This window comes from Theropithecus gelada, chromosome 12 (genome assembly GCF_003255815.1).
Source record: "Theropithecus gelada isolate Dixy chromosome 12, Tgel_1.0, whole genome shotgun sequence".
Taxonomy (NCBI): Eukaryota; Metazoa; Chordata; class Mammalia; order Primates; family Cercopithecidae; genus Theropithecus; species Theropithecus gelada.
This window is the reverse complement of record NC_037680.1, coordinates 52547910-52619132: the sequence shown is the minus strand read 5'-3', so window position 1 is coordinate 52619132 and position 71223 is coordinate 52547910. Positions and strand designations below refer to the sequence as shown.

Below are 71223 nucleotides of genomic sequence, written 5' to 3'. Positions count from 1 at the left end.
TGCTTGGTACTCAATGGATACAAAAGAATAGATACGAGTTCTGCCCTATCCCTAAGAGGAAGTTGGCAAAACCAGGAACAAATACGTGTAATGATCTCTTCATGTATCTGTGACCTCTCCTAGACTGTAAACTCTATAAGAGTAGGGTCTGTATTCATCATATTACAATTGCGCATAATAACCCAGTTCCTGCCCACTCAATAAATACCCAATAAATGAGTAAACATGGGCCACTGAAGTAACAATACAAGGAAGCCTCTACATAGTTATGTACCAAAGAGAAAGGTAGACAATTAAAGCTCAAAGCAGTTAGAGAAAGCAAGATAGCTAAGTAGACAGTCAGCGGGTTTAAAAGTGAGATTAGGCCAAGTGCAGTGGCTCATGCCTGTAATCCCAGCACTTTGGGAGGCCAAGGTGGGCAGGTCACCTGAGGTCAGGAGTTCGAGACCAGCCTGGGCAACAGGGTGTAACCCCATCTCTACTAAAAATACAAAATTAGCCGGATGTGGTGGCGCATGCCTGTAGTCCCAGCTCCTCGGGAGGCTGAGGCAGAAGAATCGCTTGAACCCAGGAGGTAGAGGTTGCAGTAAGCCAACATCACGCCACTGCACTCTAGCCTGGGTGATAGAGTGAGACTCCATCTCAAAAACAAAACAAACAAACAAAAGTGAGATTAGCGTTGGTCTTTCCCATTACCTGCAGAATAGAAGTTCTCTCAGCTGACTGGAGCCTGATTTTGGGGTCTTGACTCTGCCCCGTCAAATGTATAAAGCATTCTCAAGAGAGGACATAAAGTGGCAAATGCCCCAGCTCCAATGTCAAGGCTATCTTTCCCATATAGAACAACAGTGGTATCCTGATAGGGGTTCTCAGGACAATCTCTTATTTGGAGTCTGGGGATCTCCAAACAAATGACACTTTGTAAAAACACTTTCTTTAGTCACTAGACTGTTCTTTAAAGAATTCAAAGTCTGAAAGCCTGAGATACTGCTTTGGTTTGGGTGTGGTTTGCACCCACCAAAACTCGTGGTGAAATTTGATCTCCAATGTGCCAATGTTGGTAGGTAGAGCCTAGTGGGAGGTGTTTAGGTCATGGGAGCAGGCCCCTCATGAATTGATTAATTCCTTACCAAAGGGTTGAGTGAGTCCTCACTCTTATGGGAATGGATTAGTTTCTGAGACAGCGAACTGTTAAAAAGAGTATGGCTCCCTCAGTTTCTCTCTCTTGCTACCTCTCTTGCTGTTTGATCTCTTTGCACATGCCTGCTTTGATTCTGCTTTCTGCCATGAATGGAAGCAGCATGAGACAGAAGCTGAGCAGATGCTGGTACCATGCCCCTTGAACTTCCCAACCTGCAGAACCCTGAGCTAAAGAAACATCTTTTCTTTATAAATTATTCAGCCCCAGGTGTTTTGTTATAGCAACACAAAGTAGACTAAGACAAATGCAAAGCTTGATTATAATACTGTAATTTAGATGTGAATGATAGGCTTGAAAAGTGAGGATTTGGTTGACTTTTAGTTATATAATTTTTAAGAATCAATAGATGTCTGGAAAGCTCAGCCCCAGATTGCCTAGCCACTCTTGACAGGGGTCCAGGCTATACTCAGGAGGAATGTGACAGTCATCTCCCCAGGACAACCCAGGACAAAAGTTCACTGCACAGCCCAGGACTCTTTTCATGATATGCTGAAACTGATAGAAATGCCCCTTCACCTTCGACTGGAAGGGGAAGGATCTGGTTTACTTTTTTGTTTTTTGTTTTTTGAGACAGGACAGTGGCACAATCATGGCACACTACAGCCTTGACCTCCTGCGCTCAAACAATCCTCCCTTTTCAGCCTCCTGAGTAGCTGGGACTACAAATGCATGCCACTATGCCCAGCTATTTTTCTTTTCTTTTGTGGAGACAGAGTCTCCTTATGTTGGCCAGGCTGGTCTCAAGCTCCTGGGCTCCAGCAATCCTCCTGCCTCGGCCTCTCAAAGTGCTGGGATTACAGGTGTAAACCACCACACCCAGCCCAGTTTTCTTAGACCCATCGTTGTTGGAATAACTTATCTCCCTTTAGCATTAGCATCTGCCAAACCCAGTCCGGAGTAATGAGAAACCAGATCCTTCTTTGGCCAAGATGCCCCCTCTTTCTTTCCTAAAAGTTCTGGTTTGTGACAATAAAGTTTGTGTATCACTCAAAGTCCCAGTGGAAAACAGATGGCACACTAAAAATGGATAATTTAAGGAGAGTTTGGTAAGGGCACTGTTTACGAGGGTGTGAGTAGGCTAAAGAGAATTAACAAGGGATAGCACTGCAGTGCCCCAGGACTGTTGCCACCCTGCAATACATGCAAGGGAATAGAGAAATTACTGGAACCTCAAGAGAGAAAGGTTATGTGCAGAGGATCACCAGATGGGAGCGGAGGCACCAAGCTGATGAAACCTCTCAGAGAGGAAACAGAAGAATAAGTACTCTCCTCCCACCAGTCTTATTTGGTAATACTCACAGGAAGCTGGAGTGCAAGGGAGCCCTTTGATGGAGGCTGTCCAGATGAGACTGGTGCAGAGAGCAAGATAGACAATGGTGAGAGTGGATCTCAGGGGCAAATGGAAGCTCTCCAGCACAGCTATGCTTTTCCATTCTCCAAGAAACTGTGTCTGTAAAACCCCACTCATTTCAAGTGAAAAAGACCTCCTTTAGACTAATACGGTGAACCAAAAGCAAATAGAATTAGGGAAACAAGACCCTACATTCTAATCCCATTTCTACCAGTAATTTGTTGTGTGAGGCTGAGAAAAGTAAGTTTTCTGCATTTAGGCTTCTTTCTTTGTATGCTGCTCACTATCTCTTGAGAGTATTGTGAGGATATTTGCAGCACTTGAATATGTATCAGCCTCCTTTTTTTTATTCAATCATTTTCCTTTATAGCATAACTACCAGGTGCTTCCTTGATTCTCTTTGTATTCATTTCTTCTCTCTCTCTCTCTCTCTCTCATTCTCATTCTCTCTCTCTCTCTCATTCTCTCTCTCTTTTTCTCTTCTTTCCCACCGTACTTTATCTCATATTGAAGTCTGCCTTGTGGTGTACTGTGAATACTGTGTTGTGGTTTAATTCTATGTTTGTTGTAGTTATTGTTTAGCTTTGTAAAAAGCTGATCCTTCAAATTCATGTTGAATCATCCCAATGATAATTTTATTACAACTTGTTCAAACCACAAATATTGCTCACAAATATTGTTCTAATCTCCTTGCATTGCAGAATATGACAGAGACAGTAAAATGCCAGGAGCTGCATTATCCAAAGAACCACCTATTCTGTAGGATTGTGTTTGTGATGATAATGACAATGATTAGTCAATAGGTGTTTATATATTACATATGTTTACAAATTACTAATAAATAATTTGTATTTACTATGTGGCAGGAACCATACTAAGTAGTTTGCACATGTAATTTTATGCCATTATTAATAGGTACTATTAAGTGTAATTATTATCCCCACTTTGTAGAAGAGGAATATGGGGCTTAGAAAGTTAAGTAACTTCCCCACAGTTGTAAAGTATTACTGATTCAGGACTCAAATCCAGGTGTGTCTAACTCTATAGCCCATGCTCGTAGACACTACAGTTTGCTTGAATTTTAAAAGTTAATAGGCACGTGATTTAAACCCTCTGACCCTATAATCACACTCAGGAGCATTTTTCGTAACCTAAAAGAAAAACGGTATCATTCTGATGTTACATGGTGAAGATAGTTGCACAACAATGTAAATGTACTTAATACCATTGAACCGTATACTTAAAAATGGTTAAAATGACAAAATTTATATTAGGCATATTTTGCCACAATAAGGACCACAATAATTTGTAAGAATCAACAGGAACAAAAAAGAAAGCATTATGTCAAACTAATAAAGCAACTTTGCAAGGTTGCTTTAAAATTAATGATGAAATTAAATATCATAAATATCTATTACCTACTTTGTTTCTGTGTATAAAACTGTATATTCAAGCTGCTTAAAAACTTTGAAAAACTATATTCTTATTGGGGAGATGGAATTTTTCTTAAGTTTGATATTGCCATGTATTTGGGCATGACAATTTTCAATATAAAATGAATAGCTGTCTAAGCTAATACTTAATGAGGAGAAAAACAAAGATAGCTTTGGATATGATCTGACCCAAATTTTGCTATCCATTGACCACAGAGGATTATCTGAGGAGTTATTACAGCAATTACCAAGGAAGAGAATGGCATGGGAGAAATTGAAATGGAGAGGATAAAAAGGAAAGTACTATAGAAACAAAGATTCTGATTGCAACATTATTTTTAATTGCAAATGAACTATAGGAAGTAACTGAAATGCCCACAGAGAATGAGTAAATTAGCTGTTTTATAGTACCTTCACTTGAGAGAATATTGTGCAGCCATTAAAAATTATAATTATGAAGATTTTTGTAGCAACATGGAAATACTTATGGCTTAATGTTAAATAAAAAATAGGATGCAAAATTTTATTCACATTATGCTTACAGTATAAATATATGTGTGAATATGTGTGCAGACTGAAATAAAACATGGAAAAACTAAAGCAATGTTTGTGATTCAGTGGTGAAATTATGGGTGATTTTTCCCCTCTATTTTCCAAACTTTCTTTAATGATAAACTTCATTGTTGTGTTAGTTATCTACTGTTATAGAACAAATTACCACCAAACTTAGAAGCTTAAGACAACAAGCACAAATTTTCTCACAGATTTTGTGGATAGAATCCAGGCATAAGCTTTGCCAGCTCTCGTAGCCTCAAGACTGCAGTCAGCTCAAGTCTTGACTAAGGGAATATTCTCTTCTAACGGTTGTTAACAGGATTCACTTCCTCTGCAGCTGTCATATTGAGGGCTGGGGTTCCTCCCTAGCTGTCACTTGGAAGCCTACCTCAGTTCTTTGTCACATGACCTCTCCATAGGGCAGCTCAAAACATGGCAGCTGTTTTTTCATCAAACCAAATATGTGAAAGAGCAATCAAGGGCAAGTATGATGGAAACCAAGGTATTTCTGTAGCCCAATCTCGGAACCAAAATCTTATTACTTCTGCCTTGTTCTGTTGGTTAGAAGCAAATTACTAGGTCCAGCCCATACTCAAGAAGTTAGGGATTATTGGGACTGTCTTAAAGGCTGCCCACCACAAGAGTTATTAGAACAGGAAAAAAAAAAAAAAAAAAAAAAGATGAAATAAAAGCACTTGGGCTGGGCATCGTGACTCATGTGTGTAATCCCAACACTTTGGAAGTGATTTCCATCCTCCGAAATGGGAGGATGGCTTAAGGCCAGGAGTTTGAATTAAGCCTGGGCAGCAAAGTAACACTCCATCTCTACAAAAAAATTTAAAAATTAGCTGGGCACGGTGGTCCTAGCTACATGGGAGGCCAAAGTGGGAGGATCACTTGAGCCCAGGAAGTTGAGGCTGCAGTGAGAAGTGATCTGGCCACTGCATTCCAGCTTGGGCAACAGACCGAGATCCTGTCTCCAATACACACACACATGCACACACACACACACACACACACACACAGCTGTTCTTCTGATCATCCAGCAGGATCTGAAATCAACTCATAGCCCATTATTCTTTGGGAATAGGATTTAGCAACTCCTTTTCATGTGAGTATCAGCAGGAGCAATTATCATCAGAAGCATTTTGATATTGAAAAGCTTATGCTTGTAGGCATGTAAAGAGGCCCGTTGGGGCCCTTTCTGAAAGGGCTGGAACGGAGGTGGAGGCTGAGGAGTGGAGGAGTGCAGAAACAGACTGCTACTATTACCTAGGAATAGAATGATACCCTTCCCTAACTCTACAAATCCTAAAAGATTTCATTACGTTTTGTTCTTGACCAGCATGTCTTTGAATCTTTTGACTTAGGAAAGACCTATTATATTTTTTAAAGGATCAGAGGGGGAATTAAAAGGCAATAAAGAACAACAATTCTAGCCAAGCCCAATCTGGCAGTTCATCACAGCTACATAGAACTCTACTATAAAAGCTGCACGCATTTTACAGAATGGTAACTTACATCTTTTCACTGGGAGGTACTGGGTATCCCTGACAGAACAAAAAACATGTGCAGGAAAGTGGGAGGAAGAATGGGGAAGACAAAGTTGATCCCCTCCTCCAAAATAGTCAGAAAGAGAAAGAAAAAGATGCATCAATGATGGGGTGTTAGTATCTAATTATGCCCCAGATACCAGTAAAAACCACTGTCTGTGAAATTACCTACCCTGGGTCTGTCAGTACTGTAGTTAATGTCTTCATGTCTCCAACAGGGGATTACAATGTACGCTCTGAGGAAAGGGGAAGCTTGTCCAGCTTTCTTCAGCCCAGGTCAGATTACAATGGTACATCTTTCAACTATTCCCTTCAGACAATGGCAAGAAAGTTATTGTTTGCCTCACTTTACTTTTTTTTTTTTTTTTTTTTGTGAGATGGAGCTTCACCCTGTCGATTATTGGATTATTGGTGCAATCTTGGCTCATTGAAACCTCTACCTCCTAGGTTCAAGCAATTCTCCTGCCTTGGTCTCCCAAGTAGCTGGGATTACAGGCATGTGCCACCACGCCCAGCTAATTTTTTTTTTTTAATTTTTATTTTTAGTAGAGACGGTGTTTCACCATGTTGGCCAGGATGGCCTCGAACTCCTGACCTCAGGAGATCTGCCCACCTCGGCCTCCCAAAGTGCTGGGATTACAGGCGTGAGCCACCGAGCCTGGCCTTAGTTTACTATTTGAAACATGAAGTGAGCCCCCAAAGGACTCAAACCTCAATTCTGCTTCTGTGACTGTCACAAATCTGGGAAGTTTCCCGAAGCTAGACAAGGCTCACTTGGAATCTGTGATTCAAAAACAGTTGCTCCCAATCCTCAAACCAAATGACAAATCTGTCCAGCTGAAAAGGGTTTTTATTTCACTCTCCTGAAAAAGAGAAATGGATTGCCTTTTCTGTTGTTGTTTGTGTTTTGTTTGGGGAGGTTGTTGTTATTTAATGGGAGCATGGGAAGATTTTTTTTTTCTGCCTTGTGGTAGGCAATGCCCATGTCCTAATCCTCAGAATTTGTGAATATGTTACATCGCTGGACAAAGAGGAATTCAGATTGCAGATGGAATTATGGTTGCTAATCAGCTAAACTTAAAATAGAGAGGTTATTCTGGATTATCCAAGAATCACAAGGGTCCTTGAAAGTAGAAGCAGCCAGGCGCAGTGGCTTATGCCTGTAGTCCCAGCACTACGGGAGGCCAAGGCGAGTGGATCACCTGAGGTCAGGAGTTTAAGGCCAGCCTGACCAATATGGTAAAACCCCATCTCTATTAAAAATACAAAAATTGACAGGAATCCAGTATCTGGCCTCACTGCCGCCTGAGACATGGCTTCTGTTCGAATTCTTCTTACCCAAGGAAGACAGTTGTTTTCATGAGTCCATTTGGTCATGCGTTAAGCATCAGATGTGTTAAAAATAAATACAGAGGAGATCTGTTCCAAGATGGCTGAATAGGAACAGCTCTGGTCTGCAGTTCCCAGCATGATCGATGCAGAACACGAGTTTCTGCATTTCCAACTGAGCATCCGCTGGTGATACCCAGGCAAACAGGGTCTGGAGTGGACCTCCAGCAAACTCCAACAGACCTGCAGCTGAGGGACCTGACCATTAGAAGGAAAACTAACAAACAGAAAGGAATAGCATCAACATCAACAAAAAGGACATCTACACCAAAACCCCATCTGTAGGTCACCAACATCAAAGACCAAAGGTAGATAAACCCACAAAGTTGGGGAGAAACCAGAGCAGAAAAGCAGAAAACTCTAAAAATCAGAACGCCTCTTCTCCTGCAAAGGATCACAGCTCCTTGCCAGCAACGAACAAAGCTGGATGGAGAATGACTTTGACAAGTTGACAGAAGTAGGCTTCAGAAGGTCAGTAATAACAAACTTCTTCGAGCTAAAGGAGCATGTTCAAACCCATCGCAAGGAAGCTAAAAACCTTGAAAAAAGATTAGATGAATGGCTAACTAGAATAACGAGTGTAGAGAAGACCTTAAATGACTTGACGGAGCTGAAAACCATGGCACAAGAACTTCGTGATGCATGCACAAGCTTCAGTAGCCGATTCGATCAAGTGGAGGACAGAGTATCAGGGATTGAAGATTAAATTAATGAAATGAAGCAAGAAGACAAGGTTAGAGAAAAAAGAGCAAAAAGAAACGAACAAAGTCTCCAAGAAATATGGGACTATGTGAAATGACCAAATCTACGTTTGATTGGTGTACCTGAAAGTGATGGGGAGAATGGAACCAAGCTGGAAAACACTCTTTAAGATATTATCCAGGAGAACTTCCCTAACTTAGCAAGGCAGACCAACATTCAAATTCAGGAAATAAAGAGAACACCACAAAGATACTCCTCTACAACAGCAACCCCAAGACACATAATTGTCAGATTCACCAAGGTTGAAATGAAGGAAAAAATACTAAGGGCAGCCAGAGAGAAAGGTCAAGTTATCCACAAAGGGAAGCCCATCAGACTAACAGCAGATCTCTTGGCAGAAACTCTACAAGCCAGAAGAGAGTGGGCACCAATATTCAACATTCTTAAAGAAAAGAATTTTCAACCCAGAATTTCATATCCAGCCAAAGTAAGCTTCATAAGTGAAGGAGAAATAAGATCCTTTACAGACAAGCAAAGGCTGAGAGATTTTTGTCACCACCAGGCCTGCCCTACAAGAGTTCCTGAAGGAAGCACTAAACATGGAAAGAAATGGCCAATACCAGCCACTGCAAAAACGTGCCAAATTGTAATGACCATCAATGTTACGAAGAAACTGCATCAATTAATGGGCAAAATAACCAGCCAATATCATAATGACAGGATCAAATTCACACATAACAATATTAATCTTTAATGTAAATGGGCTAAATGCCCCAATTAAAAGAAACAGACTGGCAAATAGGATAAAGAGTCAAGACCCATCAGTGTGCTGTATTCAGAAGATCCATCTCACATGCAAAGACACAAATAGGCTCAAAATAAAGGGATGGGGGAAGATCTATCAAGAAATGGAAAGCAAAAAAAAGCAGGAATTTCAATCCTAGTATCTGATAAAACAGATTTTAAACCGACAAAGATCAAAAGAGACAAAGAAGGCCACTACATAATGGTAAAGGGATCAATTCAACAAGAAGAGCTCACGATCCTGAATATATATGCACCCAATACAGGAGCACCCAGAATCTTAAAGCAAGTCCTTAGAGACCTACAAAGAGATTAGACTCCCACAAAATAAAAATGGGAGACTCTAACACCCCACTGTCAATATTAGACAGATGAACAAGACAGAATGTTAATAAGGATATTGAACTCAGCTCTGCACCAAGCAGACTTAACAGACATCTATAGAACTCTCCACCCCAAATCAACAGAATATACATTCTCAGCACCACCTCACACTGTCTATTAAGCTCAGCACTACACAGACTTAATAGCCATCTACAGAACTCTCCACCCCACATCAATGGAATATATATTCTTCTCAGCACTACCTTGTACTTATTCTAAAACTGACCACATAGTTGGAAGTAAAGCACTCCTTATCAAATGTAAAAGAACTGAAATCACAACAAACTGTCTCTCAGACCACAGTGCAATCAAATTAGAACTCAGGATTAAGAAACTCACTCAAACCCACACAACTACATAGAAACTGAACAACTTGTTCCTGAATGACTACTGGGTAAATAATGAAATGAAGGCAAAAGTAAAGGTGTTCTTTGAAATCAGTGAGAACAAAGACACAATGTACCAGAATCTCTGGGACACATTTAGAGCAGTGTGTAAAGGGAAATTTATAGCACTAAAAGCCCACAAGAGAAAGCAGGAAAGATCTAAAATCGACACCCTAACATCACAATTAAAAGAACTAGAGAAGCAAGAGCAAACATATTCAAAAGCTAGCAGAAGGCAAGAAATAACTAAGATCAGAGCAGAACTGAAAGAGATAGAGACACAAAAAACCTTCAAAAAATCAATGAATCCAGGAGCTGGTTTTTTGAAAAGATCAACAAAATTGATAGACCGCTAGCAAGACTAACAAAGAAGAGAGAAGAATCAAATAGATGCAATAAAAGATGATAAAGGGGATATCATCACTGATCCCATAGAAATACAAACTACCATCAGAGAATACTATAAACACTTCTATGCAAATAAACTAGAAAATCTAGAAGAAATGAATAAATTCCTGGACACATACACCCTCCCAAGACTAAACCAGGAAGAAGTTGAATCTCCGAATAGACCAATAACAGACTCTGAAATTGAGGCAATAATTAATAGCCTATCAACCAAAAAAAGTCCAGGACCAGATGGATTCACAGCCGAATTCTACCAGAGGTACAAAAAGGAGCTGGTACCATTGCTTCTGAAATTGTTCCAATCAATAGAAAAAGAGGGAATCCTCCCTAACTCATTTTATGAGGCCAGGATCATCTGATACCAAAGCCTGGCAGAGACACACACAATAAAAGAGAATTTTAGACCAATATCCCTAATAAACATCAATGTGAAAATCCTCAATAAAATACTGGCCAACCGAATCCAGCAGCACATCAAAAAGCTTATCCACCACCATCAAGTTGGCTTTATCCCTGGGATGCAAGGCTGGTTCGACACAGGCAAATCAATAAACATAATCCATCACATAAACAGAACCAATGACAAAAACCACTTGATTATCTTAATAGATGCAGAAAAGGCGTTTGACGAAATTCAACAGCCCTTCATGCTAAAAAAACTCTCAATAAAGTAGGAATTGATGGAACATATCTCAAAATAATAAGAGCTATTTATGGCAAACCCACAGCCAATATCATACAGAATGGGCAAAAACTGAAAGCATTCCCTTTGAAAACTCGCACAAGACAAAGATGCCCTCTCTCACCACTCCTATTCAACATAGTGTTGGAAGTTCTGGCCAGGAGAATCAGGCAGGAGAAAGAATTAAAGGGTATTCAATTAGGAAAAGAGGAAGTCAAATTGTCCCTGTTTGCAGATGACATGTTGTATATTTAGTAAACTCCATCATCTCAGTCCAAAATCTCCCTAAGCTGATAAGCAACTTCTGCAAAGTCTCAGGATACAAAATCAATGAGCAAAAATCACAAGCATTCTTATACACCAATAACAGACAAACAGATAGCCAAATCATGAGTGAATTCCCTTTCACAATTGCTACAAAGAGAATAAAATACCTAGGAATCCAACTTACAAGGGATGTGAAGGACCTCTTCAAGGAGAACTACAAATCACTGCTCAATGAAATAAAAAAGGACATAAACAAATGGAAGAACATTCCATGCTCATGGATAGCAAGAATCAATATTGCAAAAATGGCCATACTGCCTAAAGTAATTTATAGATTTAATGCCATCCCCATCAAGCTACCTGTATTCTGTGAAGAAAGTTTCTTCTTCACAGAATTGGAAAAAACTACTTTAAACTTCATGTGGAACCGAAAAAGAGCCCACATTGCCAAGACAATCCTAAGCCAAAAGAACAAAGCTGGAGGCATCACACTACCTGACTTCAAACTATACTACAAGGCTACATAACAAAGACAGCATGGTACTGGTACCAAAATAGAGATATAGATCAATGGAACAGAATAGAGGCCTCAGAAAAAACACTACACATCTACAACCATCTGATCTTTGACAAATCTGACAAAAACAAGAAATGGGGAAAAGATTCCCTATTTAATAAATGATGCTGGGAAAACTGGCTAGCCATATGTAGAAAGCTGAAACTGGATCTCTTCCTTACACTTTATACAAAAATTAATTCAAGATGGATTAAAGACCTAAATGTTAGACCTAAAACCATAAAAAATCCTAGAAGAAAACCTAGGCAATACCATTCAGGACATAGGCATGGGCAAGGACTTCATGACTAAAACACCAAAAGCAATGGCAACAAAAGCCAAGGCATGGGCAAGGACTTCATGACTAAAACACCAAAAGCAATGGCAACAAAAGCCAAAATAGACAAATGGGATCTAATTAAACTAAAGAGCATCTGCATGCAAAAGAAACTATCATCAGAGTGAACAGACAACCTACAGAACGGGAGAAGATTTTTGCAATCTACCCATCTGACAAAGGGCTAATATCCAGAATCTACAAAGAACTCAGCCAAATTTACAAAAAAAAAAAAACAGACAACCCCATCAAAAACTGGGCAAAGGATATGAACAGACACTTCTCAAAAGAAGACATCTATGCAGCCAACAGACACATGAAAAAATGCTCATCATCGCTGGCCATCAGAGAAATGCAAATCAAAACCACAATGAGATATTATCTCATGCCAGTTAGAATGACAATCATTCAAAAGTCAGGAAATGACAGATGCTGGAGAGGATGTGTAGGATCGCTTTTATACTGTTGGTGGGAGTATAAATTAGTTCAACCATTGTGGAAGACAGTGTGGTGATTCCTCAAGGATCTAGAACTAGAAATACCATTTGATACAGGGATCCCATTACTGGATATATTCCCAAAGGATTATAAATCATGCTACTATAATGACACATGCACACGTATGTTTATTGCAGCACTATTTACAATAGCAAAGACTTGGAACCAACCCAAATGTCTATCAATGATAGACTGGATTAAGAAAATGTGGCCCATATACACCATGGAATACTATGCAGCCATAAAAAAGGATGAGTTCATGTCTTTTGCAGGGACATGGATGAAGCTGGAAATCATCATTCTCAGCAAACTATTACAAGGACAGAAAACCAAACACTGCATGTTCTCACTCATCAGTGGGAATTGAACAATGAGATCACTTGGACACAGGGCAGGGAACATCACACACTGGGGCCTGTCAGGGGGCAGGGGCCTGGGGGAAGGATAGCAATAGGAGAAATACCTAATGTAAATGACGAGTTGATGAGTGCAGCAAACCAGCATGGTAGATGTATACCTATGTATCAAACCTGCACATTGTACACATGTACCCAAGAACTTAAAGTATAATAATAAAAATAAAAGAAAATAAAAATAAATTTTAAAAATAAATAAATAAATAAATAAAAATACAAAAATTGCCTGGCACTGTGGCTCACACCTGTAATCCCAGCACTTTGGGAGGCCTAGGTGGGCGAAGCACCAGGTCAGGAGTTTGAGACCAGCCTGGCCAACATGGCAAAACCCTATGTTGTCTCTAGTAAAAATACGGAAATTAGTCAGATGTGGTGGCACATGCCTGTAGTCCCAGCTACTCAGGAGGCTGAAGCAGGAGAATTGCTTGAACCCGGAAGGCAGAGGTTGCAGTGAGCCAAGATCGTACCACTGCACCCCAGCCTGGGCAACAGAGCAAGACTCTATCTCAAAAACTAAATAAATAAAATGAAATTTTAAAAAATACAAATACAAATACAAAAACAAAAATTAGCCAGGTGTGTTGGCATGCACCTGTAGTCCCAGCTACTAGGGAGGCTGAGACAGAAGAATCACTTGAACCCAGGAGGTGGAGGTTGAGTGAGCCAAGATCATGCCACTGCACTCCAGCCTGGGTGACAGAGTGAGACTTAATAAATTAAAAAGTGGAAACAGAAGGTGGAAGATAAGTGTCTGAGTGATTTGATGTGAGAAAGACTTGCCCAGCTGTTGCTAGGTTTGAAGATGAAAGGGGACCATAAGCCAAGAAGTATGGTGCTTCTGGAAGTTGGGAAGAAAAGTACAAAGATTCTCCCTAGCCCCTCTAGAAAGAAATGTACCCCTGCCAACACATTGATTTTAGCCCAGTGAGACCCAAATCAGACTCTGACCTCCAGAATTACAAGGTAATAAATTTGGGTTGTTTTGAACTACTGAGTTTATGGTAATTTGCTAAGGCAATCATAGAAAACTAGTAGCAGCCACAAGCCAAACAAATTGCTAAAGTATAGCTTATTCAGTCTCAGACTGAATGGTTGTTTTATTGGGAGAAGTTGCACAGAAATGGATAAGGATTGGTTTCGGCCTGGTTTACAGGAATATTATTTAAGCTGTCTAAGCCGCCACGGTGATCATTAGAAGTGGTCATAGAAACAGCAGTCTTAAATTTCTCATTGACTTTTCACACTGAATTGTGATAATAACTATCATCCACTGTAGAAATTGATTTCAGTTAGTGGAGAAATTGGAAAATACAGATTTGTTTATTTCATTGAAAAATGAATGGAGAAACAAAGACATTTAACCTTTACTAAAACTCTGAGAGCACAAAGCCTGCTCTCAGCTTTCTTTAAGTCCTGCAATTTAGAGACACTCTGGATTAGGCCAAAAAAAAAAGAAAGAAGTCCTTTAATGCCCATGTAAATCAGAGAGGCCAGTCTTTTTAAAGCTTGTCCTTCATAAAATAAGTTAGAGGAAATCCCATTAACATTATCTAGAAAGATAAAGAGCAAAATCCATTCTCCAGGGATGAGAACTTGTGATTACAAACAGTTTAGCCTTTTTAAAGCTAAGGTTATGGTGTGGTGAACTGGTAAGTATAAAAAGATGGACTTCTCTTGCTTAAAAAGCTTCAAAAATGCTATGAGATTTTCTTTCCTTTTCCTCCGACCTTTAAGAGTCTGTGAAATGGAAGACTGACAGACGACTGTGGCTGTTAAGAGGTATACTCTTCCGGTGATGCATTTGTGCAGCTTCCATTAACACTTAGGGGAATTATGTGCAACTATCAGTGAGAGAATATATCCCTAGCACTCTATTTTTAATTTTTTTCAATTAACAGTTATGTTTAGTCAATCCCCAGCAGGGTTTGTTAGTGAGATTGCTGGCTTCCTAATGCAAGTTTCTTTTTAGTTAGCCGAGCTAATGCTGATGACCTGTTTTTACCTGATGATGCATTGTTAGATATATCCAATATCTACCTAAATGGATTTGTGAATTAAATCTTGTCTGGGAAGGTTTGCCCATTCAACCTAGGGATTAGAAATTATATTGACCCAAGAAGCAAGACTTGCTATATTTAGTCTGGATCAGTGCCAAAAATTCACAGCCAGACCAAGGACCTTTTTTACTTTTACTCCAGCATCTTACAAAACATAAAGATTAGCAATTATGCTACATCATTTGAAAGATACAATTCTTAGGTTTCAATTGTTTTAAATTTTGTTTGGAGCCTTATTTTCAAATCAATGCTATTCAGTGCTCAAAGGGAAAAGAAGAAACTAGAAGGGGAAAGAATCAGCCTTTACCAACAACCAACTGATATTTTTATTCCCATTCTGTGATGAGGAAACTAATACACAGATAAACTAATTATGTAAATTAAGAAAGGTACAATTGAGTTGGTAGCAGGATCAACATTCTGCCCATACCTATCTGAATCCAGATCCCATATAACTGTCTTTCGATTATTAATCCTACCTTGATATGAGAGAAAAGGGCTATGTTTCATTTCAGTTGGAAAAGTAAAGAAGTGAGACAATTATAATAATGGAATAGGTTCAGAACCTCCCAAGGAAAATCAAATAGCTTTTGACTCAAGCTTCCATCCCTTTTTTAGACATTTTCCTCCTCTCCTCTCTTGCCTTTCCTTCCTAATAAAAGCGCTGTTGAAATTAAACATTAAAACTGCAGGAAGAAAAAAATCTCCAGGAGGGCACAGATTGCAATTTATCTTTGTATCTCCAGTAACTTGTACAATACCTGGCCCAGAATAGGTGCTTGTCACTGGCTCATCATAGGAAAGAGAGAATTAATAAACCACTGAATCAATGAAGATTGTTCTATTTATAATGCTCTTTGGAACTGCTGTTTCACTTTCAAATATAAGAAAGTATTATGTTATTATTTTAAGCCAGCTTTGAATATGTTAAATGTTTCAAATTTCTGACTTCTATTAAGAAAGACATGAACATGGAACTATTTTTCTCTCTCACTATGTACAGATAAAACCATACATATATATTTAGTCATATATTTTTATTACACCTCCAAAAATGATTTGAAACAGTTTAAATTCAGGGGTGTAAGCACTCTGAGCTATCCAGTAACATTCTTAGAAAGAGCCTTTAAAAATTCCATTTATGTATTTATTTATTTATTTATTTGAGATGGAGTCTCAGTCTGTCACCCAGGCTAGAGTGCAATGGCGTGATCTCAGCTCACCGCAACCTCAGCCTCCTGGATTCAAGCGATTCTCCTGCCTCAGCCTCCCAAGCAGCTGGGATTACAAGTGTGTGACACCACGCCCAGCTGATTTTGTAGTTATAGTACAGATGGAGTTTCACCTTGTCGGTCAGGCTGGTCTCAAACTCCTGACCTCAGGTGATCCGCCCACTTCGGCCTCCCAAAGTGCTGGGATTACAGGCGTGAGCCACTGTGCCCGTCCAAAATTCCATTAATTTAAAATAAAGAAGGCCAGGCACGGTGGCTCACGCCTGTAATCCCAGCACTTTAGAAGGCCAAGGTGGCCGGATCACAAGAGATCAGGAGTTCAAGACCATCCTGGCCAACGTGGCGAAACCCTATCTCTACTAAAAATACAAAAAAATTAGCCAGGTGTTGTAGTGGGCGCCTGTAATCCCAGCTACTCAAGAGGCTGAGGCAGGAGAATTGCTTGAGACCAGGAGGCGGAGGTTGCAGTGAGCCGAGATCAGCCACTGCACTCCAGCCTGGGTAACAGAGCGAGACTGTGTCTTAAAAAATAAATAAAATAAAGAGACCTTTAAAATGATAGTATTCATAGACCTCTCTAAAATGTAGTGCCTCTTAGACAGGATTTATAAATTGCCCAACTGTAATAGAGAATAATTTCAAACCTTGGGTAAAACATGTGGATGATGTTACCATTAACAAGATTTTTTTTCAGTAGTTCATATTTTAAATCAGGCTGCATTTGAAGTAGTGGTTTTATCCGTATCCACCCAACCCCAAAGAGCAGTCAAAAATTTCCAGAAGTAATACAGAGTGATGCTCTGAGAGTTCTTCTCAAAATGTACACCTAATATTTCCCATATTAGGTTTTTCTCTAGAAGAAAGTACAGTATCTTAAGTGCCTTTCTAGCAAAAAAAAAAAAAAAAAAAAAAAAAAAATTTAAAATTTTTTTATAAAAAAAAAAAAAAAAAAAAAAAAAGACAAATTTCAGATTTTTTTCTCATATAACATTCCATGAAATGCCTTGTTTCCAAGTGAAAAAAAAAAGAATTCTAAGGAATCGTAATAAAATTTGTTTTGCTTCAGTAAAAAGACCATTCCTAGAGCTTTATTTTTTGTCATGTATATGACATTTTCTATGAAAGACTTCAGTTCATATTCTTGAGAATAGATAATTTTTAAAAATAATACCACCTTTGTAGAATGTATTGGTATAATGATAATGTCAGTACCCATAGGTCATACATGAGGTGTGCTTGGATTGATTCTATCTTCCAATGGCCTGAAATCTAAATGAAGATATTTTTTAATAAGAAGCTAATAGGACTATAGAGATCTTTGTATGACATAAAATACACAGAGAGGTGTGTTGTAATGTGAATAAGACTAATTGATCTTCTTATTGGAGAAACACTTATCTTGAGATGAAAAATGGCCACACTGTTGTTTGACATTTGGATTGTCGATGGCTTGACCAGAAGAATCCTTGGTCAAACACTCCAGAGACAAGAATAGTTCAAGAGATCAGTTGCTTGCCAAAGGTCACTGATAGAATAATAGGGTTTTTTTCTTCACAGTCTTAGGAAAGTTATCTGACTCTACTTATATCCTAGTGAAGGGGAAATAAACTGATGGCCAAAAGTCATCCTTTCATTAAAAATAACATCATTCAATATTACAACCCATATGACAGGACAAACCAAAATTTCCTCATAATATTATAAGTCCCTAAATAGCATACTTAGGCCTATAACCTATACTTTGCTCATGTGATATATATCAAAAGTAAAATATTGCATTATTTTTTAGCATAAATAAGCTAAGAAAACACCTGAGTTGAGTCAGTATTTATCTAGCTTGAAAATGATCCAAATGAGTAGAATTCTCAAATATACATTTAAATCTATATTTGTTTTTAAATTTTCATAGAAAAAGAGAGTTTAGGTAGGCTTAAAATGATTTTTAAAAAGTAACAAAGAAAGAGATTCAATCCTCTCCTCTTACCACGGAGTTAAGATTTTCAAGGCCGGGCGCGGTGGCTCAAGCCTGTAATCCCAGCACTTTGGGAGGCCGAGACGGGCGAATCACGAGGTCAGGAGATCGAGACCATCCTGGCTAACACGGTGAAACCCCGTCTCTACTAAAAAATACAAAAAACTAGCCGGGCGAGGTGGCGGGCGCCTGTAGTCCCAGCTACTCGGGAGGCTGAGGCAGGAGAATGGCTAAATCCGGGAGGCGGAACTTGCAGTGAGCTGAGATCCGGCCACTGCACTCCAGCCTGGGGGACAGAGCGAGACTCAAAAAAAATAAAAAATAAAAAAGATTTTCAGATAGAAGAGTTGGTGAATGTTCTTAGTCATTTCGTGCACCTTTGCTCATTTTATAATTTCCCATCTCCCTGAAGCAGCTCACATTAAGAACTGTAAATTAAAATAAAGAAGTGTCTAACCTAAAATGAAGGAATATCTGAAATGGTGACATTAATAAGTCTGTCTAAAATATAGGTTGTCTTGAACAGGACTTATAGATTATCCAACTGTAATGAAACATAAATTCAAAAACTTGGGAAGATATAGATGATGTTACCGTTAGGAAGAAATTCATTTTGAAGAACAGTAGTTCATATATAATTTTTAAATAGTTGTTCATTTTTTAAAAATTGTCTGTGATTTTAATGCCACATTACCTAATACCTCACAACTGAATTATTTAACAAGGTGTTAGTAACAGTGCTAAGATGTGCTGGTGGACATGAGGCACTTCCAAACCTTGAACTTCTCACTTTGTGCCAAGAAAGGTTTTCACAAAACCACCCATTTTAACTAGTACATTGCCTCTCCAAGCGTGCAACAACATCTAGGATCATCTCTGGGAAAGTTAAGGTGTCTCTACTACCACCCCACCCAGTAGGGAGACTTGAGAGCAAAAAGAAGTCAAAACAATGCAACGGGAAGCCTGCATTGTGTGCAGGGGAAGGGAGAGAGGCAGCTCCATTTCCCTTTACCTTGGTAAGAGTTGGCTGTACATGAGCTTCAGTGCCACCTTCTTGACTCAACCCTCCTCTCACACAACAGATACCCACTCCTTCCTTGGCCATCTTGGTCACTCTAGCAACAAAGGGCCCTCTAAGAACTATTGCCCCAATTCACTCTACCCCCAGGGATTGTTCTGAGGATTATCTGCTGGTGTTAGGTAAGTAACTAAATTAACCACCAAACATTTTTTGCCCACAGCAATGTGAAATAAATTTTGGGTCACTTAGGCATGCAAATCTTATCTTGTTGATTAATGACATTATTTGTCAGTAAGCTCTGAAAAATACAGCACAGTTTGGATGAAGAAAGGTTGACCTAATAACTGAATTACTGTGAGATCCAGATTCTCACTAGTACTTTATCCATAGGTGTCTAGGCCATCTCTTACAACTTGAATTGCATGGAAGAAGCTCAACAATATTTCATCTGCTCTCTTCAACCAGGAATCCATATTTTTAAATCCCGGAGGAAAATGCATGGGTCTCTAAAATACTCTTTTCCAAGTGGTTAGCAGTGCTTGAGTTCAGTAAAATTAGCTTATTACAAACATTAATAAGATTATTTTGCAGAACAAAGTGTTATTTGCAGTCAAAGATTACCAACATCCCATAGATTCTTATGAGCCATGTATAAAGCGTAGCTATTCCACTGGACAGGCAACTACCTTTGGAGCTGAAAGATTACTTGAGACCAAAGTGTCATGAAGTACCAAGCTGAACTGCTGGTCCACAGTAAGATGGTAGCATCTAATCTTCTGTCTGATTTTGTGGGTAGGTTATATCTTAACCAAATCACTCAAGGGTTTGAACAGTTTTATCATTATCGCCTCCGAATCATAAACTTTAAGCTAAAATGGTGAACCAGAGCTCCCAGAAGGCACCCTGTTCACCAAGTGTTTCTGACTAATCTTAGAAAGAAGTCCATGTCAATAATTCTAAAACTCTTTCTCTCCTCTATCTCATTCTCTTGTCCTCTACTTTTTAGAGTTTATAATAGTCACACTACTTAATAATTAAGTTCTCAACAATGGACATTTCACTAGGAATGAAGATGTGTTGAAATTTGTTTCATATCAGATTGTCGGGCAGCAGAATCAGCTGAACATTATGAACCTATGATTTCCTAGTTACGTGATCCTGGGAAAATTATTTAACTTATTTGGGCCTGTTTTTCTGTTTTCTGTTTTTTTTGTTTTTTTTCATTAATACAATGTAACAAATAATCCCTGCCTCACCAGGTAGACTGTAAGGATTAAGTGACATATAAAAGAACTAGAATGTTACAGGCATATAAGAAATCTTAAATATTTTAAACAAAAATTTGAGTTTATTTATTTAAAAAGCTTGTTATGGATGTATTTTTCTTTTGACAGAAATACTTTTACTGTTTTGTTTTTTGTTTTGTTTTGTTTTTTGAGACGGAGTCTTGCTCTGTCACCCAGGCTGGAGTGCAGTGGCACCATCTTAGCTCACTGCAACCTCCGCCTCCTGGGTTCAAGCGATTCTCCTGCCTCAGCCTCCCAAGTAGCCGGGACTACAGGCACATGCCATCAGGCCCGGCTAATTTTTTTGTATTTTTAGTAGAGATGGGGTTTCACCATCTTGGCCAGGATGGTCTTGATCTCCTGACCTCGTGATTCGCCCGCCTTGGCCTCCCAAAGTGCTGGGATTACAGGCATGAGCCACCATGCCTGCCCCTGACCTTTACTGTTAAATTATCTTTATTCACCATTTTATTTTATTTATTTTTTTTTTTTTTGAGACGGAGTCTCGCTCTGTCGCCCAGGCTGGAGTGCAGTGGCCGGATCTCAGCTCACTGCAAGCTCCGTCTCCCAGGTCTACGCCATTCTCCTGCCTCAGCCTCCCGAGTAGCTGGGGCTACAGGCGCCCGCCACCTCGCCCGGCTAGTTTTTTGTATTTTTTTAGTAGTGACGGGGTTTCACCGTGTTAGCCAGGCTAGTCTCGATCTCCTGACCTCGTGATCTGCCCGTCTCGGCCTCCCAAAGTGCTGAGATTACAGGCTTGAGCCACCGCGCCCGGCCGCCTTATTCACCATTTTAAAAGTAGAATAATCAAGCTTGTTTAAGACTTCCATTATTTAAAGTATTTATACAAATACAATATTACATTGCTTCTACTTTTGAGTTAACTTACATTTTTTAATTTATATAATCACATAGTCTTTATCATATTCATTTTGTGCATTCAAAATTTTCAGAGTGATGTACCATAATTATCTCTTTCCATTATTGGACATGTAATTTGTTTGCAATTCTTCAACACTATCATCAATAATATTGGATAGGAGGAGAAACTTTGTACACAAGAGCTTTTTTTAACTTGTCAATTGTTAATTTCTTGGGATACAGTTCCAGAACTGAAATTACTAGATCAAAGGATGTGAAGACATTTTTATGGTTCTGCTCTGTTTTGTTGATTTGAAGTGCATGGAAAGGAGAAACTACTGTAAGAAAGGATAGTCAGAAGTCTCAATTTGTGGATTTGGAAGGTTGGGAAAAGAATATTTCAAAAAGAAAAAAAAAAAATCCTTAAAAAATCAGAATCAGGCCGGGCATGGTGGCTCACGCCTATAATCCCAGCACTTTGGGAGGCCAAGGTGAGGAATTCAAGACCAGCCTGGCCAAGATGGTGAAACCCCACCTCTACTAAAAATACAAAAAAATTAGCCAGGTGTGGTGGCGCATGCCTGTAATCCCAGCTACCTGGGAGGCTGAGGCAGAAGAATTGCTTGAACCTGGGAGGAAGAGGTTGCAGTGAGCTGAGATCACACCACTGCACTCCAGCCTGGGCAACAGAATCAATATGAATAAAAGGCAATGGAAAATTCACCTGACTAAAGCTGGGTGCAGTGACTCGCACCTGAAATTCCAGCAACGTGGGAGGCCTAGGCAGCTTGAGCCCACGAGTTTGAAACCAGCCTGGGCAACATAGCAAGACACCATCTCTACAAAGTGCTTTAAAAATTAGCCAGTGTGGGCGAGGTGGCGGGCGCCTGTAATCCCAGCTACTCGGAGGCTGAGGCAGGAGAATGGCGTAAACTCGGGAGGCGGAGCGTGCAGTGAACTGAGATCTGGGCACTGCACTCCAGCCTGCGTGACAGAGCGAGACTCTGTCTCAAAAAAAAAAAAAAAAAATTAGCCAGTGTGGTGGCATGTGACTGTAGTCCCAGCTGTGAGGGAGGATCCCTGGAGCCCAGGAGTTGGAGGCTGTAGTGAGCTATGATTGTGACTCTGCACTACAAACTGGGTAACACAGTGAGATCCCATCCTAAAAAATGACTTCACTTGGGAGTAAAAGATTTATTTTGGCAGTAGTGAGAAATCCGGCTGGACAGATTGAGAAGATTCTTACAAGAAGGGGCCCTTGAGAGTGAAATAAAATAAACTGAGCTTTCTATAGTATGCCTAAAGTCCAGGACAGTAGCAAAATTGAGAGAAGCCAATGGTTTATGATGAATCACTGGCAGTGGGATTGAGGCTGAATTGGATGAGGACGTGAAGTTGTGGAAAATAGCTATAATTAAATCTTCACATGTGATATTAAAGAAGAGGAAAATAGAAAGCAAATACAGACCGTTGAGAGAAAAATAAAAGAACTTAAAAAGAAGCAGTGTAAGAGAGTGAAGAAAAGTATAGTTCCCCACAGTTGGCACCTGAGTGACTAGAAGTGAGGAGAAATAGTTGTCACTCAAGTGACAGCAGTAGGGCAATTTTGGGAAGGGGAATAAGTTTATTGGAGGGGTGAAACGGGCAGGAGATAACTGATTTTGAGTTGAGAGTAGGATATTCAGGTGAAAAGGCCAAGTATATAGCCTGTTGGAAGGCTTTACATTCTTCAGGACTTTAATGGTTTAAGTTGGATACAGGCAAAACAAGTTTATATTGCAGAACAGGGCATTTTTACCAGAAAATGGGGAAGATACAGTGGAGTTTCTGAGATGGTCTCATTAGCCAAGGTCTTGGACCAAAGCAGCAAGTGATCCTGGCTTATCAGCCATGGCCTCCCAGGATTGATCTAGTGTCGGAATTTCATCAGAAATCATATCCCATTATTATGGTCTCAATGTTTGTGCCCCCCTCCTCCCTGCCACCAAATTCCTATGTTGAAACCTAATCTCCAATGTAAAAGTATTAAAAGGAAGGGCCATTGGGAGGCGATTAAGCCATGAGGGCAAAGTCCATGTGAATGGGATTAATTCCCTTTTAAAAGAGGCCTGAGGAAACTTCTTTGCCACTTCCACCATGTGACAACATAGCTGGAAGGAAGGCACCACCTATGAGGAAGAGGACTCTTACTAGTCACTGGTATGCCAGTTCCTTGATCTTGAACTTCCCAGGCTCCAGGACTGTGAGCAGTAAGTTTCTGTTGTTTATAAGCCACCCAGTTTATGGTACTTTTGGTATAGCAGCTGGAATGGACTAAGATACTCATTCTCTAGTTCTACCATCGTATGTGGTCAAACATAATTGTGGTGGCTGGGCGCTGTGGCTCACACCTGTAATCCCAGCACTTTGGGAGGCTGAGGCGGGTGGATCACAAGGTCAGGAGATCAAGACAATCCTGGGTAATGTATTAAAACCCCATCTCTGTTAAAAATACAAAAATTAGCTGGGCGTGGTGGCAGGCGCCTGTAATCCCAGCTACTTGGGAGGCTGAGGCAGGAGAATCACTTGAATCTGGGAGGCGGAGGTTGCAGTGAGCCAAGATTGCACCACTGCACTCCAGCCTGGGTGACAGAGCAAGACTCCGTCTAAAAAAAAATAAAATTAAAAAATTTTTAAAAAGCATCAGGACAAGAAAAAATGAAATTTAGATTTATTTAAGGTAGATGCAAAACTAGCAATACTATTATAGGCTCAACTCATTGTATTTGGGGGCCAATGACATATAATTCATGAATAATTAATTTTTTACTTTAGAAGGTACCTGTGTCGAAAGACTCCTCTAGGCCAGGCACAGTAGCTCAATCAGTAATCCCAGCATTTTGGGAGGCCAAGGCAGGAGGATTGCTTGAGCCAAGGAGTTCAAGACCAGTCTAGACAACATAGTGAGACCTCATCTCTATTAACTCGGGAGGCTAAGGAAAGAGAATTGCTTAAGCCCGGGAAGCAAATGTTGCAGTAAGCTGAGACTGCACCACTGTACTCCCGCTTGGGTGACAGAGCAAGATTCCATCTCAAAAAAAAAAAAAAAAAAAAAAAAAAATTTAAAAATTAGCCGTGCATGGTGGTGCACACCTGTGGTCCCAGCTACTCAGGAGACTGAGGTGGGAGGATCACATGAGCCCAGGAGTTTGAGACTTCAGTAAGCTATGAACACACCACTGCACTCCAACCTGGGTGACAGAGCAAGACCTTGTCTCTAAAAAATAAAAAATAAATAAAATATTTTAAACACTCCTCTAAAATATATCTGAGAAACCCTGAAACTTGAAAACTCTTCTCCATTAAGATGAGGACGAATAGGTTTTAAGACACCACCCAATAATGAAAATTTGGCAGGCCTCCCACCTGCAAAAACTTACAGATAGACTCGTGTCCACACCAGACAGTCAGAATTCTGGATTCATCTTTTAACTATAGAAAATTCCACAAGAAGAATATAATAATCTCCTGGGTCACATACCCAGTATTCTAAATATAATCCTTTGCATTTTTCCTTAGAGGAATACTAATGACATGTGTGGACCATATGTTGCAGTCTAATATCTCTGCAATCAGCAAGGAATTTCCTTGGATTTTTTTATAGGATCCCTGAGGAACCAGAATTAGACAGCAGGAAAATTCAGTCAGAAGTAACCCTCTTAGATTGAATTAAATATAGTTGTATCTGTAATGGTATCAGGATCTGCTAGAAAATTTGGAGTGTACAAAGTGTTCCTGAATTTGTATGATTTATCTATTTTTAATTATTACTTTTAAATTTCTGGGAAAAATATTTTATTAAAATGAGACAATTCCGGAATCATAAATAAGACCATTGGTTTGAGTAAGGCCATAGTTAGTCACCTCAAAAAAGGCTCGCCGCCATCTTAGAAATGAATAGAGAATGCAACAGAATAACTCATAGCCAGTGCAACTGCTCATGGCCCAGGGATCCCCTGGCACAATGAAGCGGCTAAGCATTCTCAGTTTGCAGAAGGCTCTGGAAATTGCTATTGGTGAGTCACTCTAAAGCCCTGTATCAGAATCAAGCTAGGAGAGTGTTAGATACATCTATCTCCCAGGAGTTTTCAACCACAGGTCTCCAGGGTCTTCTGAGTACAAAAGATGCTCTGGCCCAGGGTCTCCTGCTTTCTTAAAATCCGCAAAACTAGAATGATGAGAGAAGGGAGGAAGAGACGGAGAGGGAGAGCATGGAGAATCACTCTCTTGCTCATTACCAGAGGTTATTTTGATTCTTTTAAATTGATAGAAGTATAGAATTACATATTTTTCCTTTTCTGTAGTTTCAGTAAATATGTTCATTGCAATTAAATAAGATTTTGCAGTCCATTACCTTGTAATGGATGTAGCCTTTGGGTATTTTTGAAAACTAAAATTAAAAGAAAAATGAGCAAGTGAATGTGTTGATTAATGCATCTATGAGGATCTTATACCAGCTTTTAAACAGACTAATAAACATTTTAAAGAAAATTAAAACACAGAAACAGGTATACTGTATGTTTGTTTTTATTCTATTTTCTTTTCTTTTCTTTCTTTCTTTATTTAGACACGGTCTCCCTCTATTGCCCATACTGGAGGGCAGTGATGCAGTAACAGTATGCTACAGCCTCAGCCTCCTGGGCTCAAGGGATCCTCCTGCCACTGCCTCCTGAGTAGGGATTACAGGCACACACCACCACACCTGACTAATTTTCTAAATTTTTTTTTGTAGAGACAGGGTCTCATTTTGTTGAACAGGTTGGTTTTGAACTCCTGGGCTTAAGCCATCCTCCTGCGTCAGCCTCCCAGAGTGCTGGGATTACATAACGTTCATGAGCCATCGCACCCAACCTATATTGTATTTGTAATGACAAACCTGTTTTTCAAAACAACCACCAATGAATTAATATTGTTCAATACATTCTGAAGACAGAGACAGTAAGTCACAAGAAGATCACATTGCTATTGCACACTGTAACTTGGTAGAGGCACCAGCCACTAAAACTACTGCCCAGTCAGATAACAGTGATTATCATGAAATTCATCTAGAGTTTCAAAGCTGTACCAAATTTGCTTAAAAGAAGAATCATATGATCTATACTTTTTAGGCAAGGGTGTGTTCTGAGGTCTGTAACTTCCTTCAAGGGCTGTTTCTTCGTGATTGAAGCTGGCTTTAGGGCAAGGAGAGGCTGACAAAGCTTGCTTTTGGGTCTTTCTACCACTCCCATTGGGGCCACTTTAAAGTCTCCCTCCATACCTCAATCCACCCCATGTTTCTCCTGTTTCTGTGTTAACTCATAATTAAAATTGGAGCTAAAGGTGGGTGTGGTTGCCAGCCTCCCAGATGGCCCCTAGTGATCCTCAATCCTGGATCATCAGGTCCTTGTCCAGGTGCTTCCACACTAAATCAGAGCTGACCTGTGTGACTGCTAGAATATTCCAAAGTGATAGTATACAAGTTCAGAGGCTAGGTCATAAAGGCATTGCAACGTCTACCTTGTGTTTTCAGATTGCTTGTTTTGAAGGAAGCCAGTAGCCATGTTTCAAGGATACTCAAGCAGCCCCACAGAGAGGCCCAAATGGAAAGAACTGACCTGCCAGCCATGTAAGTGAACCACGTTGGAAGTGAATCTTTTAGGCCCAGTCAAATTGCAGCCCAGCTGACATTTGGCTATAACCTTCTGAGAGATCCTAAGCCAGAATCACCCAGCGAAGCCACTCCAGAATTCTTGACCCACAGAACCTGTGAAGTTTAACAAATGCTTACTGTTGGTTTAAGCCACTAAGCTTGGGGGCAATTTGTACATGGAAATGGAAAACTAATATAGTAGGTTAATATGTAACTCCTCTTGAGGGGTATTTATACTTTAACCAGAGACTTTACTAAAACAAAACCAAAAAATGGTGAAATGACTGACAGAGTGTGGGTGGGTGGGAAAGGGTCCCTCTGTGGTCTGTCCCTCCATCCCCAGGCAGCCCTTCCCTTCTCATTTAGTCTATCCTTCTTTCTATTGTGGGGACAGAAACTGCAGTGCTTTTGGTGTCAGGTGACTTTTTATCACTCAGACCTCAACAGAGAGATTCTTTTTTTTAAATTTTCTTGAGACAGAGTTTCGCTCTTGTTGCCCAGGCTGGAGTGCAATGGCGTGATCTTGGCTCACGGCAACCTCCACCTCCCGGGTTCAAGCGATTTTTCTGCTCAGCCTGCCAAGTATCTGGGATTACAGGCACCCTCCACCACGTCCACCTAATTTTGTGTTTTTCGTAGAGACAGGGTTTCACCATGTTGGTCAGGCTGGTCTCAAACTCCTGACCTCAGGTGATCCACCTGCCTCAGCCTCCCAAAGTGCTGGGATTACAGGCGTGAGCCACTGTGCCCAGCCAAGAGATTCTTAATTATAACCTGATGTTCTCCCCTCCTCCTAGCTCAAGAAACCCAGATAGCTATTAGGCACATAAAAGTTCTGATGACTGTAGCTTCAATCCTGGCTCTACATTGAGCCATCAGGCCACATCTCTGTGCCTCATTTTTCTTCAAGACTAAAATGAAAGATGACTTACATAGAGTTAGTACTATTATATGTCAAAAACTACAGTAAATCCTTCTTTTTTTTTTTTTTTTTTAGACTGAGTCTCACTCTGTTGCCCAGGCTGGAGTGCAGTGATGCGATCTTGGCTCAATGCAACCCCCGCCTCCCAAGTTCAAGTGGGTCTCGTGCTTCAGCCCCCACCCAAGTAGCTGGGATTATAGGCACGTGCCACCACACCTAGCTAATTTTTGTTTTTCTAGTAGAGACAGTTTTTGCCATGTTGGGTGAACTTAATGCCGCTGAATTATACACTTTAAAATGATTAAAATTGTAGGTTTTATTTTGTATATGTTTTCGCATGATAAATTCTTTAAAAAATCGTTGGTTCCTGGGGCTCTAAAGTCTGCATCTGATCTTTCTCCTCTTTTGCATCAGTTGCTAACTCCTTCCCATTCTTCCTCCAGAGTGACTGTTTTATGTTTTTCTGTCTTCATTGCCTCAAGCCTTCATCATCTCTCATCAAGGCCACTGAAATGAATCCCTAAATGGCCTCTCTGACTTCTGCCTCTTCCAGTCTAATCCATCTTATAATTCTGCTTTCTATGTCATCTGATGTTAAACTCTCAGTGTCTCACTCTTGTCTCTAGAAGTTTAAAACATATCGAGACAGCCTTATCTCTCACTCAGAGGGAAACCTGGTATGTTTAGGAGAGGACCTATTTTTAAATGTGCATTATTTCACTTCTTTCCATTATAAAATGTAACATAAATGCAGAAGAGTACACTAAACTTTGTATACAGTTTAAAAAGTAGAGGTTAAGCTAGAACAAGCTAATTAGAACCTAGAGCTGCCTTAATCCACTACTGACTGGACAGTATTGGTAGGCCTGTACAGAGAGGCTGTTAGTGGCCGGAAGAGTCTCAGAAAAAGAAGAGACAGAGACAGACTTTCCCACTTCATCATTGTAACCCAAGCATGGGATGCAGTACCTTCTAGCAGGACCAAAGTGGGCAAACAGACAAGCCTTTTTAAAAACTCTTCTCAGTACTTACAATATGTAAAATGAACGTAATACCCAATACAGCAAAAGTGAATATGGTAGAGAAGCTAAAGCTAGGAAGATGACTATGTTATAGCTCCTGCCCTGGAAGAGACAGACATGGATACAGATAATTGCAATCAACAGCAATTGTTATATAATAAAGATGTATACAAAGTGCAGTGTGGAGCACAGAAGGGTTTGGAAACAGAAGGAATTAAAATTAATTCAACCATGAAACTAAGCCAGAAGCAATTAGTATTGGGATCTTTGTCATCACTTAGTCCAACATTCCCACTTTGAGCTGAGAAGGAAAGTTCTTAGGAATCAAAAAAGTTGGAGGGGGAAAAAAATGACTTCACTTCTCCATTGCCAGAGTCTCTGAAGCAGCTAGCAGCAAATTACCCGTGGAAGTTGTGGAGTTCCCTTCTCCAGAGGTCTTGTGATCGACACTGTAGCCCTATGTTTTCAATGCACTGCCAAATTTGTTAAAGCAACTGGATGCTTGCCAGCCTGCAGCTTCATTTTGTGCTGTGTGGACACAGTGTGTCCACGTGGCATGTGAAGTGTCAATAAAGCACTTAACATTATTTTTGGACTTATCCAATCTTCCTTTCTACTGAGTTTGTAAGTTCCTTGAGGGCAGTGCATCACACTGTGTTCTGAGTGGCAAACATTGGACCCACTAAAGGTAGCTTAAAAAGGAAAAATGATTAACTTTAGTTATCTCTAGGAGGGTTAGGAAACTAGGTTTGAAGGGTACTCCACACCCAGGAGACAACAGCAACACCTGGAATGTAACTCTGGCACAGGCCCCAGAGCAGGTATCACTATCACAGGCACAGTAATCAGCTGTTCCTTTCCCCACAGAAAAAGTGTCGGGTTGTTAGAGGGACAGTAAACGAATACTGGGCAAGCCAAAACAATGGCAGCTATGTAGTAGATCCTCCACAGGATTTAAATAATTTCAGCCAAATGAAGATACCTAATACCATTAGAAAAAGAATATATCTGACAGTCAGGCGAGGTGGCTTACACCTGTAATTCTAGCATTTGGGGAGTCTGAAGCAGGCGGACCGCTTGATTCCAGGAGTTTGAGACCAGCCTGAGCAACATGGCAAAACCCTGTCTCTACAAAAAATTAGCTGGGTGTGGTGGTGCGCGCCTATGTCCCAGCTACTCAGGAAGGAGGCTGAGATGGGAGGATCACCTGTACCCTGGGAGGTTAAGACTGCAGTGAGCCAAGATCACACCACTCCACTCCAGCCTGGACAACAGAGTGAGACCCTATCTGAAAATATGTATGTTTTAAGTCTTCTCAGGCATACTCAGAGAGATCAAGTTGCCAGTGAAATAAACCAACTTCTAAATAAAAGTAACGGAAGGACTAGCATTTTCTTATCATGGTTACCTAACCCTTACTAACCTTCTTGAGGCTTACTTAGACTTGTGTTTGTATGTATGTTACACAGACCACTATAAAATTTTATAAATCTTGCTACAACAAAAATGAAAGAATATTTTAGTGTTGCTCCCTAGAAAACTGCAAAGCTTACTGAGACTATGCATCCTTTAAAAAGTGTGCCTATATCTTTATATACTTGCTTTTAACGTTTCTTTAATTTTGTATTATTATAAGTATAGAAACATGATAAACAGAATAGTTTTCCACGTTTCTTGGATTCTCCATTTTACTTAAGCTAAAGGTATACTTTTCTTATTACTTTGCTAATCGTGAATTCTGCTTTTATCAACACAATTCAGAACTTGTTTCCAACGGGTAGGATGAAAATTGAACATATGTGACACTCAAATGCTCAATTCCCTATTGAAGAAATGAATGATAGACCCTATCTATCATTTATTTGACTCATGTGTACACCCATGTATATCGCAGACATTTTTATTTAATTATTCAAGAATCGGCACATAAGAAGCATTATCTAATTCCTCTGGGACCTTCCCCTGGCAAAAATAAATGCAATGACTGTGGCTACCAGATGAATTTTGCCCTTTTTCTTATATTTGTAAGTAATGACTTTATTATTTCTACATTTAATGATTTAAATTTTAAGCAAAACAGAAAATGACTACAAATAAAAAAGTCAATAAAATCTTACTCTGTAGAAGTTAACCATCATGAATATTAGGTGAACATCTTTCTTGACAGCTTTATGCAGACACTCAGATATTAGGAGTGATAGGTACATAGATAACTTGGTACACAGAAATAATTTTATGAAACTGGATACATATCATGCATGCTATTTTTAAATAAAAATATTAAATTTACATTGACTCAAATGTAATAAGAGAGAGAAACCAGATGAAACTAACAGATAACTGTTTCTTCTTCACTAATAGCCTTCTAGGAGTATGGGAGAAAAATATTTACAAGTTTGGATTTTTTAGCAACCCAAATGTGTTGTTGAACTTTATTAAAGTGTTCCTAAAGTTAAAAATATAACAAATAAAATAAACCGGTTGGGCATGGTGGCACACACCTGTAGTCCCAGCTACTGGGGAGGCTGGGGCAGGAGGATGGCTTGAGCCCAGAAGTTAGAGGCTGTAGTTAGCTATCTATAATTGTGCCTGTGAATAGCCACTGTACTCCAGCCTGGGCAATATAGTGAGACCCTGTCTCTAATTTAAAAAAAAATAAGTAAATAAATAAACAAGTGACCCTAATTCTATATAATCTTAATTGAGAAAGTTTTAAGCTAAATCTATTCATCTTGAGTTCCAAATGATAATTATATGTTTTACAACTAAAATTGGAAAGAGGCAGAAATGGAACGTCTGAAACCTTTAGTCTAATTTATGGCACCTGACCTCCAAAGTGCCATGCATGTGAATTCATATGTCCTTTTGGATAGGAAAAAATTGAACAAAAGTGTGATGGATTTAAGTTTTCTGCACTCAGAATGAGCCAGTAAACCAGAAGCAGTGGGTAATGGCCTGACACCTCTTCCATCCTTTATTTCTCCCGGGCTTCTTCTAAGATCTTGGAGTCTTAATTTAGTGAGTGCCCAGCCGTTGCAGTCATCAAGCGTTCATTAACTGCCACTTTCCTTTCCTCTGTTATTATGTACCACCAGTATTTTGCTAAATGTATTGATAACCCTAGACTTTACTTAATCTCTCCAGCCATATCTGCTGCAATGATTCTTCCCTTCCCAGTATCTCTTCATTCCTAGTTGGTAATAGTCTGTGCATGGCACCTGGAAACTCAGTACATATTTGTCATACATGTAAATATTTCTTTCCCTCAGTCCCTGTCTTTCCATCCTAGATGCCTATCACAATGCTCATTACCCATTCTGTCTTAATAGTTAGCAAATGTTACACTAGACATTGTGCTAAATGATCCACATGTATTATCTCTGCTCTTCCTCACAAGTCAATGAAGTAGAGATATTAATATTCCCATTTTTAAGGGAGGAATGTAGAGCTGAATGACACTGAGTCATCTGTCCCAGGATTTGTGCCCAAGCCTGTCTGCTTCCAAGGTTCACTGTAATAACTACTACATTTAATTGTCTCCAGAAACTCTCTGCTAGACCTCATTTGGTTTCATCAATCTTTCTCCAGGAGTTCCGTTTCCATAAGGTACTCCAACAACTATAACAAGTAACAAATACAATACATTAAAAAGCCTCAAACAACAACCAAAATGCATTATAAATTACATTCTGTAAGAATAAAAGGGATTGGCCGGGCATAGTATCTCATGTCTGCAATCCCAGCACTTTGGGAGGCCGAGGCGGGTGGATCACTTGAGGTCAGGAGTTTGAGACCAGCCTGACCAACATGGCGAAACCCCGTCTCTACTAAAAATACAAAAATCAGCCAGGTGTGGTGGTGGGCGCCTGTAATCCCAGCTACTCGGTAGGCTGAGGCAGGAGAATTGCTTGAACCAGGGAGGCAGAGGTTGCAGTGAGTGACCCGAGATCGCACCACTGCATTCCAGCCTGGGCAACAGAGTGACACTCCATCTCGGGGAAAAAAAAGAATAAAAGGGATTGTTTTCGATAACATTCACACTTTATTGGTATACAAAGCATTTAATCAAAAGAATGTACCAGATGCATAAGGAGGAAAGTCTATAAGCTCTCCCTCCTTCAGCTTTCTAGCCTCCTATTTGTATTTTACTGTGTAGTCAAAAATCACTTGTATTCTATTATAAGTAATGAAATATAGAGAATACTTAGCAAATAAGTCATCAGAGTGTTCCTCACCTGGTAGAAAGCACTTGATGAGCAGCACTGTAAGCTTTGATCCACATTCAACATTCAGCAAATGGTATAGGACCATTATTATGTATAAAATACTCAATGATAGATGAAATATACATATGCCCATGGAGGGAGAACTAATGAGAGGGGAAGAAAGGTGGAAAGAGAAACAGACCTCTCATAATATGGCAGGAGATTCTAAGTGCTTAAGCAGGTGATACAAACAATAAATACTACAGCAGCTCAGAGGAGTTAGCTTTAAGTTTGGATGATGTAAGAAAAAAGTTTTGTAGAGGTGGTGAGGTTTGAGCTGTGCCACAAAGGATGACTTTGGATAGGCAGAGAGAAGGTAGAAGTATGAGAGAGGAATGACATGAGAAAAGGTTCAGAGGCAGGAAAGCATAAATTTCTTGCAGGGAGTATAAACAGTCCACACTAACTGGGGGTAAAGTTTGTGTGTCAGGCAATGGTGGGAGATTATCAGGGAAAAGATAGCTGGAAACAGGTGTTGAGGGCCTTGAATCCCGAGTTAAAAACATCTGAGTTTCTTCTACTTGCTACCAGGAGCTACTGAGAGTTCAAAGTGCAACAATACAATGAAAGCAGGGCTTTCGAATGGATTGACTGGGAAGAAGACCGGAGGCAAGGAGACCAGTAAGGCATCAGTTGCATTGCTAAGTGAGAAATGATAAAGACTGAGCCAATGCAGAAGGAGAAATAGACAGGATTTGGTGACTAATGGAAAGGAGGAGAGATTTGTTTATCCATGTTTCTTTTCTTCAAAAGAATGGAGCATTCACTTCAGAATCCCATTTATCTGAAAGTAAGAGAAAAGACCCAATATCACTTCTCTATTCTGAAAGTTGTCAACTTTGAAGTATGGAATTAAGGACAAGGAGATTGAGAATCCAAATAGGAAGCGCTGACACCCATTTGAAAAATCTCTTGTTAAATCTCTAGTTTATCTCTTCAAAGGGAAGTGGTCTTTTTGGAGGCTCTCACCATCGTTAGCTTTTAGTTCATCAGGTAGACAAATGAGGAATGTTACCTAGTTCACATATACATATGCACATACACCCAGATTCTAAAGCCAGATAATTTTTAAAGGTCTCAGAAACTGCTTCAATACCAGCCTCTTGTTGACATTAATCTTACAGAGCTACAGTACTACTAAATAAACTCTTCAGTAATAACCAACAAAGGATTGTGAAGAAATGCTAAGGTGATAAGGGAATGTAATCGTCATCCAGACCAACCCACTTTGTTTTATAGGAGAATCTAAGACCAGGCAAGTTATTTTTCCTTTTAATCAGAAAATACAACTGGTACTGAAATCCAGGTCTCCTCCCTTAAGAATAATGTTCTTGGCCAGGGTTGGTGGCTCACGCCTGTAATCCCAGCACTTTGGGAGGCCGAGGTGGGTGGATCACGAGGTCAGGAGATCAAGACCATCCTGGCTAACAAGGTGAAACCCCGTCTCTACTAAAAATACAAAAAATTAGCCAGGCATGGTGGCGGGCGCCTGTAGTCCCCGCTACTCAGGAGGCTGAGGCAGGAGAATGACGTGAACCTGGGAGGCAGAGCCTGCAGTGAACGAGATCGCGCCACTGCACTCCAGCCTGGGCAGCAGAGTGAGACTCCGTCTCAAAAAAAAAAAAAAAAAAAAAGAAGAAGAAGAAGAAAAGAATGATGTTCTTACTGGGTATGACAGTGCATGCCTAAATTCCCAGCTACTTGGGAGGCTGAGGCAGGAGGGTCACTTAAACCCGAGAGTTCAAGACCAGCCTGGGCAACAAAACGAGATCCCATTTCTAAGAAAAGAAAAATAATAATGTTATTTTTTCAGGGTCCTTTACTTCAGCCTCAGTGGTTCCATTCTAGGAAATGTTTAGATGCTAACAATGTGGCTGCATTGTCTCCAGCTATATCTTTCTCTTCTGTTCATCTTTGAGAAGAAAACGCAACAGAAGAGGACCTCTAGGATGAGGTAGGGTTCCCATTCTAACGCAGTGAAGTAAGACCACTAGTTAAAGTCAGCCACCCAGTAGCCCAGAAGAGCACAGTGAGATTGAGATGTTAAGACAGTAGAACAGAGTGCCAACCTGCCCTTGTCCCCATTATCCACTATTTGATGCATTTGAAGAGTAACAGTGACTCTGGCTCTAAGATGTTAGAGAAAAGCAGTCATTGCTATTATCTCACAGGCAATGATGGCAGTGGAGAAAAAGCAATGGTTTCAAGGAAGGGGCAGATATGGATTTACTATGAACCCAGTGAAATTTAAACTTCACTAACTTGAACCATTCCACATCCTGGGAATTTTGTATTAACAATTTTGTATTTTTTTCCTTAAAGAGGTTTCCCCAAATTGTATAAGCGTAGGCTCTACAAAATCCCTAAGAATTCAGTGTGCTAAAGAGTCTAGTACCTTCTAGAAATGCCACAAAAATGTCAGTTTTAATAAACTTGTAATAGTTTATTAGCTATTACAAGTCCAAATGACTCTCTTCGGCCCTTCTTTCCAAAATATATCAGTAAGATTTCTAGAAGGCGAAGAGATTGTGTTGAAATCTTTACAAACTAAGTAATAGACCTTCCTTCCACACCAACATTTAAGATTTTCATCCTCTTGGTTCATTATTGAATCTAGTCAAACAGTTTCTATAGAAATTTTATTTCTGAATAACACGTACAATGTAATAAGCAATTACAAATGAGATGTTGACATAGAGTTATTTTGCAGATTATGTTGCATGTTCATGACTTGAAAACATTAGATAGAGGTAAAAACCGTGAACATCTTTGTTTCTATTTAGACGGATATTTATCTTTATTTGTGAGATATGACCACTATGGTTTTACTTTAAAACCACAAATAAAGTTTTAACAATGGGCATTTTTCTTGTTGAGAGGTCTGTGGTCAGACTGAACATCTCTCGGAACCTGATTAGATCCTGAGGTTTTCAAATTCAATATTCAGCAAATATAGATCATTTCTTTGGCCAAAAGAAATAATTAAGAACTTCAGAGCTAATGCAACTCTCCTGAGCCTGCTTCTGTTTTTTTGGATGACATGATAATCAGACAGCCTCTTCTGGTGTTGCTTCTCACCACGTTTGAGATTGAGACAGCATAAATCACACACAATCTTTTGAAACTCTAGGTGACATTGCTTTAGGTTTTTATATCAGCAAAGCCTTCATTTTCTAGTACTCAACTTACGGGAATTTTATATATTATTAAATGCTTTCCTTTTCCTCACTCCCAATTATCCTGATCCAGAAAAGTAGACACATGGTCATTATGTGAAGACGAAGGAACATTGAATAGTTAATTATACAACAGCCAGAACTGTCCACAGTATATTCATCCTTGTAACAGATTTCTGGAGGGTAAATTAGCATATTTAGTTAGAAATCTTGTAAAATAGAAATGGGATTGTTTGAGTAGCTGCAGTTTACATAGTAACCTCACACTTCATGGAGATCTGACTCAAAATAACACAAGGCTCAAAAAAATGGGAAAAGGAATGCTCTGTAAATGATCCACATTGCCTAGGTAACTCCACTGACAAGATGTATTTGATAGTGTCTAAAATCCTCTTTTCCTGTATAAACACAGTGTCACTGTAATCCTAGAGAGTACATTTGCTTTCTCTTAGAACCTAACTCCCTTCAAATGATAGGTCTAAAATAAAATATGCAGAAGTCATTAAATTGTAGCATTTTCATTGCTGGGAGGGACCTCCAGAGGTCACCTAGTTCATCCCAATCTCCAGCCAGGACTCTTCCTAATACTGAATATAGCTGTACAGTGATCTGCATTAAGAAAGCTTTTAAAGATCCCTGGGGTTGGGCAAAAAATAGCTAATATTGGCCTGATTCATAGAACAGCATTATACGAATGTCATAATAGCCCCCCTCATCAAGAAAGACATCCATCAGGGCTAAGTGCTAGTACTCGCTTCAGAAGGAAAAGCTTTATTTTCTCAGAGAAAATGGTGGTAGATTACGGAAATGACCAAGCATGTTGGTATTTTGTTGTTGTTGTTGTTTAGGTGTACATTTAAATGCTTATCAAAAAGGAAACATTGTCATGTCAAAGACCACTGCAGGGAAGCCCAGAGGTGGCTGTAAGCAAGCAGATCACAAGTCCTTTAACAAGTTCTTTCAAATAACAGCAGAGCTCAGAGGGGGGCTGTTGTTTCAAACAAGACTCAATTAGCATCAAGTTATTGAAGGGCAGATGGGGAAACATAAGAATAATATTGACAGACCTGCTTTTTAAGCAATATCTTTTCCCTCTAATCAGCTGAGTTTGTTAGAGCTGATCATTTCTTCAACTCCACTCAATTATAGGTGCAAAGAATGAGAACTTCAGTGTAACTCCAATTTTCTAAGAGAACTAATCACATTGCTGTTTTATAGAAAAGGTAATCTTTCACAGTTGCTTAGATTTAAAGCATTATGCTGGAATCTAGAAATATAGCTAAAAGAGCTGAGGTTCTTATCTGAATTATTTGGGCCTTTAAGCCTTTCTGTTGAACTAAAGAAAGAACTTAAAGATACAGCTGTAAAATAAGGAAAATAACCTACTCCCCAAAATTGTCTCAAGTATCCACTTGATTCTGTGTGTTTATGTTGCATCTTTTTCTCATATTTCTGCAAGGTTATATAAACTCTAGTCAACTATGAATGCCTCCATGATGAGAAATGGGAGGTTGGGTGGAAATAGATTAGAGAATAGGTTTTGTGGTTTTTTTAAACCACATACTCTCTTGTCAACTTTCAAATTTTGTGCTTGTACGTCTTCCAAAGAATTCATTTGAAAATATTTCATTTTTGAAATCAGAAAGGCACTGTCTGTGCTCTCTCAGCCAGATACTCAGTCTGGGTTACAGGAAGTAGAAATTTGTGACTACTAGCCTTTCCCAGCCTCCTTTGCAACTCTTGACTTTGGAAATGGGAATTCAGCCACTGAGAACTTTTTGATGTGCAGCTGCCTTTCTCAGGGAACACTAACCAAGAAACAAAGTCTTCAGGTCACCTTTCCTCTTCCTTCCTTTTGTGAGGACAGAAGACAAAAGTACAAGATCTCCCTGAAGTGTCTCCTTGGCTTTACAACATTCCACAGTAGGCACCTAACACTTGAGTTAATGTGCAGACTACACACCTACCATAAAACTAGGACACTCAAGGCAAGGAAAGTATTTCCATAGTTACTTGGACATTTGGCAGAGTAGTTTTCTCTCTTAAACTACTGAGATAATTGTCCATAACTTGCTGGGCATGTACACAACCTGTAGGAAGTATTATTTTTTTTTTTTTTATTTTGAGACGGAGTCTGGCTCTGTCGCCCAGGCTGGAGTGCGGTGGCCGGATCTCAGCTCACTGCAAGCTCCGCCTCCCGGGTTCACGCCATTCTCCTGCCTCAGCCTCCCGAGTAGCTGGGACCACAGGCGCCCGCCACTTCGCCCGGCTAGTTTTTTGTATTTTTAGTAGAGACGGGGTTTCACCGTGTTAGCCAGGATGGTCTCGATCTCCTGACCTCGTGATCCGCCCGTCTCGGCCTCCCAAAGTGCTGGGATTACAGGCTTGAGCCACCGCGCCCGGCCTGGAAGTATTATTTTTAAAAGTTATCCACCGGGCGCCCTGGCTCACGTTTGTAATTCTAACACTTTGGGAGGCCGCGGTGGGCGGATCACCTGAGGTCAGGAGTTCGAGACCAGCCTGGCCAACATGGTGAAACCCCCATCTCTACTAAAAAAAAATACAAAAAATTAGCTGGGTGTGGTGGCTTATGCCTGTAATCCCAGCTACTACGGAGGCTGAGGCAGGAGAATCACTTGAACCTGGGAGGCAGAGGTTGTGGTGAGCCAAGATTGTGCCACTGCAGTCCAGCCTGGGCAACAGAGCAAGACTCCATCTCAAAATAAATAAATAAATAAATAAATAAATAAATAAATAAATAAATAAAGTTATCAACATAAACAAATTCTCATAGCAGAATCAAGAAAATTCAAATACAGGAAACTGAATCAACTTTAAAGAAAGAGAATCATGATTAAAGAATGTAAGAAAAGCAGACAGCAGCAGATTCTACAATTTTTATTACAAAAAAAAACAAAACCCTTTACATGCTATGACATTAAATGTCACTTACAAGGTCACTGCAAGCAAATCGTTTTTAAAAATATACATACTGTATATATTTACATTCAAGTTTGATAATATTTGTCAAGATATAGTTCAGATTCTACTCTTTACCCACTCTGTGGATTTCTTTATCTAGTAACTAAACAGCGATTGTATCATCACTCAGGCACATAGAGAGGTAGAAACCGCTTTTTAAAGGAAAAAAAAAATGGAGTGCAAATGTGAAGATCACTGAAGCAGCTTAGCTACATCAAGGAGACCCTAACTAGCTTTGGTCATCTCAAAAAGCTGAATATATGTAGCCTTGTCCTTTAAATTAAAACCAGAAAAACTTTGGGCAGGTGCTCTTCTGAGCACATCAGAGTGCTGACAGAACTCAGCAGCTAATGGTCTGCCACTCTGCAACGAGAATTGCATATGACTAAGTGAGGCAAAGATAGCAGCAGAGCTGGGCTGGCAACTGGGCACCTTTTCCCTGATAAGACACAAATCATAACCAAACAAGTGGCTTACAAGACAGCCAATTAATATCTGGACATATAGTCTGGGATTCAGAAGCCAACTAAAGTACTTCATTTCCCAAGTGAAACCCCTATTCATTTCTGTTCTCCCACCTCCATCCCAAACTGAGCTCCTAAGTCTAGATAGGGGTGGGGGTGACCTGGGACTTCTGCAGGCCACAGTTTTTCGGTCCCAAGTCCCGGCCTCACGAAGGCTCTTGGGACTGAGAAGGGCTGCCGGGGTTCTTGATAAACTTGGTGGGGGTTGTTCCAGAGAGGGGAAGTTGGAGGGGAGCCACAGGAATGGCCGTGGCCAGAAGCCCTTCTCGTTCCCTTTTCTTCTGTTTCATCCTGCGGTTCTGGAACCAGATTTTGACTTGCGTGTCATTCAGTTGCAAGCAGTTGGCTATCTCGATGCGTCGGGCTCGAGTTAAGTACTTATTGAAATGAAACTCTTTTTCCAGTTCTGTCAGTTGCTTGGTGCTGAAATTCGTGCGGATCGCGCTGGACGGGTTAGCGGTCCCATACTGGGCGAGTTTGCCTGCAACGTAAAGACAGGGCGTCAGCCAGGCCAGAGGCCGGGGACAGAACGTGGGTGAACAGTGGAGTTAGGTAGAATCAAAGTCCCAGCGCAGCCCTCCTGGGTTCCTAGCAACACAGTTTGTGCCAGGAGAAATTTCACGGAGAGCTCCTTCCTGAAATTTTCTCAATGCCTGGCACATTTTCCGAGTCTGTACTCGAGGCAGACTCAATGGAATTCGCCCAAGAACGTGTCTTCTCCGCAAAACCCAAACCGCTGTCTGGAGAGGCAGCGGCACCACGCTCCCAGCGCATTTCCGCGAGGGAGCCTCCGTCCCCAACCCCAGGTGACCCCATCCAAGGCCCGCGGACTTACTTTTCTTAGAGGCGTTCCTCTTCACTTTCATCCACTCGAACGTGCTGAAGGCGGCGGGGAGGCCGGAGGCGGGAGAGACGGACTTGGGGTAGGTGCCTGGGGCCGGGGATGCGGTCTGGAAAGCACCAGGGTGGCCGTCGGCTGGCTCTTTGAGACACGCCGGGAAGGGGCCGGGCTCGCCGAAGGCCGCGTAATCCACCTGGCCGCTGAGGAGGAATGAGCCGCCGCCCGAGAAGACGGCCGAGGTGGCGTAGTGGACGTGAGCCCCGCCGTCGTCTGCCGCCCGCCCCAGCACGCCCGGGAAGTCGTACGCGGGCCCGGGCCCCAGGAAGCCGTAGTCCGTGCCCGCCCCTGCCGCGGCAGGTGCCGCACCCGGTTCGTAGCTCCCCTCCAGGGTGCACGGCGCGTACTGGGGCGCGGCCGGAGGCGGTGCCGGCGGCCGCACGGGGGTGGCGGGGGGCGAAGGCGAGGGTCGGGCGGCGGCCAGGGGCAGACAGCTGACAAAGGCGCCGTCGCCGCTGCCCAGGGAGAAGGCGGGCTGCAGAGCCACGGGCCGGACGTCGGAGCGGGAGAACTTGGGTGCTAAGCTGAGCACGTCGCCGCCGACCCCGCCGCCGCTGCTGCACGACACGTACTCCAGATAAGAGCTCATGGTTCCGGCCCCACCTTCCTGAGGGCGCAGGCCGGGGCCGGAGTGCGGAGCCGGGCAGAGGCTGGGCAGGACCGCCGCCGTCTGCGCCGCTCCGCCAGCCCTCTCTACCCGAGCTGCCCTCGCCGAGCCATGGCGAGTGTGCCGGAGGTAAATAGTGGCCTAATATACCAACGGGGGCAGCCACGTGGCGCTGGCCGGCCAATGGGCGGCCTCCCCGCACGGCCCGGGTCCCGACTGGCGCGCCGCTCCTCGCGCCTGCCCCGCAGCCAACTTAGCCAAAGCAGCCCAGGGCCGCCGCCCAGCGTCCCGGAGCCTTGAGGAGAGCCGTCGCGACCCGGGGTTGCCTGGGCAAGGGCGGGGCGAGAGTGCAGAATGCCTTCTCTTGGACAGGTATTGGGCGAGGTGGGGGGAGAAAGTCAGGATTGGCCGCTTGGGTGAGGGTGAGGGGATGCAGAGTCGCGAGCCGCTTCTGCTCTGGATCGTGGGGGACAAGTCCTTCGGGGGCTGACTATGGGCGTCGCGGCGTGGAAAAGGTTAAACGGGAGCGTGACTCTCGGGCGGTGGAGACTGCCCCTCGCCTACCTCCAGGACAGGTAAAGTTATTCCTCTTCCCCTCTTCTGAGTCCTCTGCGCTTTCGGTTTGCTTGGCACTGATGTTATCCCTCTTCTAAACCTAGAGCAGATGTTTGGTTTTTTCCTTTCTTCCCCCTTTCCTATGACTCATGGAACTACATTTTATGCTGAGTGCCGTGTGCCTAGGGCGGGACAAAATTTTCACTTTTTGACTAGGCTTCCTTTTAACGTGACTTTGCAGCTTTGTTCTATCCCTCGCAATTTGTGGCGGCGTGATGAGGGCCAGTGTTGTAGTGCCAGGTTTTGATAAAGTTTCTGCCTTATGGGGTAGTTTAGCAGATTTTCCCCTCCGGCTGGGTTGTTGGAATAAAGAATCCAGAGTCATGGTGAAACACTCCTTGTGCTCCTATCTGGGAGGCTGGCACAGGCACCCGTGCGGCGCTTGCTTTCACTGAGGAGCTTATCTGGAGGGCGCAAAGGCTTCCCGGGGACGGGTGAGATCTCAGAGGTTTGGATGGACTTGTACCTCGAAGCAATTAGAGCTTCTGCTCCATCAGATAAGTGCTGCATCGTCTCTTGCGAGTGAAATTTGAGGGCTCACAATGTTAATGGGCTCACGTCTTTCCCTTGATAATATGGTTTTGTTTACTGAGTGTAGAGAGACGGGAAATAAAAGTGCAATTGGCACAGGCAATGAAGAGTAGAAAGGTTACAAAGACCAGCTTTACATTGACAAACTTTCCAATTTCCTATAGTATTTCTTTTAATGTTCCCTTTTTGGGGGACTGTAGGAAAATTACAAATTAGATAAATAGAGGTTGTTTACACACAGTAGTTATGAAAGATGGTGGTTTCCTAAAACCCTGTGTGAATAAAGACTCTAAAGAGTCTACTCAAAGCTTATATCAAGTGCCCTTGAAAACTTAATCTATTACAGCCTCTAAGTTATGGTAACCGAGGTTTTATTATTGTTTTACTGATCCACTTGTCATAAAAGAGCGATTGAGCTGTTGCCTAAAATTCCACTCTGAGGAAGTTTTTAGAATAGGAGCCATCACAGCCCAGGAAGCCAGTTCCTTCCAGGGTTGTGGACTTGTGGATAAACAAAGCCCTACCAAAATGTGAACTACTGATGGACCTGAAGTTGCTGCAAGATAGGGGAGGGGTGTCCCCAGGTTGAGGGGAGCCGGTAGAGGGTGGATGCCTAGGAATGAGCACAAAGTTAAAGAGATCTGTGGTTCCTGCACTGCTGGAGTTCTTGAGTTTGATTGGAAATGGAATACCTGGGCTGAAACAAGCCCTTCAATCTTGATTTTGCTATTTCAGTTTTGTGCTATAGCCAGTCAGATGACAAAGGTCGTAAATATTTATTTATTTATTTATTTATTTATTTATTCGTGCAGTGGCGTGATCTCGGCTCACTGCAAGCTCCACCTTCCCGGTTCACGCCATTCTCCTGCCTCAGTCTCCTGAGTAGCTGGGACTACAGGCGTCCACCACCACGCCTGGCTAATTTTTTGAATTTTTAGTAGAGACAGGGTTTCACCCTGTTAGCCAGAATGGTTTTGATCTCCTGACCTGCTGATCCACCCGCCTCAGCCTCCCAAAGTGCTGGGATTACAGGTGTGAGCCACTGCACCCGGCCCTAAATAATTTTTAAGAAGAGAAAAATAAAAGTTCTTCCCTAGCACCCCAGTTAGAAAATGATAGAGCTCCTCAGCACTAGCTCTATAAATGTAGACATGTTTCTTCACTGCTCTCCTGTGCCATTTATGCAAAAGTAACAGCAAATAAGATGCTGCTGAGTTCACAATGCCCCCTCCTCCACCTCTGACTAGATTTTAATAGCCAGTTTTTACCTGCAAGATGTCCCAGCTCTCACAGTGTTCCCTCAAATGGTACTTATCCTATCACATCTTCTAAGCCTAGAGGCCCCATGGATCAAGAAGGTAGGATGGCTTTGTAAACCTCTTTGGGGAAGACATCCAGCCAGCTGCAACCCAGGGTTTAGGGCAGAAAAGTCAGCCTGACTGTCTGGCAAGTCTGACCAAAACCCCTCAAATTAAGGGCCTTTTCTCTAAGGTTTCAGAAAAATCAGGCTGCCTAGGTGTCCTGGCAGCTTTCATGGCAACAAAGACTAAGTTTTTCCTGCTGGGCATTTGGGGCAAAGGGTGGGTCCTTCCTGATATAATTAGGCCTTGACTTTGATGCACCCATGAGCTATCCACACTAGCTCCATCAGGTAAAATTTTGGAGATTTAGCCTTTCCGAGGGAAGAAAGTGTCCTAAAAAAGAATGAAATTTTAAAAAATACTGTTTTGTTTTGTTTTCACAACCGTGGGTGAGAGCGAGGGAGAGGTGTTCAATATTTGTTCAGACCCAATAGCATTTCTCTGATAATCGCATGCAGAAAACTACATTCTGGCCGGGTGCGGTTGTTCCCGCCTGTAATCCCAGCACATTGGGAGGCTGAGGTGGGTGGATCACGAGGTCAGGAGATCAAGACCAGCCTGGCTAACATGGTGAAACCCCATCTCTACTAAAAAATAAAAATAAAAATAAAAAATTAGTGGCACATGCCTGTAGTCCCAGCTACTTGGGAGGCTGAGGCAGGAGAATCGCCTGAACCCAGGAGGTGGAGGTTACAGTAAGCCGAGATCACACCACTGAACTCCAGCCTGGGTGACAGAGCAAGACTCCGTCTCAAAAAAAAAAAAAGAAAAAAAGAAAGAAAGAAAAAGAAAAAGCTATATTCTGTTCACCCTTCTCTCCACTCCCTTAATCTCCAAATCCTTGGCATATCCCACACCTTGGGGCTTAGAGTTGGCATCTTCATTCTTGGACTGGTTCTTGACTTGCTCAGGTTGGAAGTCAAGACTCTAGTCATCTCATACTCAAATTCAACAGATGTTTGACAAGGATTTACTATGTAATGACATTTATTAGGAGAAAGTTAGGCTAGGGAAAAGACATTCTCAAACCAAAGGAGCTAGAGATTCATTTCTGACACAGGTTTTAGCTATACTATAAATCTACTCTAGAGGAATCTTAATGTATAATTATCTAAGGAGAAGTTGGAAGATATTATTGGGGAAATGTAGAAAGATGTGAATATAGCATATTTTGAGTAACATTAAAGTTTGTCTCTTAGATGTTCACAAAGTATGGGAGAAATGTCTTACTAATTTTATTACTTGTCAAGCCATGAATTCCCCAGGGTCACTTGCCCTGCTGGGTCCTGGTGCTGAGTTCTCCACAGGAGGTGACAGCAGAGGGGCCTGACTACCAGTTTGTGTTTGATGTCGGAATGCTTTGAAATCTCTCCCATCCTACTCACCACAGCAGCCACCCCCTACCCACTCCCTATCCCTTTCATGACTACCTTTCTCTCCCTTTCTAATAACTAGCCTCTTTTCTGCAGACAGAAGTGATAGAGGGTGGCAGTCTGGTTTTCTGTGTGTTTATTTTATTTTATTTTTGAGATGGAGTCTCGATTTGTCACCCAGGCTGGAGTGCAGTGACACGATACTGGCTCACTGCAACCTCCGCCTCCTGGGTTCAAGCGATTGTCGTGCCTCAGCCTCCCGAGTTGCTGGGACTATAGGCGCACGCCACCACACCCTGCTAATTTTTATATTCTTAGTAGAGACAGGGTTTTGCCATGTTGGCCAGGCTGGTCTCGAACTCCTGACCTCAAGTCATCTACTCACCTCAGCCTCCCAAAGTACAGGGATTACTTCTGTGTATTTGAAGTTGTTTTCAAGAAGCTCCGGGTAAGCCCTCTAGACAATTCCCACTATGTTACTGCTTGGAGGCACTTGACCACTTTGAAACTTTTGGCTTCCTAACCCCAAGTCACAGAAAATCTTGTTTGTTGGGGTAAAAAAGAGTGGGTGTCTTTTTTTTCTTAAGCCACATTAAGAGAAAGTGCAGATTAAGATGCAGTTCTCTGTAGCATCCCTCAGTCAGCCTAGGATGGAGGTAGGGATGCAAAGGAGTCCTAAGGACAAGAATTCTAAACCTTTTGGAAATCTGACAATGTGACCTTCCCTGAGGAAAACCATTTAAAGTGCTGTGCCTTTCCCTGAGAATTTTGTGAATGAAAAGCTCACTGGTCAAGCCAGTGACTGACATATGGAGGCATTCAAAAGTGTTTGTTGGACATAAGCAGAGTGGACAGAATGGTGTGTCTTTACCATGACTAATACTGGCTGAAGGATATCTTTAGATTGTTGCCTCCAAAAACCACATCAGGTGGGTAGAAATCACCATAGAATCTTGTTTAAAAGTTCAGGTTTCTTGGGTCACCCCCAGAGACTTTTACTTAATAGTCTGACTCTGAAATGTTTTTTTAATTTTTAATTTTTTTGTAGAGATGAAGTCTTGCCATGTTGGCCAGGCTGGTCTTGAACTCTTGGGCTCAAGTGATTCACCCACCTCAGCCTCCCAAAGTGCTAGGATTGCAGGCATAAGCCACTGTGCCTGGCCTAGGAATCCTTTTTTTTTTTTTTTTTTTTTTTGTGATGATGATCCTAAGGCAAGATTTTTTGGAACCACACTTTGAAAAATTGTGCTGTAGGAGTTGGGGTGGGAGGGGGCAGGGTGGGAATAAAGGAGATGTTCCTATGGGAGGGACCATGAATGATGAGAGGTCATGGCTAGCTGGTACATGAGTATACCTAAAAAGTATCCAGAGGTTTGTTGGGTTGTAGAGGTCAATGTCAAGGTGAAACTTAAGTCTACTTGTGCTGAAGTTCTAGAACATATCCTTAAGAAGTGGTCAGTTGGAAGTTTCCCAAGTTTTGCTGACCAATTCGTGCTTTGCAGAGACTGGGCTCACTTCTGCTTCTTGCCGCTTCCCTACCTTGGCTTTGATTATGCCAGAGGTGTTGGAAGAGAAAGAGATTTGTGTCTCCCAGTCTCTTCAGAGAACATTTAGAGTGGTTCTGAGGCAATGGGAAGAAGGAAGGAGTGAGAATGGGCATCTGAAGAGAGAGGACTCAGCCTTTTTTTTCTTCCATCTCTCAAATTGTCTGGAATATGCCTTTGAGTCCCAGGGATCCAGAGGGGGCCAAATGTCCCTTAGCCTAAGCAATAACTCTATCCCTGGCTAAAGGCTGACCTTTCACAGCCTAAGATGTCAAAGCTAGAAAACACCTTCCAGCTAAGCTACATCAAACCCCTAATTTTAGAGAGGAAGTCACTTTACTCAGAGGTTAAAAGAGGTTAAAAGGCATCCTGCAAAAAATGGAACCACCTTGGGTCTCATGACTTTCCACAGTCTATTGCCTCTTCACAGTCGGCAAAGAGGAAGAGGTATAGTAGCCACTCCTTGGCATTGTGGCAGGCCTCGATCCCAAGCAAGCAGAGCAGCGTTCAAGAAGGTGCACTCATTTCCCAGAGGCCACACAGTCAGTGGCTCTGAGAAGCAAGCCTGCTGTTCTGCCAGACTTCTGTAGCCTCATATTGAGTCCTCCTAGAAGAGAGGGTAGAGACAGACCTGGGACCCCACCACCAAGCAAGAGTAAAGAATCCCCTTATTATCATTGAAGTAGATCAGCATCAGGGCCGCAGGGGAACAAAACAACAGGTATCCCAAGATTAATTTTGCTGGATAGAACAAGTATAAATAAGGACACACATGAACACACACAGGCACACCCAGGTTACTTGTACTAACCATTTTTTGTTGTTGTTGTTCCTTTATTATTTTACTCAAGGTGAGTTCCATTTCTTTTTAATGGCATTGTTTTGTTTTGTAACTTTTATTTTAAGTTCAGGGGTACATGTGCAGGTTTGTTACATAGATAAACATGTGTCATGAGGGTTTGTTTTACAGATTATTTCATCACCCAGGTATTAAGCCTAGTACCCATTAGTTATTTTTCCTGATCTTCTCCCTACCCCCATCCTCTGCTCTGTTCCTTTATTATTATTATTATTATTTTTAATTTTTATGAGACAGAGTCTTGCTCTGTTTCCCAGGCTGGAGGGCAGTGGCGTGATCTTGGCTCACTGCAACCTCCACCCCCTGGGTTCAAGCGATTCTCCTGCCTCAGCCTCTGTGTAGCTGGGACTACAGATGCGCGCCACCACGCCCACCTGAGTTTTGTATTTTTAGTAGAGATGGGGTTTTACCATGTTGGCCAGGCTGGTCTCGAACTCCTGACCTCAGGTGATCCACTTGCCTCAGCCTCCCAGAGTGCTGGGATTATAGGCAAGAGCCATTGTGCCCGGCTTCTTTTATTTTTTTGAAAGGGTAATAAATTTAAATGTGTCTGCTTCAAGATTCAAAGGGTACAAAGGGGTATACAGTGAAAAGTCTTCCTCCCACTCTTGTTCCCAGCTACCTAGTTACCCTTCACATAAGCAACCAACTTGTATATCTTTCCAGAGACACTTTTTACTAGCATCATTTTTATGTGTGTATGTGTGTACTCCACAGATTTTTACACAAATGGTAGCATGCTAGGCAGACTTTTTTGCACCATGCTTTCCCCCCATTGTATCTTTCATACCATTCCATATATATCCACAGATAACTTCCTGGATTTGTTGTTGTTGTTGTTGTTGTTGTTTGAGACAGGGTCTGACTGTGTCACTGAGGCTGGAGTACAGTGGTGCAATCATGGCTCCCTGCAGCCTCAACTTTCTTGGGGCTCAGGTCATCCTCCCCACCTCACCCTTCTGAGTAGCTGAGATTACAGGCATGCACAAGCATGTCCAGCTAATTTTTGTATTTTTTGTAGAGATAAGGTTTCATCTCTACAAAACCAGGCTGGTCTCGAACTCCTGGGCTTGAGTGATCTGCCAGCCTTGGCTTCCCAAAGTGCTGGGATTACAGATGTGAGCCCCAGCATCTGGCCCTGGTTTACTTTTATAACTTCATACTGTTCTACTGTATACACCTGCCACAGTGCATTTAGCCATTCCCTATCGATGGGCATATAGCTTGTTTTCAACCTTTTGCTATTACAAACACATGGTCAAGCTTTTACCTATTAGAAAAATTTGTAGAAGTGAAATGATTTAGTCAAAAGGTATGTGCACTGTCAGTTTTAATACATTTCTCCACAGAAATAAATTAATTTATACCTCTATCAGCAATATATGAGAGTTCCTGTCTCCTTATGCCTTTGCTGAGTCAATGGGATGTTGAAGTTTTTATGTTTGCCAATCAGATAAGTGAAAAATAATACCTTTTACTTATCCTTATAACATCTCCCAAAATATCTCTCTTCCTTATCTTGAGCCTTTCATAATTCTGTATTACAAATGATAATACTAACATAGAAAAGATAAACAACTTGCTGTAATCATGCCCAGTGTAAATGGCCAAAGTCAGATGTTCAGCACTCTTCCCTATACTACACCATTCCACACAGGGCTCAAGGAGGTTCAGAAAAGAGTAGGTGGCTTCAAGCATTCCCTGAAAGACACATGATATTTAAAGAAAAAAAAAAATAAAAGCATGGAAGCTTTCTGACATCTGCTAAAAGACCTCTTCTTTAGTGGTTTGATACCAATAACACATTTCTGCATGAATCATCCAGCGAATACTGCTCTTGAAGGAGAAGGCTCTGATTAGCAATTTGATCTGACCTAGTCCTAAACATTAGCTTGGATTCAATATCTAGGAAGCAGTAGGATGTTGTTGTTTTTAATTTCTCTAAGATATTTCTCACTTGACGCCCAGGATCTAAGTATTCATCAGCACGGTGTGAGTGCAGGTGTGTTTTTCCTAGGTTTTAGCTTTATATAGAACACTCACTTGGACCTGGTGAAGATACCAATACCTAACACACATTCCCATACAACTCTAATGATAAACCTATGAGGTAGATATCTTTATTGACTCTTTCACTGGTGAAACTGAAGTCCAGAAAGATTAAGTGAGTTGCTTAGGGCCACACAGTATATCAGTAGCAAAGCAGAAAATACAATGTAGACTGCAACTGAACTCAATAGATTCCTTGCAAAGCCTTCTCTTCTTCCTCCTCTATTCATTTTAGGGAATGACGTGACTCAGTCCTTCAAATCTAGAGGTTAACATCCACAACTCCTCTTTTACTCATCCAGTTGATCACTAAGCCCTGTGAATTCTACCTCTAAATGTCTTTTCTTTTCAGTCTTGTTACTTTAGTTCATGTATCTGCTGTGTTGTTGCAGTTGTTTCCTATTTTGTTCTTCTTGCCTCCTACCTCTCCTTTCTCTAATCAGACACAGCATCCCTGAGCTAGCTTCAAAATACATAACTTCACATCCCAGCTTAAAACCTGCAGTGGCTCCCCACTCTCTACAGAGTACGTCCAGACTCCTTCACATGAGCCCTGTGCAACCTCTCTTTTTAGCCAGGATGACCACACTCCAAAGTACTCTCCTTGTTCCGAGTCCAGACTTTGCTTTTTCCTCCTTCTTTCCTTTTGCATGAGTTGTCCTCTCTACCTGGTATGGCCTTCCCTTCTTGACCTGAAAAATGCTTATGCTTCAGGAGCCTGAATTCACCTCCTCTGAAACTATTTTTTTGACATTGTAGTACTATTAGTGGCTCCTTTTTTATTAGAGGAACATTTTGACCACACCTCTGTTATAGCACCTGTCATATTGTTTTAGGATTATTTCTCTTCCCTACTAGATTAAAGGGCACACACCATCAGTGACTCGTCTTTGTATCCCAGAGCCCAGCACAGTGTGCATAGGAGCTGTTTACTAGGAATTGGTGAAAGGCAAGGAGGAGAAACAGACTGAACCAAGGACAGCAGGAGCAGTAGTTTCATTGCTCAGTGAGTTCAGGACACTGTGTGAGGCTTAATACTTCATCTTATATCTATCTGAAGCAAGATGATAGAACATTTTTCCAAGCAAGTTAATTTTCCACCCAAGAGGATGAAGGGAGAGAACCCTGAAGGAAGAGAGGGCAAAGCTAAGGCTTTCTGTCCTTCAGGGACTCTTTCCTGTGGGCTGAGGTAACACATTTACTAACTTCAGAAACATTTCAGCTGATGTCCCCAAGCAAAAAAGGGTAAAAGGGGAACTAGGCTGGAACTTTGTTAGGATTTACAAAGAGAACAGTATGACCACTCCAGAAGGGTTATAAAAGTGCTCCACCACTAACTCCACCAAACCTTCCTGCTGTAAACAGCTCTAATCCTAGTGACTACCCTCAGAAACTTGCTGTCTATCCCTTTAGGGTGTTCTTAAAATAAGCCGGAAAGAATGGAGGTAAAAATACTGGAGTGTTTCCTCCACACTGGAAAGGAGAGGTGAGTCATATCATTGTGATTGGTGTTTTAAGTATATTTTTATTGTTATGTTAAATGGCATTCAAGTTTAGCTTCAAGTTCAACAGCAGTCTTAGCCTACTTCCTCCCACACAAATACTCCTGCCAGTAAATAGGCACTCTTAAATAAAACAGTGCCTGCGAGAACCTTCTGACCCATTGAAATTAGTCTTGCCCTGCCTTCTGAGGTGGATTCGTTCCTCTCTAGGTGTAGAGCGGTATTTAAGGGTGACACTCGGGCACGCAGGAGGTGTGGCAGGGGGCGGGGAATGCAGGGTCACTGTAGGTCAGGGACGGATGTGGGTGCAAGCGCGTTGGGAGGGCCCTGGGCTCCCTGGGAAGTCCGAGGGCAGGCGGCAGGGCTGGCAGGTGGCAGTGCTGGCCCCCAACGTGAGGCGGTGACGGCGGGCCCTGTGCCCAGGCCCTGCGCTGTGGACCACTGTCCTGGCTGCGCAGCTCCCCAGCAGGCGCCGGGCTCAGGTCGCGCCTTCAGTTAGCGCTCAGCCTGCGCGCCTGCCTCTCCTCCGCTGCGGTTGCTGGTCGGATCCCAGCTGGCCCAGACATGCTCTGAAGTAGGAGGAACCGCTGTCGAGCGAAGAGTGCACACCGGGTGATTGATGAACTCTTAATAGAACTAACCTCTCCCGCCCCCCACCCTAGACACACACAGAGAAATCCTCCACCCCAGCCCCTTCTCCAGTCCTCCTCACGGGCGAGAGGGGACGCGGCCGCCAGCCGGTAGGGTGATTAACTCACCGTCTGTCTTTGCAAAAGTGCTCCAGGTGGATCAGGAGCACCCGCCCGCTCCTCCCGCAGCCTGGCCGCTTGCGGAGGCGCGGAGGGCGCGGAGCGAGCGCGCGCGTCACATGGCGGCGCGGACCTTTGTGCCGCGCGCCCGCCAGACCGCCCAAGAGGCGGCGGCTATTGTTCCCCGCCGGGGCCCGGGGCGCCCTGAAAAGGGGTCCACGCCAACCCCCTCCCCAGCGTGTCCTCAGGTCCAAAGACGGGTGGGGCTTCCTTTGTGTGTTCTCCGGAAGGGGCTGGGATGGCATCGTTGCTGCCCCAAGGGGTAACCGAGGGGTGTTGAGGGAAGATGGTACCAGCTCCCTAGAGCTCAACTCACCAGACTTACTCTTCGGCTCGGCCCTTGCAGAGGAGGTGGAGAGGGGTATGGTATTTGTAGGGCAGCGCTGTAAACAATGGAGCCATCAAAAGGCATTCTACCAGCCTCCTCACCAACCACGCACATTCCTGGCCCAACAAGCCCTCCTGGCCTGGTTTTGAGCCCTGCTTCCCAGGTAAAAACACTCTGTACCAGAACTCTCCATGTATTCTGGTTTAAATTAGGATTTAAATTCTTCTGGCCCTTACTAACGTTAAAACACAGCTTTTATGATTCTCCAGATAGTCTTTCCTTAAAATAATCCAGGAACCAATCAGGACATTTTGCCCAAGATCTAGGACAGGAAGACTCATGCAGTAACTCCTGCCTTACAGATCTGGGGGCCCTTCACCTGCCTCTGCTACTGCAAATGATTGGATATTCATCTGCCTTGGCTTTTCCCTCATGTGTGGAAATAATTTTGTTCACTCTGTTTCATGCTGGACCTGGCCTGAAAATGGGCCCTTATGTTGTCTTTGCACTTTCCAACTTGCCAAGGTAGGTGTGAAACCTGAGGGAAGTTTTTAGGAATAGGCTTTAGGCCAGGTACTTAAGTCCATTTGTTCCTAACCTTGGACTCCAAAGATAAGGGCATTTGTAGCTGGAGTGGAAAACAAGGGAACATGAGAACTAAGATTTCGTCCTCTGTGATGATACTCATCATTCACTATCCTTCTTCTCCAGCATCACCAGTGCAGAAAGTGCAGAATATGTACCCAATTTTTTTTTTTTTTTTTTTTTTTTTTTGAGATAGAGTTTCACTCTTGTTGCCCAGGCTGGAGTGCAATGGTGTGATCTCAGCTTACTGCAACCTTGCCTCCCAGGTACAAAGGATTCTCCTGTCTCAGCCTCCCAATATACCCAATCTTTCTCCTTCCTATCCAGGCCTTCTGCAAGAGAGATCTAAGAACCAGCCCTCAAAGATAGTAATACGGGCTTAGCTAGTGACAACCCAGTCTCAGCTCCCTGTGCCCAAAGTGTCTAGGAATAGGGCCACTCACCCAAGCCCTACATATATACTCTCTCTGGGAAGTTGCAGTGCCTTGAAGTGATCAGGCCATAGGCCTGTGAAGACTGGGGTCGTCCATGTCCCTTCCTGCCTGCTCACAAACTTCTGTTCTTCCTATTCTTTTCTTTCAGTTTCTGAAAGAAGGACCAAAGTAATGCCAAGAACTCCCAGATGAAGAGGACCTTCCTTAGACCTGTAACAGATTCACTACTTGACTTCAGAGGGAAGTTTCAGCTAATTCTCAGGAAAAGGTCAAAACAGGCCTGTGACTGTCCCTCCAATACTGAAGGTATAAACAAGCTTCTGGCTCCCCCAGGTCAAGCAGAGGAACACTTTTTATTAGAATGAAGGGTTACTTCTTTGTTATTCAAACACACACCCACACACATCCTCTTTAGTCTCCCTAATGAAAAACCTCAACAGATGGACAGCCTGAGCTCCCAAGTCCTCAGGCTGAGAAGATGTGCACTTCACTCAAGGGCCAGTGGGCTGGTACAGACTAGGGAAGGGAAAAGGGACAAAGGCTGCTAGTATAGGTAATCACTATCTTTTAATACTCCTAACACAGAGAAATTCGAAAAATCTTGTTCAGCAAGGTTAGCAGCCTCTGGAGCCTCAGAAACTAATTTGGCCGATGTGTCTCTGATAGGGAGCTTGGGGCTGAACCAAGGGGAAACGTTCTCCTCCTGTATTCTCTCCTCTCTCTCATTTGAAAGCCTGTACAAAGAAATGGTACAAATGGATGGTTAACTTAATGATTCCATCAGAGGCAGATTTTTCTCTGTCAGGTCCCTGGATGAGGTACAGATCTGAAAGCCAGGAGGCAGAATATGTACTTAATTGCCCTTTCTGACCTGCTTACCAGTGGCCAGGACTACTCTCTAGGCCTTGCTGCTGCCACTTCCCTATTCTCCCTGGCTAGTTCAGCTGGGTCTCAGCACTTCAACTCCTGGCAGGATCCTGGGTTTTTCTTGGTTGCAGGGAAAGCTCTCACTGTCTGCATCTCCTTCCCCACCCCCACCTCCTGTTTTGCAGCTGGCCATTCTGGCTGCCTCACAGCTCTCCTGCCTTAATGCACATTTGATTGCCTGGACAGAACCACCAAGAATGTCCAGACGACTGCCACCCCTCACCCATGGGCCTGAGATCCTGCCCTGATGCCTTTCTTCAGACCCCAGGAGGACCCACAATCTCCCTGATCCCCACCTTCCCCAGAGTGGTCTCTATAGGAAAAAAGCAGAGCTAGCTAAGGCCTGAGACAGAGCCATTTCTTCCCCTTGGGCAAACGAGGTAGACCCTCCCAGAGACCAATGCCGGAGAAGCCCGGCCCCGATCTCCCTTTATATGGCCTCCCCCATCACGGAACCCGTGGGAAAACCTGGCACACAATGGCGCGGCTGCTCCGGGCACCCTCAACCCAGCGCCCTACGGCAAGGCCTGGAGCAGCCTGGTGGTCTTGGTGCGCTCCCTTTGCCCTCCCCCCAACCCTCCGCGAGCACCCGTCCCGGGAGAGAGACCCTGGCTAGGGTGGAAGTTGCCTCCCGCAAAGGGCGCTGTTGCTGGGGCTTCCCCTCCCCCATTCTCTTGTTTTTCTGCTTCTGAGACTCGGAAGGGAGGTGGCAGGCGCCTCCACAGCCGATAGAGCAGCTATTGTGACCTTCCCTTGCAGAGCGGGAACCCAGCCGAGTGTGTACCGCCGGCGGTGGCGGGGGAGGAGGCGACTGTGTGTGCAAACCTCAGTCGCAGAGGGGGTGGCACTGGGAAATAAAGGTTTGCAACCTCAGGCAGTTGGGCCCTTCAGAGGGCGTTTGGTTGTGTTTAGACTCGGGTGCTTTCTAACACTAATCGCAGGCTCAAAAGGAGCGGAATTTATAGCGAAGGCCAAGGCGGCTTGTTTATAATTTATGAAGTTTTAAATGGCTGTGCCGCGGGCCCCAACTTTCTCCTGGGCTGGCAGCCGCGCGGAAACGAGCCCTCCCACGGCTCGCTGCCCATCCCCACCCACGCCCCTCAGATAAGTCTCACGCCAATGACAGGAACAGATCCGAGCCATTCTTAGAAGTCTCGGGAACCTCCAAAGGTGAGAGAAGGTGGCAGATTTGGTACAAGCCCTCACCCCACTCGAGAGGAGGGCATCAGGGAAGGCTGCGGCTGCCCGGAGAGGAAGCCCCCGATCCCACACTTCCTTGGAGCCTGAGTGTGAGAGGAAGCTGATGTCAGCCGGGCTAGACACCGTTTAAAGTCTAATCCATGAAACCCTAAGCCGCAAATGACACTTGGGGCTTTGCAGACACCCGCAGACTCAGCAGATACTCCTGCGGTAACACACTGTGCTGGAAAACGCCTGGAGCCATGATACATTATGTATTTTTATTATTATTTATGGTAGGAAGAGGAGATGAGGGAAAATCGGGCTGAATCTAAGCAGCCTGACAATTCAACTATTTAATATTTAGCCAGTTAAGAAAGGTGGTTGTAATCCCTGCAAGGCAGTGAGCTCTTCTTTGATTTCGCTAATTGCTTAAAAAATAATTTCTTACAAGACAATTAGAAATTCTGCCTATGGATGCAAATTTCATAGAAAACAATGTTAAGTCTTGAAAGTGGGTAAAATATGCCTTCGATTGAAGTCATTTATTCTGTTGATACACTTCTACAACATATATATTTTAAACCTGCTCAGATAGAGTGAAATTTAGCAAAAGGATATCCCCTCCCACCCTCAAATCTAACATGCCATTTTAAAAACAGCACAAAGGAACAAGGAAACTAAATATTATTTTGAGCCATCATTACTTAGTGAAATACAAACATCCAAATAGAAACGATTGTTGTTCCACCAGAAGATTAGAAGTTAAATTATTTCCACACAATAGGAATTTCACCTTGTGTCATCGGGGATGTAGTAGGAGTTGCATTATTTGTCAAACCAAATAGAGATGCGTGGGCTGACTTTGCTGAAATACAAAAGAATTGAACCTTATCAGAAGGCGTTTTCTAAGTGGCCCCTCCCATAGAAGCAGGGAAGTTGTCCACCCCTAGCAGAAGCCACATTATTTACAAAATGGTTATAAATCCTTGAAGACATTTTTGCCCATTTTGTACAAAGTAACAGGAGTAAACAAGGTGTTTATACTTATTATGTTTCATTAATGAAACTTTTATTACTTTACGTCATGGGGAATGCTTGTTTTCTTTAGAAATGAACTAATGATCACTACAAAGGAAGAATTCATGACAGCATTTCCTAGAGAAAAAGCTTAGGTGCGCGTCTCCAAATGATGGTTTCTTTTTCTACACCTTAGCTTTTTCATAGCTCAATTCTTCTTACAACTTCTCTTGTGTTTTTTCTTTGATTGTCAGTTTTCTTTCAAAGTTTATTTTTTGTTACTTAATGCAGAAAAGTGAGCTCTGGCCTCCCCAGTGTAAAAGTCAATTGTGTCTAGAAAGAGGGCAGTAAAAACGGCAAAGCAGGCGCTGCTTTCAAAAAGCCCAGTCCAAATCATCCTGCCCAGAACCTTTTTAGGTTTGCATCCTCATTTCCCCCTCCCCTAATTTCAATAGCTGGAAAGTAATCAAGTATCCCCAGAACCAATTTATGCACTAGACTCCAAATAAATAAAGTAATTTTTTCAAAGTGTTAGTCTGTTTTGGGGCCTTCCATGGGGATTGTGCGAGATAAAGGCATAGTGATCTGCTTGCAAGTGTGCGTGATTAACACAGATACACTTCCGACTGAGAAATTTTTTTATTCTAAATATTTGTTTCAATAGTACCAGACAATTTGAAATCAATAAGCTGTGGTGAGAGTTGTGTTTTTTGAGAAATGACCAACGTGTGTTGTGCCACGCCACCGGGCTTCCTGACTCTACCCATGAAGGACAGTTTGCGGTCTTAATGCTTTACATCAACTACAAACACCAGCCACGGTTACGACTGTTCAAAACTACTCTCTCAACTAGTTCAGACCAAAGGGGACTAAGGAGGTAAAATGTGGCCCCCACGGCCTGGAAGCGAATTTCTAAGATCGGCTGGAGAAATCTACAAATATACACATAAATACATTCAGACAAGGATAAATAATCAGGGAAACGAAATGACTCGCTTCAAATAATAAATACAGATAGTTTAGTCCGATGCAATCCTTACAGGACAGGAAGGAGAATATAAATTAAGATCTCCGAAACTAAGCTAGACGTGGGCCAGGCCCAAGACTCTCCAAGCTCTGGTCCCTCTGCAGGGCGCGCCGCCGATGGGTCTCAGACTTACCTTTGGGACACCATTACCAGATTAGAGTCCCTCGGTCCGCAGTATGTGGCACTGTCAGGTTTACAGGGAAGGATCCTTGCGGCTGATTTATGGCGAGTCACCCAAAGGAAGACGTCCATGCAGGGGAGGCTCGGTCGCCTGCGCCTCCACTGCTGGAGGCCTGAGACCCGGGAGGCGGAGGCAGGGCAAGAGCAGGGAAGGGGGTTCCCGAACTGCCCCGCGGGTCCCGCCCGCCACCCCACCACTACAGCAAGAGAGGTAATTGCGCCGCGAGTTCAGGCCGGCGGCGGCCGCTACAGATGCGTCAGTTTGGGAGCCTCTGGCAGTCGTCCCTGAGACGAGTGGTGGGCGGAAAGATCTGTGTAGGTGGGATGAGGGTCGCACGGTCCATGGTGATGGTTGCCTGGAATCTGCGCGGCGCAACTGTAGTCCACACTTGCCGACGACGGGTGCGAGAGGTGGCCCAGGTTGAAGACAGGCCCGGACGCGGGCGCCATGGACTCGACGAAGTTGCCGCCCACGTACACCGGGCTACCCTGCAGGTTGGCGCTGGCAAAGCCGCCGCCGTTGCTCGCCATGGGATGAGGCTCGAACTCCGGCGCCGCGTAGCGCTTCTGTTGTGGCAGGCAGCTGCTGAGCGGCGCCGTGTAGGCGGCCAGGCCGTACATATTGGGCTGTGATTTGGCGAAAGCAGGCGGCGAGGGCGCGTCGTAGGCCAGACCGGGCACTGGCGGCAGCTGGCCGGAGTAGGCCACGTGGCCAGCGGCGCCGCCGAGCGGTGGGCTGCGCTCAGGTGACTGGCCAGCCGGCGAGTGCAGGATGCCCTTGGCCTTCTGGTCCTTCTTGTACTTCATGCGCCGGTTCTGGAACCAGATCTTGATCTGGCGTTCCGTGAGATTCAGTAGGTTGGCCATCTCCACGCGGCGCGGCCGGCACAAGTAGCGATTGAAGTGGAATTCCTTTTCCAATTCCACCAGCTGCGCGCTGGTGTATGCCGTGCGTACCCGCTTGGATGCTGGGCCTGGCGGGCTCTTGTCCTCGCAGCTCTCTCCTGGGCAAGGAGGGAGAGAGGGAGGGCGCTGAGCGAGTGGGTGGGGACCCTCAGGACTGGAGAGGGGTGCTTCCCTGGTTCTCTTTTCCTCCTCCCTCCCCCGACCTCCAATCCTGGCTGGGGTGGGGAGGTATTATTTGAGAGGTATGATTCCAAGGGGGAATTCACCTACCTACCAACCCCCTACTAGGCCTACCTATCAGTCGCACCTGAAACCCCCATCAGCCTTCTGAGTTCCGGTTCACTCTGTGCACCCTCTCCCCTGCAGCCCAGTCCATCATCCCATACCCACCCAAAGGCCATGAAAGAGTTTAATGAGAGACCAGGAACAGCTGGTAAGGCCTCCTCCTGTCAAAGAAGGGCCAGACTCCTTTGAACACTCCTCCCAGCCTCTGCTGCCAGGGGTGGGGTGTGGAGAAGGAAAGGAGGAGGAAATAGTTCCAGCCTGCCTTGCTTAGGAGCTAGCTCCTTGGCAAAGTCCCCCACCAACCCCCAGCAAAGTATGGGGATGGAGATCTTGGCACCCCACTGCAGCCCAACTGCTCCCAAAGCCAGGGAGGTGACAAACCAAAAAATAAAAAATAAAAAAATAAAAACCAACCAACCAACCAAACAAACAAGCAAAAACACTGCCTGGGTGTTTTAGGGAGTCCAAGGCCAGGCTGGAAGCGTTTTGAGTATTCACAGTGCTAGAAGCAGCAGCCTCAACACTGGCTTTTACTACCCTGCCACCTCTCAGCTGCTTGTCCACTCCCTCCCAGGGAAGACAAATGGATTTCTCCTGGGAGGGAGGGCCTGAGCCTGCAGCTGAGGAAGGAGGGGCAGGAAAAGGAGGTTGCAGGCAGGAGAATACCTTCCCCCTAGGAGCAGCAGCCCCAGAAAGCATCAGGCAAACCAGATCCCTGATAACAAGCCACACCCCAGGCCCCAGACTTGCCCTGGACCTGGAAGCAAGTTCATCTACCTGAAGATAAACCACATCAGATACCACAAGGTCAGAAAATTTCAGGAACCAAGCAGTCTAAGCAGAGAGAAGGAATGGCCCTCAGAGCTCCTGGCCATGCCTATCTTCTACAAGATAGGGTGGACCTAGAGAAGGCCCCAACTGGAGGGCCTCCCCTTCCAGTTAGAGAAATCCAAGGCTGTTATTGTCTTCCAGAATATCCTCTCCTACTAGGACAGGCACCTCCCCATTATGGATTTGCTGGAGTGGGAGAATTGGGCCAAGGTGGGCCAAATAGAGACTCGTGGTTATGCTTAGCAGCCCTTAAAGCCAGACTGGTTGGATTCAAACTTTGCAGTTTCATGATCTTGGGCAAGTTGCCTATCCTCTCTAACAGTTTTCTTATCTGTAAAATGGGGATGTTATCATATACCTACCTCAAAAACTTCTTTGAAAAATTAAATTAGATGATGCTTAGAAAGTACTTAGTATAGTACTTTCTAAGATTTTAGTTTTTATGAGTTTAAGGGAATGAGATTCATGTGATATGGGCTATATAACCACCTAGTCTTGGGGATTGTAATACCTATCTTCAAATCTTGAAGAGCTGTTGGGTGGAAGAAGGAACGGAGTTATAATTAGCAGCCCAGGAAAACAGACATGCCCATATAAGGAAGCACTCTCTATTAATAGCTATAAGACCTGTCCACCAATAGCACCAGCAGCCTGGAATGGAAGGGAGCACCCTGTCACTGCAAGGTCATGACCCCAATCAGGAACACTAAAAAAAAGAACATTTGGACATAAGTAGGAATTTAGACATACAACCTCCAAGGTTGCATTTCCAGCCCTGACTAGGCTTCCTTGGGTCAATCTGGAGGGGGCTTGGTCTGGGGGTGAGCCACCTCAGGGAGCTACCTGCAGTGGCACAGCTGTTCTTCTGCTTGGAGTTCTGTCGAGACTCTTTCATCCAGGGGAAGATCTGCTTGCTGATGGTGGCTGAGGAGCTAGAAGCATTGGGCCCACCTTTGGGCTTCTTGGCAGGCACTCCACCTCCAGGATTGGTGGGTGAAGATGGGGGCAGGGTCGGTGGTGGAGGAGGGGGTTGTGGTGGCTGCTGCTCTGAATTCAGACCAGGAGGCTGGCTGCTACCACCTCCACTCTGGCTGTTCCCAGTGCCAGGCCGCATGCAGCTGCCATTGAGTTCAGCTCCTTTGTGGGCTGGGGCTCTCAGAGGGGCAGAGCTCTGGATGGAGCAGGCAGAACCTGGATAGTCAGTGTCCAGGGAGTTGGCAGCAGCCGGGGGTGGGTAGGGCTGGTGGGGGTTGCTGTAGCCATAAGTGTCAGTGGTTTTGCTGTAGCCATAGCCTCCAAACAGTCCTGGGTTTTCATAGTAAGCAGCCTTCTGCATTGTGCACTCAGGAAGCTCCAGGGCCTGTTGACCCTGCTCAAATAACATTGACTACCACTGTATTCTTCACTGCCACCTCCAATGTCTGCTAAATCCTGAGAGAGCTGGGCCAGCCCCCAGGCTCCAGGTGACCTGTCAGAAGAAAAGCAAGAGGCCCCAGAGGGAGTGTCATTGGCAAGACCAGTCAATATAAAAGGACTAGCCCATGCTCTTTGCATCCCACCCACTTCATGGTGGGGAGACAGGCAAGGTGCTGGATCTGAGTTTATTATTTATTTATTAGCACAGTGTCTTGCTTGTTGCCCAGGCTGGAGTGCAGTGGCTTGAACATGGCTCACTGCAGCCTCAATTTACTGGGCTTAAGCGATCCTCCCACTTTAGCCTGGTATTAATAGTTATTTCAGAGTATTTCGAAGTCTCAGCTACTCTGCAGTATTAATAGCTATTTCAGAGTATTTCAGAGTCCCAGCTATTCTGCAGTAGCTACAGGAGTACACCATGTCTGGCTACATGCCTTAGTTTTTTGTTTTGTTTTGTTTTAGATGGAATTTCGCTCTTGTTGTCCAGGCTGGAGTGCAGTGTCATGATCTCATCTTACTGCAACCTACGCCTCCTGGGTTCATGCCAGGAGGTGATCCACCCACCTCCGCCTCCCTAAGTGCTGGGATTACAGGTGTGAGCCACCACCGCACCTGGCTCTTAGTTTTTTTTTGGTTTTTTGTTTGTTTGTTTTTTTGTTTTTTTGTGTTTTTTTGAGACAGAGTCTCGCTCTGTTGCCCAGGCTGGAGTGCAGTGGCGTAATCTCGGCTCACTGCAAGCTCCGCCTCCCGGGTTCATGCCATTCTCCTGCTTCAGCCTCCCGGGTAGCTGGGACTACAGGCACCCGCCAGCACGCCCGGCTAATTTTTTTGTATTTTTAGTAGAGACAGGGTTTCACCGTAGTTAGCCAGGATGGTGTCAATCTCCTGACCTCATGATCCACCCGTCTTGGCCTCCCAAAGTGCTGGAATTACAGGCATGAGCCACTGCATCTGGCAGATTTTATGAAGTTTAACTTATTTGAACTTCTGGAAAAATCAGAAGGAATTTTTCCTAAATGTAAGAAGAGTTTCCTTTTTAGCTCAACTCTAGCTGAGGGAAAGGGCTTCCCTCTACCTCCAGATACAATTTACTTTCTTCAAGATTGTCCATTTAGTCTTTATTCTGTGCAGAAAAGCACTTATAGCCTCAGACATTTTGTTGGCTGATTCTCCCACTAAACTGTAAGCTCCTTGCAGGGAGGGACTGTGTCATTTGTCTGTATATTTCGGACATCCAGCACAGTGCCCTGCATGTAGTTAGTGCAATAAATGCTTATTGAATAGGTGAATTAATAAGTGGATCAATCAGTCAATCATTGGGTCAGCACAAAGTTTTGATGGGAAATGAAAGTCCTATAACACGCTCAGAACAGCCAGAACTTAAAAAAAAAAAAAGTATCTCCCCCACCTTGTTTCAAAATCACAGCATCTTTCATGAAATCATCCAGATAGTCCACTTAGCAATGACAGGGTGAAAATCAGCTGAGTTAGCTCTATGAATCAGCAGTATAAAATCTATAATGTAGAAACTAGGGGATAAAAACCAACAGGAGGACTTGCAGACTTCCAGACTCATTTTGAGGCTAGAAAATGTTTCTTCTCTTTCATCTACATTTTTCTAGACCTTTTACTTTTGACCTCCCACTACTTTTAAATGGATACCACTGAAAATGGGCAAAGAGATCTAGAATTTGAAATGCATGGAACATGGGTGAATGGAGAATGCTTTATAACTTTATTATTTTTGCCTTGGATCTATTGTATAAATAGATATTATTATTGACATCTGCTCTGGATAATCTATTCTACCCCACCTCCCACCCAAACCACAACCAATGAGAGAACCTTTCATGACATGATGAATGGACCCAGAAATAGAAGAAGAAAAAAAAGCTAAGAAAAATTCTACCCCTTTTGTATTCCCTTCTTGATGGGGGTTTCCCTTCTCACCCTCCCTCCCTACTTCTTCTGAAAGGCTCCTAAAGAGTTAAAGTATAACTAATACCATTCAATCACTTTGTTTGATAAAGAAAACTCATAGGTCAGCTCCCTGGTCTCAATTCTTTATCTGTCTTTCAGGCAAATTTCCTTCCTAGAAACTCTTCCTGGTTTCCATCCTGGTCATCGTGATGGACCACATCATCTAGACAGCTTATGTGGCCTAGTGGATTTGACCACAGGTACCAAAATGATTCACTAGTTTTCCCTCCACCTTCACCAAAGAGCCTAACCCAATTTTTAAAATTATTCTAAATAGTCTTTGGTAGGTAGTTTTGTTGTCCTTTTTTTATTTTGGTTTTAGAATATAAGTGAGTATGCCATTTGTCTTGATGAGGAACAGGCTCTTAATACCAAGATATTATGTTGTAGAAATTGTTTCCGTTATTGTTCTTAAATGTATGAGGTAGGATATCTACTTAACAAAGCAGGACTTAATCTTTCTTTTGATTAATTTTGTATATCATACTCTGTTAACAGTTACTGGGTGTCAAATGGACAGCTAAGTCTTCATTCTGTGACTAATATTTACATATGTTTGCCCCCTGCTAAAAAAAAAGAGGCACTCTGGATTTGGTTGTGTTTCAGGCTTTTCTGGTATCCTGCTTTCAGTCTTAACCCTCTGGAGGCCTAATGGTGAGACACTCAGACCACCAGAACTTGCTGCTGCTCTGTCATTCCATTTACAACTGTGGAAGCAAAACATCCCCCCTCCTGCCTCCCAAGTTGACAAAGTTGATATAGATAGGTGAACCAGTCACGTTAAAATAGCTTATTTAGGAACTGACCAGTTCTTCTGGGACAGATGGCTTTATATATATATTTGCTCCTATGGCATATTCCTAGAAAAAGTTCTGTGTACAGACCTCAAAAGTACAAATATTGGGCAGCTTCCTGAAAAACCAGTCTCTTTTCCTGTTTACACTGTCTTAAGAAATTTCCCACTCAATGACAATCCACCACCTTAATGTCCATTTCCCCAAAAGCAAGAGCCAGTGGTGGTGCTGTCCTTACTGGAAATGGCTTTGCAGCCCCCCAAAAATGCAGCTTCCCAAAAGTGATCCCTCTTAAAACAAAACCTGAGAATATAGTTACAAAACTGGTAAAAAGGCTTATTTCTTTTCAGAAATCCCTACTCCTTGTGAACTCTGCTTGAACCTAAAAAGCAGGAACGGGTCATAAATCACTTGGACAATGGTCAACTGTTCAGTGGCTCATCTTTTCGATCACCCCCTCACCCTTTTTTTAAAGCCTTTCTTTTCTCGCCCTTTGGTACCTTTGCTCATTTGGGCTCCAAGACCCAAATGCCTTGGGGTGAAGATGAGCCAGTGTTGGGGGAGGGGTGGTCGAGCAGGACTTCGCATTTCTTCCAAGTCCTCAGCTGCCCTTTCCTCTCCCTCCTCCTCACCTCCACCCTCTAACCCAGGGAACTGGCCAGGGCAGCCTCGCCAAAATCCGCCGGCGCCATCCCCTGCTCCTCCTGGGAAAGGGGTGCCAAATAGGTCTGGCTCGCCCTTTCTTGCGGTGCTGGGAAGTTGCCCAACTCAGCTTGGAGGCCCAACTGCAGGCCGGGAATACAGGGCAAAACGGTCTCCCGCCGGAAGGAAGGGATACTGTGAGCGGCCACCGCCCGCTTCCCTGGCCCCGCCGGTCCGCCGCAACCACTGCGTCTCCGAAGAAGCAGCCGAGCCCTGATACTTGCTCACTGCACTTAATTCTACCAGAGATCAATACCTAATATGATACCAAATAAATAAAAGGCGCTCACAGCGACCAGGGGACGGGGTTATTAAGCAGCTGGAGCTCTCACGGTGCATATCAATGCACCTGTCATTGTGGTTTGTAGCAAAATTTATGACTGCGACCACTGCAGCAGTAAACGCTTCAGTAAGGAATGAAAAGAAAAACACTTCCCAAGGCCCGGCACTTTTCAGAAGTGGAAAGCAGGCTCCGCGTAGGAGGCAGCGCAGCAAAAGAATTCCCTACTCCGCACTTTTCCCGCTCTTGCACCCTTCGAGCAGCAGGATTATATAAAGTGACCTGCGGCCTGCCTCTGCTAACAGCTCTGCTCGGCGGCCGGAGGCGGGACGAACATGCACACCCTTGCCGGGGACCAAAAATCTGCTGCCCGTCGTGACCTCGGACGCCGGGAGGCTAGTCTGACTCGCGGAGGCCGGCTTGGGGCTCGCTAGTACGCCCGCCTGTGGCAGTGGAAAAGCTGAGGGGGCTTGGGAAGGGCGGGGGTGCCAGGCGCCAGGCTGTGACTAGCGCTGCAATCGTTGTAAATCACCGATGGGGTAGAGTCAGCCCATCCAAGTTGAAAGAGAGGGGGAAGGAGATGGAGGTTTCGGTCAGTTTCTCTCAAAATCCGCTAGTGCTCGAGCTGGTCTTGGCGTCTCTCCCCGTTTTGCCTAAACCAGGGTCAGAAGCCCACGGATCTCTTTCTGGCGGCCAACACTTTCGCTGAGCATCCCCACGAATTCACTGGAACCGAGCAACGATTCTTCCTTTCCTGTTGGCTTTGCCACTTCGGGATTCGAAACCACTGGTTTTCGGGTTTGCTCGAAAGGGGACTTCTTTGCTTTCTGCCCAAGTTCTCCCATCTCTAAGCTTGAGTCTCTTTTGCTCTATAAGAAGCCCTGGACGCGCCTTCTAAATCACTCTTATTTAGCCCAGATAACTCAATACTGTAATGCACCCTGTATTTAAGGCACTGGGCTTGCCCCATTAAAGCGCCATAAATTTGAAGACCAATGATCGGTTTTCATGTAATGGGTGGCAGTTCGTACTGAAATGACCCACTTCAAAGCTGCCCTTTGTTCTATGTCTTGATGTATGAATTTTGAGATGGCCACCTTGAGTTGCAGGACAGATGGAAATGTAGTGGAAATTATTTTTTAAATGATGCCCACTCACCACAATTATGTATGTGTGTGTTTTCTTGAATTTTGTCTTTATCTCTTTTTTTTTGTAGGCTCTTCAGGTTTCTTTTGATATCTGTGGAGGCGAATCTGGAACAAAATGGAAAACTCTCAGTAGCAGCCGGTTCTTGCTTACAAACACTTACATGTTGAAGGGCTTTTCCCACTTGAAGGATGTCATAGTCAATGTGATTATTGTATATGGTACCCGTGACCATCCAGACGCCTTCTCCCCAGCAGAAAGCAGACTCAGTTGGCTCCTGGGGAGCGAGGGCCCCTTTAACGCCAAAATCCATGGCTGGACGGGGGAGGGGAAGGCCCGGACCTGAGGGAAGCACCAGACCCTCTAGCCAGGTGGGTCAGAGGTGCGGGGAAGCCAGTCTGTTCTCCTTCTGCCCCCACCAAATTCTAAATGCTCCTCCAGGTCCCAGTCCCGGAAGCCAAACACCCTCCTAGGGGCAGAAGAGAGAGACTGTGCAGAATTAAGGTGGGGGTTTGGCAGGGGAGGCTGCAGACTAGGGCACCAGGAAAGGAAGATAAATTGGGTGGATCTTGGTCAGGGGCTGCTCTACAGAGCCTCAGTGAAGAAGACCTGGGCGCTAGTTCTTTGTTTATACATTAAATAGCTCATATGCTTTCCCTGAGTGTATTCATTCCGGTAAGTATCCACCACACTTTTGGCCCTGGGCTGCCCACTTCTGGGTCAGGATCAGACTGCAAATCGCCTAAGAAACAAATATCCTTTCCACCCCCACCCAAAGCCACAGACCAAGCTCCCCCACCACTGTCACCGCTCAGCGGGTGCCACCCCCCGTCAGGTGAAAGGAGAGAGACAGAGTCCCCCTCTTGCATCTGCCCTGTGCAATTTGTCGACTCAGTAGTTTGCGAACACTAAACTACACCCGGGAAAGCCTCACACAAAGCGTTCCCGGCGCTTCTAAAGACTAGAGCGCGCAGCCATAAGCCTTTGAAGTGACCTTTGGCTTGCACCGCAATAACTCACCCCGTAATGAACACCCAACAGAAGCGCCTCGAAGAGATCCCAGCCCGGTAGGGCTCCTAACTTCGCGCCGCAGCTTCAGCTTCCCAGCCGGCCTGGACCCAGGGAGAAACGCCACTTGCCTGCCCCCCTCCCCCAAGCACTCTTGGCTGGGCCGGGCCCTGAGGGTGGCGCGAGGTACCAGGGCTCTCAAGCCAGCTGGTCCTGAAGCTGCTTTATATAATACATTCACGTGGGCGGACGTCAACTTTCGCCGCTTGATTATTTTTTATTTATTTATTTTTTAAAAAGAGTCTTTAGAAGTGGGAGCATTCCCTCAAAAGAAGAGCTAAGTTGGGAGGTCACCTGGGGCCGCCATCCCCTTATGCCTCTAGCTAGATTTTCTTTTTCCAGCCACGGAGGAACAGGGTAAGTTTGCGCCTGGGGATTCCTGGGTGCGCGGTGCGCTTTGAGCTCTTAAGAAGCTTTAAGAAGCTTGGGAAGAGAAAGGAAAGAGGACCCCAAGTTGACCAAAGTTGGACCACTAGAAAAGCCTTTAGCACCTTCTCCCACGCTCCCTACCCTGCCCACCCACCATCCCACGCGAGTCCAACTTTGGCTCCTTGTTTGCCCAGATTCTCAGCCTTAACCGGGCTGGGTTTGGGCCACCAGCACTCGTGCCCTTTCTGGAGCCAAAAACGGGGAGAGCAGGAGGGAGCTGTTTCCGCAAGCTGTCAAGGAAGAGCTGAGTCCAGGCAGCCCCAACCCTACACCTCATTCCTCAGCAGCACCCTAGGAAAACTCTTTAGGATAGGGCCAGCATGGAGCCTTGGTAGGGATTATTGAAATTTTCGGGGGAAGTTATAAGTGAGTGCTCCATGGGGCCAAATGAAATGCTACTCGCGGTAATTGGATTCAGCTGACTAAGCTGGCAGGCGCGCAGCTTCAAGGCAGCTAGCAAAGAAAAATGTCCAGCGACTTTTAAGTTCTGATGAAGCCAAGTGCAGGCGATTGACAAAAAACTTTACTGCTCTCCTATGATGGTGAAGCCCTTGGAAGTCGGTTCCTCTCCTGCTGGGGCCTGTCCCAACCTAAGCTAAGGGAATGCTCCTTGCTTTTGAGGTTCCTTCCCCATAGAGGTCTGGTTGGGTCTGGCCCAGTGGCATTACCATGAGCATAGAACCACTCGCTGGAGCTCATGGAGCTGCTCACTCCATCCCTGGCCCGAAAAGACCCGGGATGGGTTGTCTTCTCCTCTCCCAGCCAGCAGCCACAGAGGCCAAGTAAACAAAAGGAGAGATGGGATTCAGGAACCAATATACGATTTAGCTTTCATTCAGGGCTTTTTGGGGAGGAGAACCCAGAAACACTAAACCTTTTCTCTGCCACTATGGTAATCAAAAGCCTAGATTGGTAAAGGGAAGTGTGGAGGAACCTCCCAAACTCTTCTGGGTAGTTTGGGGGTTCTCTCAAATTTTGGGGAGAAAAGCTCAGTAGCATTTTAATCTCCCAAGAAAAAATTAAGCCAACAGCAAGAGGTAAAGACTGTGTGTGGAGCTCGCTACCCGAACAATGCAGGGAGCTGGCTGCCTAGCGAGTTTATTTTAAATACATATAAATCAACCCGCCTGCACCCAGCCCAGCAGCTCAAGACACAGAATTAATATGACGCTCCATCTTACTTTGGCAGTGACAGTGTAAAAAAGTTTTAATTTCTTTTTCAGCCCATTTTCCTAACTGCACATTTAGCACCCAAATATTTCCTCCAGCCCCCAATCTCCTCACCCGTATCCCCTTCTTAAACTGCTACTACCACCCCCAATGCTGCCGGCCACCCTCCAAGCCTGGCAAGGTAGCATCTTCCTAACCCTTTGGTAGGCGGGGAACGTCCCCACAAAGCGCGCCTTGTTACGATTAATCACCGTCCTCGATGTATATGTAGCAGTGTATCTAGGTCTACGCGGGCTGCCTCACCAATTGGCAATAATCAAGATCACAGATTACACAAAATAAATCATATTTAGTATCCCGCTCAGGGCAGCAAGCAGCCCCGTGCCCAAAGATTTCCATTTTGTCATGCAATTGCTTACCTGGATCCCAATTTATCATAAACCTGGTGTTCTCGGCCTCAGAGTGGGCGCCAGTGGGGGGCAGAGCTAGCCTTCCCCCTTTGTCTGCAGACAGCACTGTCCCAACCCTGGTCTTGCGCGCTCGCAGACACAGCCATATACTCGAGCACACGGAATTCCCGGTAGAACGGAACCAGGCTGAGGTTCAACTACCAATAAACGCAGGAGGAACGAGTTCGCAGTCCCCGAGCTGGCTTCGCCTGCGCTGCGCGCCCATCGGTCCGCCCGCCCGCCGGTCCGCTCCCGGGCCCAGAGAGGCAGCCACCCGCGCCCCCACCCACTCCTGGGTTTCTGCCCAGCCCTCCCAGGCCCCCCAGAGCTTGGGATTTGTTTTGCTTGCGGAACGTGGTCGTTTCTGGATTTGGAGAGAGCCCCGGAAACCCCCTCGGAGTCGGGAAATACAGACGCTGCCTTCAAATGCAAGCATATTTGTTCACGTGACCCCAAGGGAAGATTGTACTGATTGAGGCTGAAACTTTCACGCCACCCAGCCCCGGAGCGCAGCCAGGCCTGGGGGCTGGAAGGAAGGGTGCAGGAGGCTTGGGACCTGGGCCGCATTCCTAGGGCACACGCAGATGGGTGTGGGGCGGAAGGAAAGAACTCATTCTCGCAGCTCGGGATGACTCAGTCCTGGCCTGGCCGCCCTCAGTGGGTTGGGGGCGTTGAGAGTCTCTCCCCACAACGACCTCTGACCCTGGCTGGGCCTTCTGCCAGACTGGCCCCGGAGTTGGAAATTTTAGAAGCTTCCTCTCTTAGAAGCGTCTCTGCAGACGGCCGTGGAGCAGCAGAGGCTGAGGGTACCCCTAGCTTCCCGGGCCCCCGGAGTACTCCGCAGCCGCATGCACCCTGGCAAGGCGGCCTCCCCGCAGCCGAGGTCGACGCCGAAGCCCTGCTCTCCTCCTCCCAGGGCGAGGACCCGCTCCGGCCCTAAGGTGGAAACCGCGGCTCTCAGCACTGGCCAGTCACCTCAGAAAACCCTGCCACCACCACCACTCTGTGGCTCGTTCTGCGGACTCAGCAGCCGAGGCACCGCCACTTCTGAGACAGAAAAGGCGCGTAGCAGGCGGCCCGGACCCAAAGCGACCTCCCCTCTCTGATCCCTGAGCACCCCAACCTGGTCCTTCGAGGCCTGGAGCCGCCTAGGCGCTGAGCCACTGCCCGCCGTGATCTGTGCGACTCCAGATCTGGGCAGGACCCGCAGATCCCATAGGCCCAGCGATCGCCAAGCCGCGACTTCCCGCTTCCTGCGGCGCCTCCAGGAAGGCGAGGAGGACAGCGGAATGAGTCCTGGCTGGGCTAACCTGGGGGACAATGAAACTTATATTTTAGAAATATTAAATCAAGACAGATTCCCACCACTCTCCGAGTGGCTGATGGGAACAGTTGTGAATGTGGGAAAAAGAATTAAGCGTGCCAGAGCCAGCAGCGGACCTCCTGGCCTGTAATGAGCGCCCAAGACCCTCCCCCAGCCTGACCCGCACTCGGGAATCCAGCACCACGGGGAACTCTCCACCCTATCCCTGAAGTCTTGGTTTCGTTGCCAGCTCTGCTCAGCGGCATCAGGCACAGTGAAATGCTCTGTTGCTGATTGCAGGGTCTGAGACCGGTGAAAGCGCAGCCATAGACGAGCCCGGGAGGAGTGGGTAAGGTCCACCGCATCCCCACTCCAGAGGCGCAGGAATGTCCCGGAGGCCCGAGCCCCCAGAACCTTCCACGAGCCCATCCTTTTGTTCACCTGGCCGGGCCTGGCCAGAGGCCCACTCGGGGCGTCTCTCGAAGCCGGATCGTGGGTGACCCCAGCCCACCCCCACCCGGAGGACCCCGCCCCCAGTCTCTTGCCAGAGGCCAAGCCGACGGTCAGCAGCAAGTGTTAATACCCAGTCAAAGAGGGGGGCTACTTTGCGGGAATTTGTCTCCAGGAAAGGATCTAAGCCGTCTTCAATCGGAGCATATGTTCATAGAGCAATAAACCGGAAAGATTTACAGTCCTCGCCCGGCCCCCAACAGTCTCGCACCCTTT

At 44.1% G+C, this 71223-nt stretch overlaps 2 protein-coding genes and 2 long non-coding RNA genes across 4 annotated transcripts; 1 reads left to right on the top strand and 3 right to left on the bottom strand.

Annotated features, from left to right (window-relative positions):
• Nucleotides 1-39286: 39286 nt before the first annotated feature.
• HOXD1 (homeobox D1) lies at nt 39287-41620 on the bottom strand. Its single transcript, XM_025405398.1, has 2 exons — nt 40746-41620; nt 39287-40391 (listed from the first exon to the last, which is right to left on the bottom strand). Exons 1-2 carry the CDS (start codon nt 41395-41397, stop codon nt 40057-40059), a joined length of 987 nt encoding a protein of 328 aa, XP_025261183.1. The 5' UTR covers nt 41398-41620; the 3' UTR covers nt 39287-40056.
• Nucleotides 41621-51252: 9632 nt separating this feature from the next.
• Nucleotides 51253-52095, bottom strand: LOC112636615. Its single transcript, XR_003122204.1, has 2 exons — nt 52008-52095; nt 51253-51836 (listed from the first exon to the last, which is right to left on the bottom strand). It is a non-coding gene; the product is annotated as an uncharacterized LOC112636615 (long non-coding RNA).
• Nucleotides 52096-52132: 37 nt separating this feature from the next.
• On the top strand, nt 52133-57063 carry LOC112636614. Its single transcript, XR_003122203.1, has 3 exons — nt 52133-52549; nt 52749-52911; nt 53554-57063. It is a non-coding gene; the product is annotated as an uncharacterized LOC112636614 (long non-coding RNA).
• A 92-nt stretch (nt 57064-57155) lies between these two features.
• Nucleotides 57156-66181, bottom strand: HOXD3 (homeobox D3). Its single transcript, XM_025405397.1, has 3 exons — nt 66091-66181; nt 60604-61228; nt 57156-58742 (listed from the first exon to the last, which is right to left on the bottom strand). The coding sequence occupies exons 2-3, from the start codon at nt 61142-61144 to the stop codon at nt 57985-57987; spliced, it is 1299 nt and encodes a 432-aa protein (XP_025261182.1). The 5' UTR covers nt 61145-61228; nt 66091-66181; the 3' UTR covers nt 57156-57984.
• Between the last annotated feature and the right edge of the window lie 5042 nt (nt 66182-71223).

What these genes read in the sequence shown, in the direction of transcription:
- HOXD1 (XM_025405398.1), bottom strand. Translation starts at nt 41,397, where the DNA reads ATGAGCTCTTATCTGGAGTACGTGTCGTGCAGCAGCGGCGGCGGGGTC. An exon ending in GAGGAACGCCTCTAAGAAAA is followed by an intron (nt 40,392 to 40,745) that starts GTAAGTCCGCGG and finishes TTTACGTTGCAG; the next exon opens with GCAAACTCGCCCAGTATGGG.
- HOXD3 (XM_025405397.1), bottom strand. Translation starts at nt 61,144, where the DNA reads ATGTTATTTGAGCAGGGTCAACAGGCCCTGGAGCTTCCTGAGTGCACA. An exon ending in GAACAGCTGTGCCACTGCAG is followed by an intron (nt 58,743 to 60,603) that starts GTAGCTCCCTGA and finishes CTCCTTGCCCAG; the next exon opens with GAGAGAGCTGCGAGGACAAG.